Below are 72,089 nucleotides of genomic sequence, written 5' to 3'. Positions count from 1 at the left end.
CCTCAAAAATATACTAGATTACGAGGATTTGCTGCATGGACTGAGGTGTGGTCCTGTTAAGATGTTTAAGATGATGAAAGGATTCGATAGTCTAGAGAGCAAAAATATTTATTTTACTTGGGGAGTCCAGAAAAAGGGAACATAATCATAAAACCAGCACAAAGCTTTTCACAGTGATACCAGGAGTCATTTTTTTTACAGTAGCGACAGTAAAATCTTGAAACTCTCTTCCACCATCGGCGACCAATTGAAAATTTCAAGGGTGAAACTGGTACATTTTTGTTTGGCATGGGTATTACAGGTTTTATAGACCAAAAGCTGCTCAGTCTAGTTCAGGTTTGGATCAGCTGTGACCTAATCGAACAATGGAAGAAGATATCGTGGTTGGACAGTTAATTCCTGTCCTTACATTCCTATGCTACCTCTTCTGCATCACAATCTTTATCTGGAGGTAAACCAAATTTATCTCCTGTTACTGTGGAGGAAAATATATTCTGAGATGCAATTTTGATAGTGCGCCACAATTAGCAAAAGGAACCAATGTATTAAGGACAGTAGCTGGACTGTCAAGACAGAAGATCCTTTCCAGAGCTGACTGAAATGATTTATGTGTAACCTTTAACTGCTGATTGACTCACTAGAATCTGCTTTATTCAGTGTTCTTCAGAACTGTGATTAAGTACCTGCTCTTGGTAATGCTGATGGACCCATCTCTGCCCTCCAGTGTTTGATGCCACATTGCAGGCTTCAATACTATCAGATGAATACTAATTTGCCTTAATCGACAACACAATGGAGTTGATTCCTAATGAAATATTAATCTGTTAGCAATAAGGTATTTACTGCATTCGTATTAATTCAGATTTATCAGGCAATGAAGGAACATGTGTTAACAAAAATTCAGTGACTACCTCACTGTATTGGAAACATCTTATTTCTAAACATGAATTATGGCTCAGTGACAACTATAAACAATTGTTAGAATGCACTTTCTGCTGATATTCCCAACTATGTTATGAATGTCTACTGACATGATTGCGGTGCCGGAATTGGAAAGGTTTATTATCACCAACAGAAACTGGTACAGCAATACACACATTACAATTACAACCAAAAATTCAATACAATCATTGTCAGGTAGGTTTCTGAGTTCAGAAAGTGGCCAAGATTAACGCTTCGCAAATCAGGCAATGGATAGCACTAACACTCCAAAGTTCAAATACTTCTAGAATGTTGACGGTGGTGAATTTAATGATGGAAATGCCGTTGAGTGTCAAGGGTAGATAGTGCCTTGCTGAAGATGGTCAGTGCCTGATACATGTAAGCCTTACTACCTTACTAGCCTTACCTGCGGTGGTTTAGTGATTAGCACTGCTACCTCATAGTGCCAGGGACACGGGTTGAATTCCACTCTCGGGCGACTGTCTGTGTGGAGCTTGCACATATCCCCATGCCTGCGTGGGTTTCTTCCGGGTGCTCCAGCTTCCTCCCACAGTCCAAAGATGTGCAAGCTTGGTGGATTGGCCATGATAAATTGCCCGTATTGCTCAGAGATGTGTAAATTGGTGTGTTACAGGGAAATGGGTCTGGGTGGGATGGTCTGACAGCCCATGTGGACTTGTTGAGCCAAAGGTCCTGTTTCCACGCTATAGGGATTCTATGACTCATTCATACCTATCGGTACAAGTCTGATATTGTATCAGAGATAAGGGGAACTGCAGATGCTGGAGAATCCGAGATAACAAAGTGTAGCGCTGGAAGAACACAGCAGGCCAAGCAGCATCTTAGGAGCACAAAAGCTGACATTTCGCGCCTAGACCTTTCATCAGAAAAGTGGGAGGGGGAGAAGGTTCTGAAATAAATAGGGAGAGGGGGAAGGTGGATCGAAGATGGATAGAGGAGAACACCCCAAGGCATCTTCCTCCCCTCCCTCGACCTCTTCATCTCCAACTGTCATCGAGACATCAATCGCCTCAACCACTCCACCCCTCTCACCCACTCCAACTTCTCCCCCGCAGAGCGTGCAGTCCTCCACTCCCTCCGCTCCAATCCCAACCTCACCATCGTCCCTGCCTCCCTAACTTGTTCTTCCTCTAACCTATCCCGTCCTCCCACCTCAAGCCGCACCCCCATTTCCTTCCTACTAACCTCATCCAGCCCCCTTGACCTGTCCGTCCTCCCTGGACTGATCTATCCCCTCCCTACCTCCCTACCTACGCTCACCTCTACTGGCTCCACCCCCGCCTCTTTAACTTGTCTGTCTCCTCTTCACCTATTTCTCCTCTATCCATCTTCGGTCCGCCTCCCCCCCTCCCTATTTATTTCAGAACCCTCTCCCCCTCCCCCATTTCTGATGAAGGGTCTAGGCCCGACACGTCAACTTTTGTGCTCCTAAGATGCTGCTTGGCCTGCTGTGTTCATCCAGCTCTACACTTTGTTATCATCAGTCTGATATTGTGCAGGTCTTGTTGAATTTGAAGACAGACTTATTCGTTTTCCGAGGAGCTGCAAATGGATCAAAGCATTGTGTATTCATCAGTTAGCCACTCCATTTGACCCGTCCTCTAAACCCCCAACTTGTCCAGAGAAGGCAGCTGCGTCGAGGGCTCTTGAACCCAAGTCTCGTCCACTTTGTCCAATTTTTTTTCTTCTTTTCTCGTTTTTGTCTTTATTTTCTTTTCTTCATTTTTTACTAGTTTATTTTAGTTCTTTTCTGCCTACCTTGTGGAAAGAGCTCAGTCATGGAGGCAGTAGTGGCAACAAAGTGTTGTAGCAGCTGGGGCCCAGTGTGAGCCAAGTTGGCGGTGGTCAGCAATGTGAACGGTGAGCCTGAATAGGACTTTGGCTTGCAGGGCGTAGGGACATCAAGCATTCATGGGGAAAGGCCAATGTGGAGCGACTGCAGGTCAATGGCTTAAGAAAGGGCAGTAATGTTTAATTTTCACTGTTATTTCTTATTTTTTCTACTTTTATACTAAAAAGAACTGTATAATGAACTTTTTAACTTATTTCATAATTTTTCTATTTTAACACCAAGATTTTGTACCTAGGTACCTCTGTATCAAAGCTGATGTTGGAAATGGCAACACTATACACTTTTCACTATACTCCTGTACTTGAGTAGATGTGACAAAAAAAGCTTTAATCTAAATCTTGCTTTAAGCAGAAATTGAAATCAGTACAGAAAGCTGCAATTTAGCTAGTCTTTAATTATTGTTTATGAATGTATTTACCTTAATATTGCTTTTAAAAGCATTGGTTTTTGGAAACCCAACAGAAAAGCAAGAATCGAAATTTGAAATTTTGAAGCTAGAGTGCGGGTTGGTCAGCATACTGAGAGAGGAATGATTGGCTGTAATGTGTTGCAGGGTTACAGAAGATGAAAGAAATAGAGCTTGAATAAACACGAGAATCATGTTTTAAATTTTATTCTCATAACATGGGCAACACTAACAAAAATGAAAAGCTCGCCAGTAAAATTGCAAAACCATGTAGTTTTGAGGCATTGGCTTTTGAAATTATAATGGTGGCTCAGTAGTTAGTACTGCTACCTGACAGTGCTAGGGTCCTCGGGCAACCATCCTGGTGGAGCTTGCATCTGCTCCTGCAGGCTAAGTGAGTTAGTCAGCCCATAGTAAAGGGCTCACCTTCATTCCCCTCTGCCCGCACATCAATGAATACCGTTCACGTCTGGACGCTGAATAGTTTATCCGCTGCCTCCACTTCCACTCCAATTTCTTTCACTGCGAGTTTAATCCATCCTCTACTGATCCCTTCTCCTAACTCTAACACACCTTCCAGGACACCACCCCAAGGCCTCCTACCCTCCCTTGACTTCTTCATGCCATTGCGACATCGATTGCCTCCACCCTTCTCATCCACACCAACCTCTCCAGCATGGAATGTGCAGCCCTCCGTTCCCTCCACTCCAACTCTAACCTCACCATCAAACCTGTGGACAAGGGATGTGCAATTGTAGTATGGCGCACTGACGTTTACATCGCTGAGTCTAGGCGCCAACTCTCTGGCACCTTCTGCTACCGCCCCCTTGATCATGACCCCACCCCGCTCACCAAAACCTAATTTCCCAGACAATCCACAACCTTATCACCACAGGTGACTTCCCGCCCACAGCCTCCAACCTCATCGTTCCCCAATCCTGCACCACCCGTTTCTATCTCCTTTCCAAAATCCACAAACCCGCCTGTCTCGGCCCAACACATTGTCTCTGCCTGCTCCTACCCCACTGAACATATCTCTCCTTACCTTGACTCTCTTTTCTTCGCCCACCCCCAACCCCGGTTCAGGAACTCTCCACCTACGTCCGGGACACCACCCACGCCCTCCACCTCCTCCAAACTTCCAAATCCCTGGTCCCCAACACCTCATCTTCACTTTGGACATCCAATCCCTATATACTTGCATTCCCCATGCAGATGTCCTAAAAGCCCTCTGCTTCTTCCTCTCGCACAGGCCCATCCAGCGCCCCCTCCACCAGGGCCCTTATCTGCCTAACCAAACTCGTCCTTCCCCTTAACAGCTTCTCCTTCAACTCCTCCCACTTCCTACAGACTAAGGGGGTGGACATGGGAACTCACATGGGCCCAAGCTATGCCTGCCTCTTTGTAAGATGGAACATGGAACAGTCCCTCTTCCGCAGCTACATTGGCACTATCCCCCACCTCTTCCTCCACTACATCGATGATTGTTTCGGATGCTGCCTCACGCTCCCATGAGGAGCTTGTATAGTTCATCAACTTCACTAACAACTTTACCCCAACCTCAAGTTTCCACCTGGACCGTCTCAGACACCTCTCTCTCCTTCCTGGACCTCTCTGTCTCCATCTCTGGTGACCACCTCGAAAGTGATATTTATTTGAGGTCCACAAACTCCCACAGCTACCTGGACTATATCTCCTCTCACCCATCTTCCTGCAAGAATGCAATCTGCTACTCCCAATTCCTCTGCCTCTGTTGTGTCGGCTGCCAAGGTGGGGCATTCCACTCCCTAACATCCCAGATGTCCTCTTATTTCAAGGACCATAACTTCCCCCCTTCAGTGGTCGAAAATGCTCTTGACCGCACCTCTTGCATATCACTCTCCGCCACTTCCATTACCTGAAATCTGACCACACAACCAAGGATGTATTTCCCTCCCCACCCCTATCTGCCTTCCATAGGGACCGATCTCTTCACAACTCCCTTGCCCACTCTACATGACCCACTAGCTCCACCACCCCTCACACCTTTCCCCTCAACCGCAGGAAGTGCTACACCTGCCCCTACACCTCCCCCCTCACCCCCATACAAAAACCATCCACATCAGACAGAGGTTCACCTGTACATCTGTCAATGTGGTTTACTGCATTCATTACTCCTGATGTGGCCCCCTCTACATTGGTGAGACCAAACGGAGGCTCGGAGAGGATTTGTAGAGCATCTGTGCTCTGCTCGTGACAAACGACAACACCTTCCAGTTGAGAACCACTTCACCTCCCCCTCCCACTCCCTGGACAACATGACCGTCCTGGGCCGCCTCCAGTGTCACAATGACGCCAACCAGAAACTGGAAGAGCAGCACCTCATATTCCTCCTTGGGAGTCTAAATCCCAATCCTCTCAATGTGGACTTTACTAGTTTCAAAATCTCCCCAAACCCAGCCTCATCCCATGACCAATCCTTCCTCTCATCCCCGCCTCTTTGACCTGACTCAACCTGCCCATCTTCTCTCCCACCTACCCGCTCCTCTCACCTCACTGACCAATCCCCACCGCTGCTGAGCTGCACTCACCTATCTCCATCCCACCTACTTCCCCAGCCCCACCCTCCCCCTCCTCTATTTCTGAAGAAGGGTCCTGACCCAAAACATCAGCTTTCCTGCTCCTCCGATGCTGCCTGTTTTCCACCAGCTCCACACTGTGTTATCTCTGTCTCAAGCAGTTCTGACGATCTCTAGCCTTGCAGAATGCCGGGTTATATGGATAGGGTGGGGGTGGGTTTAGAAAGGATAATCCTTGTAGGGTCAGAGTGGACTCGATGGACTGAATGGCCTGTTTCCAGACTCTCAGATTCACAACATCTTGAACTGAGCAAACCAACCAGGAAAATAATAACAAAGTGTGGATCTGGATGAACACAGCTGGCCAAGCAGCATGTTAGGAGCACAAAAGCTGATGTTTTGGGCCTAGACCCTTCATCAGAAAAGGGGAATGGGGAGAGGATTCTGAAATAAATAGGGAGAGACCTCCAGATACAAAGCATCATCCTCTGACAATTCTGCCACCTACAATCCAACCCCACCACCCAAGACATTTTACCATCCCCACCTTTGTCTGCCTTCCAGAGAGACCACTCTCTCCGTGACTCCCTTGTCCACTCCACACTCCTCTCCAACCCCACCACACCTGGCACCTTCCCCTGCAACCGCAGCAAGTGCTACACCTGCCCCCACACCTCCTCCCTCACCCCTATCCCAGGCCCCAAGATGACTTTCCACATCAAGCTGATGTTCACCTGCACATCCGCCAATGTGGTATGCTGCATCTGCTGTACCCGGTGTGGCTTCCTCTACATTGGGGAAACCAAGCGGAGGCTTGGGGACTACTTTGCAGAACACCTCCGCTCAGCTTGCAATAAACAACTGCACCTCCCAGTCGCGAACCATTTTAACTCACATAATAATGCCATCCGAAGGTTGCAGGAACAGAAACTCATATCCCGCTTGGGAACCCTGTAGCCCAATGGTATCCATGAGTATTTCACCAGCTTCAAAATCTCCCCTCCCCCCACTGCATCCCAAAACCAGCTCAGCTCGTCCCCGCCTCCCTAACCTGTTCTTCCTCTCACCTATCCCCTCCTCCCACCTCAAGCCGCTCCTTCATTTCCTAACTACTAACCTCATCCAGCCCCCTTGACCTGTCCATCCTCCCCGGACCGATCTATCCCCTCCCTACCTCCCCACCCATACTCTCCTCTCCACCTATCTTCTCCTCTATCTATCTTTGGTCCACCTACCCCCGTTTCTGATGAAGGGCCTAAGCCCGAAATGTCAGCTTTCGTGCTCCTAAGATGCTGCTTGGCCTGCTGTGTTCATTCAGCTCCACACTTTGTTATCTCAGATTGTCCAGCATCTGTAGTTCCCATTATCTCTCTCTCTCAGGAAAGTAATGATTTTTTAAAAAAATACAATGAGTTGCTATGGTCTGGAGTGCAAAGTCTGAAAAGAAGTGGAAAATGTTGAAATAATAACCTTTGAAAACATTGAATGGGTAGCAGAAATATCAAGGAGCTGAATGACCTACTCCTGCTCCTAGGTTCAAAGGGGAGACAGTGATTTTGTGATCATGTCAGTGGACTAGCAATTCAGAACCACAGGCCAAAGCTCGAGAGATATGAAAAATCCCATTAGGGAGGAATTTGAATTCAACAAAAATGGTGGCCTGATGCTGACCATGTACATTACCATGTAACTACTGCTAATTGTTGTCAAAGCGCATCTGATTCACTCACACCTTTTAGAGGAGGAGATCTGTCACTCACACTTGACTTAGTCTCCATGAGACTCCAAACCCCCAGCATGTGATTTATTCTCGACTGTCCTCTGGCCAACGAACACCGGCCTAATCAGAGATACCCACATCCTGCAAATGTTATTTCGTTTAAAAAATAGATAAATTCTTGAATTGGATAACTTTACAAAGCCATAGCAAAAAATCATGAATGTGGGACTAGTCGGCTCAGACCAAATGGCTAAATGGCTCCTCCAGTTCCATATGAATCTCTGATTCTTTGAAAATCAGGAGTCAAAATTGCAACAAAAAATAAGCAAGCTTTTAATTCAGGTTAAAACATGGAAGCTCATTCCCCAACATGTATCCACCCAAAGGAAGTGAGGGAAGAGCTGGACTGGCAATTTGGCATAGTCTCAGACACATTGTCAAGCATGAGGAAGCATCACAGAGGAATGTTTGTATCAAAACAAGAGGTTGAAAGACTGCAATAATGTTTCTTTAATGTTGTAAAACATCACTCTGGTATGCAATTGTGTAAAGCACCTAAATTAATCACATACTGGTACCTTCAAACCTTTAATCAAAGTGCGTGCTACAAAAAGCAGCACTGGTTGCTGATATTGCTGGACTGTTAAACTTCCTATATTTTCAGAAGCTCAGATTGAATAGCAGTTGAATCCATTTGCAGGAGATGCCTGCAGGCTTTTTTCATCCCACACCTCACACTCTCCCACAACAAAAATCAAAAGCATTATCATTTCCTAAAGAGTCTCCTTTACATGTTACTGAGCAACCAGTGTCAAGGAAACAGGTCTCAGCTAGATCCCATGGCACTACTTCAAAGCCAAGCAGGGACATTCTCCACAGTTTCTGAGCTATCATTTTGCCGCTAGACCAGGATTATCTGATCACCACCTTCTTGATGTCTGAGCAAGCTTGTGAGCATTGTCATTGGTATTCTGCACATATATGGCTTGGTGGTCAAATTTTGTTTTAATGTTCCTGTGATGCTCCCTGGGACTATTTATTACATTACAGACACCAGATAAATACAGCTTGTTGTTGATTGTAACAGTAACTCCACTTCAAAGCCATTTCAGAGGCTGGAAGACCCTTTGGGACATCCTGGTTGTAACAGCTGCTTTGGAATATGAGTTTTGTTTAGCAATACTGACCAAATTTACTGATTGGTTGTCTCATTTGAATGATTCACAAATGTGTGTTGTTTAAAATGGAGAAGACCCCATTGTAGTGCAAGACAATGAACTCCCAGAAATTGTGCTGAAAGATATCCTGTTTGCTCAGTAGAAAAAGGATCTTGACCTCACTGCACAGGAGGAAGCCATTCTGCTGTTTGGTCTCTTTCATAGTTTTTGCCACTCCACTGCCCTTTCTCCACGTCTTCACCACATGTTCACACTAATCTATTTTACAACTTTTTAAAAGTGTTTATTCAATCTTAGCCCAGCACACTCTCAGGTGGTGTGTTTCAATTCCGAACCAAGCATTACACGACTTTTCTCATGTTTCCACCAGTTGGCTGTGGCTCAGTTGGTAACACTCTTGTCTCAGAATTCCAAGTCTCAGTCCATGTCTGGAGTTTGAGCACAAACATCTACGAGGGATTCCAGCACACTAATCTCGATTTCACATTAAATGGAGGCTCGATCTGCCTGCTCAGAATCCACGGTGAACATCCATGGCACTATGTTATAAATGAGCAAAAGAGTTTATTTATTCCTCAATTCAAACAAGATCAAATTATTTGATCATGATCACTTTGCTGCATTTCAAAGTTTACTGTGCACTAATTACCTAGGATGTTTCTGCTATCACAGCAGCGACTCCACGCAGGAAGTACTTAATTGCTGAGTATATTCCTCCCACAAGGTATACCCATGAACTGTTAATTGTTCTTTTGCTTTCACCTTTGAAGCAGCACCACATCTTTTCGAACGGTATCTTGCTTGAGTGTTTGATTAATGTAACATTTTGATTTTTTGACTGAGTGCATAATTTTTAAAAAAGTCTTCTTTATTTAAATCCAAAACGTCTCCTGCTGTAATTTAAACTGTCAAAACATTCAAGGGACTAGGAAACATATAACTCAACCTGTTCAAAAATAAATACACTCTTGGTGGACAGAAGGAGAATGGGATTTGTGTGTTTCCATATTTCTCTGTCTTTGTCTGCAACACCTTTTGTTGGTCCGATTATAATAATGCTTTGTGTCAAAACATTTTTCTAACCTCTCTAACTTTCTGATGACAATCCAGTATCTTTGTCACCATGATCAACTTGCTTGCAGCACAGCAGCTCTTACAATTTACAATGTCAAAATATTTTATGGTACTCGAACCCTTTGTTGCATCCTCCTAATCATTCTATTAGAGCAAAAATGGTCCAATATTTCTTGCTCTCATTCTATTGACTTACAGTGTCGCAGCAGTGACTCAATGACATATCTTTGACCACAAATTGAGCTCATATTAACCTCCTGGTTTGAAAAATTCCCCCCCCCCAAACAAGTTTCACAGTCTTTTGCATATCACGAAACACAAATCTATTATGAACCAATGTAGCAGAAGAATTGGTCCATAATTTCAGTTTCTTTTTGTGATTTTATTTTTAAGTTGCTCATGGATATTTGTGAAAATTTATGATTTGTTTGTGAAATTGTCACCGTCGGTGCTTCATCCAATATTACTCCAATGAAGACGGAAAAGTACTGTGGATTCTGTAAATCGGGAACAAAAGCAGATGTTGCTGGAAAAACTCATCAGGTGTGAGGGTTGCAATGACACATAATTTACTCTAGTGGAGCACTTCCATGTCAATCATAAAGAGTGGTTCAGAAGCACCGCCACTGACTGAGCAGTTTGAGACCTGCAGGACGTAACTGCCAGATTGGGTCTGCAGCAGCTAAGGGTGGAAAAACAAGAGAGAGAAATATCTTTCACCTAGTCCTCTTCAATCTACCTGCCGCAAATGCATTGACCCCTGACAGGAGCCATAGGACTGACCACCGCATAGTAGTTGTGAAGATGAAGTCCCACCTTCGCTTTAAGGGTATCTGCCAACTTGCTGTGTGGCATTATTGGCATGCGAAATGGACAGACTTCAAACAGATTGAGTAACTCATATCTGCGTATCCATGTTATACTGTGGCTTCCAGCAGCAGCAGAAATCATAATCAGTTACCACATGATCTGACAAAAACCCTGCTCTCCTATTAGTATAAAGTTAGGGGATCAATCCCAAGCCAATGAAAAGCTCAAGGGGGCATACCAGAAGTAGCACCAGGCATACCCAAAAATGAGATGCCAGCCTGGTGAAGCTACAACGCTGGACTATTTGCATAACAAACAGCATGGAATAGACATGGAACAGAAGAGATTCCACAAACAATCAACCAGATCGAAGTTCTGCAGTCCTTCCATATCCAGTCATAAATGGTGCTGGACAATTAAATGACTAACAAGAGATGGATGTTCCACAAATATCACCCTCCCAACAACAGGGAACCCAGCAGATCAGTGCAAAATCAAGGCTGAAGTATTTGCACATTTCTTTAGCTGGAGGTACCAAGTGGATGATCCATCACCAAATCCCCTATTATCAACACCCTGGAGGTTACTATTGACTAGAAATTGAACAGAACTATCCATACAAGTACAGTGGCTGCGAGAACAGCCTAGGAATCCTGTGCCAAGTATCTCAATTTCTGTCTCCCAAAAATCTGACCCCATCTACAGAGTGCATGTCCACTAAATGATGGAGCACTCCCCACCTGTCTGGATGGGTGTAGCTCCAGTAAAATTCAAAGCCTCATTAACATCCAGAATAAACTAGCCTGTTTGGCTAGCAGCAAATCAGTCTTCAACATTAACTCTCTTCGCCACAGATGCACAGTAGTAGCAGGGTGTCTCACCTACATGATGAAATGTAATAACCCATTACTGCTGTTTCATCAGCAGCATACAAATGTACCTAGAACAATAAGGCCATTAGGTGCACGGGAGGACTATGAATTGCAAGCTCCCTACAAGCCACACTACATTCTGACTTGGAACTATATTGTTATTTCTTTACAACATTGTGAATGTGCCCATACCCCACAGACTGCAAAGTTTCTAGAGGACAGTACACCACCATCTTCTCGAGGGCAATTAGGGATGGGTGATAAATGTTCACCCAGCCACTAAACCCCACATCCCGTGCACAAATAACAATGAAAAGTTCAGTTGTAAGCACTTCACTGCACAACGGGAATCGTATTAGAAGAAATGAATGAATTCTTTTCAGAGGTTACTGGCAGTATGGATGAAGGTAGTGCAATAGGTGCTGAATATGTGAACAGTCAAAGAGCACTAGATAACGTCTCACATGACAATTATCGTTGGGAAACTGAAGCACATGATATTAAAGATCATGATTATAAGTTGGTGTGAAATTGGCTCAAGGGTAAGGCAGGGCACAGCTCTGAATGGATGTTTGAATAACTGGAGAGAAGAATGCAGTGAAGTGCCCAGGTCCTGCTAGAATCTGAAAAAGTGCTTCTCTAGTCATAGATGACTGACCAGATCTTGGATCTCAGGTGCACATTTATAGATATTACTAAACTCAGCAATGAGTAAATGCTGAACATGATATCTGCGCAATCAGAAGGCCACACAGAGAGGTTGGTGAAACAGGCAGGCACTTTTGGCATCTGCAATTGAATATGCTGAAGGAAATAAGCAGATACCAACATGTTGTATGAAACATGGAGGACAACCTCCCAACCAAGCAGATTTGTAGCTTATCACCCCAGAAAAAGACTAGCATATTACCAAAATTCATCTAAAAATTAGCAATGAAATCTAGTTTCTTACAGCAGAAATGAGTGTCTCAACACTCCATCCAGCACTGGTTAAGTGCTATAAACCTGAGAAGGAATCTTATTATGGCAAGGTGTCGAGCTGGATGAACACAGCAGGCCAAGCAGCAGCAGAGGAGCAAGAAAGCTGACATTTAGGGCTGAGACCCTTCTTCAGAATAAATTTTTTCTGAAGAAGGGTCCAGGCCTGAAATGTCAGCTTTCCTACTCCTCTGATGCTGCTTGGCCTGCTGTGTTCATCCAGCTCTACACCTTGTTATCTCAGATTCTCCAGCATCTGCAGTTCCTACTATCAAGGAATCTTGTCACACCAGTTTCTTCCGTGATATGTTGTATGGTTGCAGCTTTCTCCCACAGGTCACGTTAAGCAAATTTTCCACAGTACACCCCTCACAATCTGTGGCCGATTCTTTATTTCCAGTTCTTCTAAAAACTCCTGGCCTCGGATTTCCTCTAGGTGTGCAATTTAGAAGCCAGATCTGAAAGTCACCCCATCCTGATGCTGCTAAATTACATGTAAATATCTTGTGAATCTCAGCAGAATGTTGCTGAAATTGGAATGGGATGAAAATGAGATTAAATAATCTACAACCAAGGCAAGAACTGAATTAAAATTCCATTTCTTTAATCATCACTCATAAACCTCAGGCACAGCTTCATTCAAATTTTGTAATGGAGGAAACTTTTAAATTTTTAATGTGATTTATATGCACATCAAAAAAAAAGTACTGAAAGAAATAGAAAGCACAGTGCAGGTCTCAGTGCAATTAAATTTTTAAAGTAAACTGTCATGTATTTCAACATAATACCAGCAAAATGGTTGTGTTCACAGAATCACAAGGCAGAATTTTATATTTTCAGTTCACTAGCTTTGTGAATTGAGATGCATGGTTTCCAATTCATTGTGACTCACAGCAAATTTTCTAACGCAATCTTCCACTTGTCATCTCATGAGTTATGCAACTAGGAATCAGGGTACCATTCTCACTGAATCACAAGGACACTACCACTATGCCACAGCAGTCTGTAATACCCAGAAATATTCGCTTTCCAGTAGATGCTGATGGTCAACAGGAGCAGCCAACCTTCACTGACTTGTCATCTTTCTCACATAGGCAAACTGCATCAGCCTCATGTCAAAAAACCTTTGATCAACTAACTCTTTACATGTGGAAACAGACAGACTCAGACACTCAGTGCCCAGTGTGGCAGAGCATTTTTTAGGAGTTTTGGAGTCTTCACCTCATTAATTGTATCAAAACCTGGTTCATACAAGGCCAATTCTTAATTTTGTCCCACATGAACAGATGTTTTTTGAAGGACCTTATTACTTGCTTCAGGGTGAAGACCTTACAGGCAAAGACTAATTAAAAATCTCTTGACAGAAGAGATTTCAAGGCTGCTGTCTTGAATAAAATTATCTGAGTGCTTTTTCTACTGTACAATAGACAGATGTTTAGAGCTAGGCAGTTTATAAAACACTCACCACATCAACCTTGAGCACCTTCTTGTGTTCTGTATTCCTTCAGGAACTTACAAGAATTCTATTATTTCTTAAATTGAAAACTGGCTACCAATTCATCACCTACCTAGCAATCCACCTACACAAGCCAAACGAGAAGTTTGTTTTTTGGATGACAGTACCCTCCCCCTTTTCCATTACCCCTATTTGGAGAGAGAGGAACAAATAAATTTCTCACAATCCAAACTATTTCAGCTTGTGTCTTTGAAAAAAAAACAATTTTAAGCTACAAAAGAAGCATATTTATCCATTCATAACTGCTTACATTCTATCAATGAACATCAAACCTTGGGGGAAATGTGTTTCACTGCTGTTTCATCCTGAGTCAGTTTTTCAAGAGCCTACACTGTTACATCATTACCAGACTTAACATGTATTGCAGGATGAGGTGATTTTTATTTTGATTTTCACTTGTAACACCAGAAAATGCCACTAAGAAAAGAAAGCATTTTAATGTGTCAGTGAATGCTCACAAACAGTCAGTGTTTAGATGGAGTAAGTGTGTGCATGAGATTCTCAGGTTCAAAGTGACTCAGTTTTGTCCTGAATAAAAGCTCTTCAAATGTTATCCCACACCCAAATATATTATCTTGCCATTACAGTATGCCACTGGTTCTAGAGGTATATTCATCTCTTTGCGTTTTGTGTGAAACTGAAGGTGAGCAGCTTTAAACAGGTGGTAAATTTGATGCCTGAATCAGCATCATATTCTGCACTCATTGAAAAAGGAGTCACATGCAGGCAATTTTGTCACGTGATTATGTTGTGTTTCTAAGCACAGAAATGCCACTCTCTTGCTGGACCACTAAGTGGCACAGGTTCATGACAAAGTGATAATTTGCAGCTACCTAGTAATTTATGTGCAATTGTTTATCGAGCGTGTTGCTATTTGGAATTATTATTGCTGCTGGTCATGTGGTATCATCCTGGTCCTTGATTTAGTAGTGTACACAGCTCTTAAAGCAATAACACTACAAATTTCATTTTGGCTTAGTTTTCAACTGAACCTGTTTCTTTAGACTTGTTCAGGGCATGCCAGGAAGCCTTTGAATTTATGACACTGACAACAGATGCATGTATTACATCCTAACCTGCTGTAGAGCTTACTTTCAGAAAATTTGCAGTGATTACAAGGGCCACCTAAAAACTGCAACAGATTCAATTTACTGGCATGGTTCATGTTCTGATGAATGTAAACAGAAACGGCATTGATACAGAAACTGCAAAGAACCAGATTGTACATGTTTTATATTCTCAACATGAGCAATGATATATCTTCAACAAGAAATTATGATGCTTTTGTTAAATCAACTACAATATAGATCAAGACAGTGCTGAAGATGGTCTCCTGGGATACAAAATGTCTCCAATGCAACACTGGACTCAAGATTAACCAAACGTAATGTTAGTGGTGTTGGCAATGTTTGTCCCTGCAAATATCTGGTGTTTGGAAATGAAGCATCTGACATTTATAAAAAAATTATTAGCAAAATAAGCTTTGATGTTGATTATTAAGAATGATTTTCTCTGACAAATGACTTCTGTTTTGGTACAAACATTCCTATGCGTGGTGTCATTAAATCAACACTTCTCCAATCTGCCAAACTGGTTCTGCTTCCATTATGACTTCATTCCACTCACTCTGCCAATGCTGTATCTGACAGCTGTGCTGGTTAATAGACCCCTGGAGTACTGAAGGTGACTTGCATTAAATCTTAATTTCCTTAATCAAATAAATAAGCTGTGTTGTTATCTTGAGGATACAACTCGTCATCCTCCATAGCTAACAGCCTGTATTTATCTGATTTCCTTTCAGTGCCCAAAAGCACAAATTGAGAAATTTTTAAAAACAATTAAAGCACATCTCCAAGGGAAATGTGGAGTCATAACTGCAAGCACAGATTGCAACAGTATTGATGACAGTATCCTGCATACACTAACAACATTTGTTTAACAGAAGCTTGGATGGTGACAGAGGGTGCCAAGTTTCATCTCAGAGTGAAAGCTCAAGCACCATAACACGCTTCCATTGCAGTCAATGTAATTAAATGATCAGATCCTGGGTGTAATGGGCAGCTGATCTGAATCTGCATGCATTACACAGCAGCTTGAGATGATTTCGGTGGAAAGTTTTCAGTCCAGAATACTGATGCATCATACCTTCCAGTAAAATGGTCCTGCAGAGACTACTAAATCTCATTCACCAGAAATATGCAATGAAATAAGCACTCCCTGATATGGATGTGAGTTTGCTCGCTGAGCTGGAAGGTTAGTTTTCAGACGTTTCGTCACCGTTCTAGGTAACATCATCAGTGAGTCTCCGATGAAGCGCTGGTGTTATGTCCCGCTTTCTATATATCTGTTTAGGTTTCCTTGGGTTGGTGACGAAAATGGTGAAGGTTGACGCAGGAAATGACATCACCAACCCAAGGAAACCTAAACAGATAAATAGAAAGCGGGACATAATACCAGCGCTTCGTCGGAGGCTCACTGATGATGTTACCTAGAACGGTGACGAAACGTCTGAAAACTAACCTTCCAGCTCAGCGAGCAAACTCACATCCAGAACCTCAACCTGAGCTACAAATCTTCTCAAAACTTGCTACTACCTGATACGTTGCCAATTAGATATTTAATTGTTAAACAGTAAATAATTGAAAACATACAAATAGGCAAACAGCAGAAATATAGTCAATCAAATATGTCAATTTTTGTTCATGTATTTTCCCTTGTAATTCTCTTTATTCAAGTCAATGCTAGCAGTAATTATTGTAAAAGGAGGGTCTTTTGTTTACATAGCATCTTTCATGACCTCAAAACATTCCAAAGCACTTTAGAGCCAATTAACTACTTCTGAGCTGTAGACTTGAGTTTCTTTTTAACTATTCATTTTGTGGGATGTGCCGCTGGCTGGCCAGCATTTCTTGTCCATCCGTAGTTGTCCTTGAGAAGGAGGTGATGAGCTGCCTTCTTGAACTGCTACAGTCCCCAACGCTCTAGGTTGACCAACAATGCCATTAGAGAGGGAATTCTATTATTTTGACCCAGCAACAGTGAAGGAAAGGCAATATATTTCCAAGTCAGGATGGCTAGTGACTTGCTGGTGAAATTGAAGGTGGTGGTGTTCCCATATATCTATTGTCCTTGTCCTTCTAGATGGAAGTGGTTGTGGTTTTGAAAGGTGCTGGGTGAGGAACTTTCGTGAATAACGTGGAAACACTGCAACCAATTTTCTTTAGCATGATTTCACAGGCAGCAACAAAACAAAACAGCTTTAGGGAGATGAGTTGAGGTCACCTGTGAGGGGAGCTGTTCTCCATTGAGCCATGGTTTAAAATATCACTGAAAAGTCAACACCTCCTCAGGAAACAGACATATGTGCCTAAATTATTGCTCAAATTGCTACAGTGGGATTTGAACCCACACCTTCTTTGTGTCCCACAATATCCTGCAAAAGAGAAAGAGGATGTTATTGATTATGTAGCCAATGTTTGGGGATACTTCTACCATTGCTGAATAGCTGGAGGTACATAGAGGCAATGAGAGCAGGTTGTGATGTTGGCACCATTGGAATATATCTGAGGGTGAGCCAAAGAGAGGGAGTTCACAGATGTGATTCAAACCAGAAAAATGCCTGAGATCAGGATGGTAAGTTCAGGGATAATGGGAACTGCAGATGCTGGAGAATCCAAGATAACAAAGTGTGAAGCTGGATGAACGCAGCAGGCCAAGCAGCACCTCAGGAGCACAAAAGCTGACCTTTCAGGGGCTCCTGTAAATATGGGAATGTCCCTGATACTGGGGCTGGGACTGGAACTAAGCATGACCATACTATGGTAAATATCAGATATCCAGCCAACACTCAAAAATGCTGAAATAAACCAGAATTTCCCCAGACTGATCGGCTCAGATCCAACGTAAGCACTAAAATTAAATGGACAAATGCAGGGTAAGAAAAGCACCATGATTGGTAAATTAATTAGATCTTCTTTTGCAACTTTTCAATTTTTAAAGTGAGTAATGTCTCAATGCCTGTTAATAAAATAAACTCTGAAGGAAATTAATTATTGATGCAGTAAAAGGCTTGTGCCTGTTTTAATTTGACGAAGTCGAAATGGATCATCCTGCAGGGAGATGACAGTGCCTAAGTGCCCTGTTTAATGGGAATCCCTCAGCAAAAAAAAAGACATCTGGACATTTTCTTTTGCCGTGTGCGAGTTGCCTGCTACCTCCCTACATTACAAATAAATCGACCTGGGAAGTCCAGAGATCAGGACTGCTGTTGTATAGATCCGGTTGCCAGCTCTCTGCGGATATACACGAAGTATATCATCATATGACTTCGCTCCCCTGATGACCCTGCTCCAAACAGCCTATTCCTTCCGATATTCTCAAGATTAATAAATGAAGGTGTTCAAAGAAGATGGAAAAAAGACATATTTTTGAATGTCTTGTGATGTTTTCCCATGTTTCTTAACTAGAATCAAAGCCATTTATCTTCAATTTAATCCTGTAGGTTGTGACCCTAAAGTAAATACAAGGCCACATCTAAACCGCGAGTCGATAGAACACTGTTTGTTCTATTGCAGCAACAGTGTGTAACATCGTTGTCAATTCTGCTGCATTTATTCCTTACATCTCCGATCACAGGACTGAAAAGGAAAACGCTTTTGGGGCGTAGGGAAGGGAATGGACAAATCAGTCACACACCGATAATTCGGGAAACTTCAAGCCGTTTTTCTTTCACGATCCCCCCACTGTTTATCTTTCGTTTGTTATATTTCCCTGACTTTGTCCTTCCGCCACCCGCCTGGCAGTTCCCTGAGCCTGGATTAACGGCGAATTGATTTCTTGAAGGAATTAACAGGCAGAGGCGACCTCACGCCAGACATATTCTTTGATGTCAGACTCAAGCAGGTTCATTGCATTAGGCCAGAAAGAGAAAAACAATGTTCTCGGTGGCGTGGTGCTCGCTGCACAATTTTGGATTGATGATAATCAAGGAATGAGCAGAAATTAAACGCATCGTGAAATAAGGCAGATGAAATAAAGTTTGCGGGGTTGGGGAGGCTGGGAGTTGTGAAAATGCGTGGGAAAGCAATAATGCAAAAGCGAAATAAAGAAAACAGATAAACAGGGAAATGGCGGGGGGGGGGGGGGGCGGGAGAGCGAAGGGGCTAAATCAAGACAAAACTAACCGCATGTACCTGTCAAATAATAAACTTGAACAATGAACCCGTCACCTTGTTTATTCAAAGTGGAATCAGGTATGATTTTGACAGACAAGGATGGCGAAATTGAAGGGGTTGGGTGGGGGTACATGGGGGGTACAGCTAAGGCTATTTTGATTTTATCAATTGGTAGAGTACGCTCGAAGGGCCAAATGGCCTAGTCTTGTTCCTAAAGGCCAAGTGCCAATGATTTCCATCTACATAGCACACTTAATGCAATAAAAGCTACCAAATTGTTTCAAAGATATCTTGTCAAACAAATTTGAACACAAAGTCACAGAAAGAGAGAATAGGATGAAAGACCAAAGCTTTCGACCAAACCGTAGGTTTAAAGGAGCCTCTTAAAGCAGGAGGCAGTAATTTGCAAATAAAGATAGACTTTTCAACTGTTGGCCAGTGCCACAGGGATGATGGGTGAATTGGAAGTTAGGATACGAACAAGGTCGATGGAGAGAGAAGTAAGACAAAGAAACGGATTCAGGTCCCAGGTGTATTGAAGTAGGAACTGGGCTATAGATACAGAGCTGGAATTTGGCAGAACACAGCAGGCCAAGCAGCATCTTAGGAGCACAAAAGCTGAGGTTTCAGGCCTAGACACTTCATCAAAGTGTCTAGGCCCGAAACGTCAGCTTTTGTGCTCCTAAGATGCTGCTTGGCCTGCTGTGTTCATCCAGCTACACACTTTATTATCTTGGATTCTCCAGCATCTGCAGTTCCCAGTATCTCTGGGATTTGGCAGCCTTGGTAATCGAGTTAATTGATGTTTGGTAGCTTATCCCAGGACCAAAGGTTGCAAACAGTTTAGTTCAGCCTCACATTGTACACGAGGAAAGTGATGGAGTCAATGGTGAGAGAGCAGAGTTTGCAACAGGCACTGGAGAAAATGTTGGGTGTCAGGTAAGCTTGTGGCAAAGCAGAGTCTGAGGAAGATTGCAGGTCCAATCAACAAACATACATATTGACCATGGTATTGTGTGTTTGGATCTGGGTCCCATGGTATAGCAGAGAGCAAACCATTGTCATTGTCATAGACTATACAGCATAGAAACAGACTCTTTGTTCCAACATGTCCACACCAATCCGACGCCCCAATCTGACCTAGTCCCATTTGCCAACATTTGGCCCACATCTCAGTAAACCCTTCCTATTCATATACCAATCCAGATGCCCTCTAAATGTTATAATTGTACCAGCCTCCATCACTTCCTCTGTCAATTCATTCCATATATGGACCACCTTTAGGTCCCATTTAAATCTTTTCCATCTGGCCTTAAACCTGCCCTCTAGTTCTGAACTCCCCACCTGAGGAAAAAGACCTTGGCTATTCAACCTATTCATGTCCTCTATATGGTGATCCCTTAAGCCCCAACACTGTAGGGAAAAAAAAAGTCCCAGTCTATTCAGCATCTCCCTATAATTCAAACCGTCCAGCCTCGGCAACCTCCTTAGAAATCTTTTATGTACCATCTCAAGTTTAATATTATACACAGTATTCTAAAAGTGGTCTCACGAATGTCCTCTACAGCCACACCATGATTTTCCAGCTCCTATACTCAATGCACTTACCATTAAAAGCAAATGTGCCAAATACCTTTTTCATTACCCTTTCTACATGTGAGTCCACTTTCAAGGAACTATGCACCTGCACCCCACATCTATTTTTTCAGCAACATTCCCCAGGAGCCTACCATTAACTGTATATGTTCTGCCCTGGTTTGCCGTATCAAAATACAACACTTCACATTTATCTAAAATGAACTCTATCTGCCACTCCTCGGTCCATTGGCCCATCTGATCAAAGTCCTGTTGTCCTCTGAAATGGCCTTCATCACTGTCCAATACACCACCAATTTTGATTTCATCTGCAAACTCACTAACCATACCTCCTATAATTTCATCCAAATCATTTATATTAATGACAAAAAACAATGGAGCCAGTATTGATCCTTGCAGCACATTGCCGGTCACAGTCTTCTCACGATAACTATAAATTACTTTTGGTAAGGAAAAAAGTCAAATAGCACAGGCCAAAATCACAATAATGTGTTTTTGTTTAAATAGTTCATGCTAATTCAAATTTAGACTAATTAAAGTGAAAATCCTTTAAATTATAAGCTTTTACTCAAAGACACAGCCATGTCTCAAATGGGTTTGTTTCATAACTTAAAATATATGACAAGCCTTATATATATATGATTTTTTTAAAGGTTGTTTTGAGCTTTAATTTGTTTAAGGTATCAACAGTTGTTATGGAGTTACACATGGTTCTCTGAATTAAAGGTATTGTTGGGCGTTGAAATTTTGGAGACTACTTAGACAGAACTCATGTGCGACATTTGGGACATTATTTAATTACTTAGGGATGAAGCTAGGTACATCTAAGTGGGCACATAAATGACTACATTTTACATCAGTAAGATGTAAAAGATTGATGCAGACAAGCATGCTGCAAAAAAAATGAAATAGGAGGTGGTAGGAAGTCAGAATGACTAACACTTCTATAAGAAATCAATCAGAAATTTGGCATACATTACTGAACCATCTGAAACACATGTACAGATCGTGGCAAGCAAATTAGAGTTCAGAATGTCTCTCATCATACACATGGGTTGTGGCTAGCGAGGATTAGTCAGTAGTGCTAATTTGGTTCACAAGGAGAACTTCAATTAACAGAAGACAACAAGAGACATGTGTCCAGTCAAACAGTGTCGCCAGCTGGGGTTCTGAAAAAGATGACTGAAAAACCACAAATTTTATGAGACACAATTTCTTTTGGACTTTCAATCCTGAAATTAACAAAATATGTGAAATTTCTGAAAACTTTGGAGTCAGTGGTACTGCCTTTGGCATCAGACCATATCTATTCTTGAGTGTGAACACAAAAGATTCCTTGATGCTATTTCAAGGAAGTGGAAGGGTGTTCATCCCCATATTTATTCCTCAATTTTCACCTAATAACAGATTACATTGTCATTATCACATTGCTGAATGTGGGAGCATGCCAAGCAAAAAATGGCTGCCAGGTTTCCTACACTATAACATCAATGACACTTCAATAAATATAGTTAGTTGGCTACATGGTGGGTTGTAACATCCTGAGGTCATGTAAGGGTCTAACAACCTAGAGGTTCTTTTTAAACTGATTGACAATTTGACAATTACCAAGAAACATGGCCAGTGTATATTTGTAGCATACCTGGGGATGACCCAAATGATGGATGAGTAATTGGTTGTTCATCTTGCCTGGATAGCCAGTCATCACAAGAAGGTTTATTTTCATTGGGTTTTGACCATTGGAATCATCGCACTCCATTCAAGTGTGATGGCCTCTTCTCTTCAGGGTAACTCAGAACCACAATATTGTTGGGGTTGGCTGAGTTCAGGTTCTGATCAATGGAGGGAAGTTTGGAGGAAATTTATATGGTACATAAACATGTCTTAAAGCCATTGTGATTTTGGTCTAAACTTGACAATAAGAACTGAACTACAAAGGTGAGGTGAGAGTTAATGTCCTTGACATCAGGCTGCATTTGACCAAGCATGGCATCAAGGAGCCTGAGCAAAATTGAAGCCAATAGGGGAGTCCACTCTGTGGTTTGGAGTCATGCATTATGCAATGGGTGATGAGTGCGGCTGTTGCACATCAGTCTTCCCGGCTCAGGGATGCCTCTACTGGTGTCCTTCAGGGTAATAACCTCGGCCCAAGCATCTTTGGTTGCTTCATCAATGACTTCCTCTCCTTCATACAGTCAGAAGTGGGGATGTCCGCTCATGATTGCACAATGCTCAGCACCATTTGTAACTCCTCAGATACTGAAGCAGCTATATGTAGCAAGACCTAGACTGATAAGTGACAAATAATATTGCATAAGTCAAGTGCCAGATAATGTCAATCTCCAACAAAAGAGAATATAACCAATGCCCCTTGCTGTTCAATGGCATTACCTTTACTAAATCCCCACTATCAACATTCTGGTGTTACCATTGGCTAGTAACTGAATTTGACAAGAAGTATATCTATTGTAGCTACAATGTGCAGTTCAGACGTTAGGAATCCTGCAATGAATAATTCAGCTCCTGTCTCCTTAATACCCACTTCCATCATTTATCAAACACAAATAAGAAGTGTGTGGAAACACTCTCCACTTGGCTAGATGGGTGCAACTCCAACAACACTCAAGATGCTTGAATTCATCCAGGATAAAGCAGCCCTCTTGATCAGGACTCAACCTGTCACGTTCAACATTCATTTCCTCCACCACTGATGTTCAGTACAGCAATGTAAACCATCTTTAATATAGACTACTGTGCACCAAGGATTCTCCAACAGCACCTTCCAAACTCATAACCTTAACCACTGAGAAGGACAAAGTGCAGCAGAAATGTGGGAATACCATCACATGCAACATCCCTTCCAAGCCACTCACCATTCTCACTTGGAAATATATTGGCATTCTTTTAGTGTTGCTGGATCAAAGTCCTAGAATTGCCTCCCTCAGAGCCCTGTAGATCTACCTACAGTGCATTGCCTGCTTTGGTTCATGTAGGCACCACCACGTTCTCCAGGGCAATCAGGGACGGGCAGTAGGTGCTGACCTAGTTAACAATTCCACATTCCTATGAGTGAAAAGTTCTGAAAATTGGATCATAATAATTGAACAATGAGCACAGGGCATGATTTTAGATCTTTACCCAAAGAACCAAAGAAAACGATTAGAAGAGTTGGAAGGAGATGAATCAGATTACAGGCTATCTTTTCACCGAGTGAAGGGTAGACATTTTTTTGCCAGCTTATTGTGGGGACACTGGAATGGGCTAGGATAGGAGGAGGGGACCAGATTCTTCAGAACGCTCAGAGCGGCTGATTAGTTTTCGACACAATGTTTAATATTGCCAATTATTGGGCGGAATTTAGTTGTGAAATAATTCCATTCTTTACACTGGATGTGTTCATCCTTCGCTTTGAGAGCTAAATAAATGAATACAGACTTGTCTGTTCAACAATTCACCATCTAAACGACTCATTCTCTGTCCGTCTCTCAATCCCTCGTGCACACGTTTCGACTCCCAGAGCCATTTGCTGCTCTTTTGGTTAATTGCAGGAATGCGCCTCCAGGCAGAATTCTTTCGGATTCTTTAGAGCCCAATGCGGAGAGGAGGACATGAACGGATTGAATGCTAAAGCTGTGTCCCTGAGAGGCAATTGAAAGCTGCAATATGAACACTTGACGGTGAGAACTGAAACAAAGCAACCAGGAGCTGGCCGAGAAAGCTGGGCAGCTGCTGAGTGCTGAACGCATTTTAACTGGACACTCTTGGGAATGAGATTAATAAATCATTCAGATCGAAGGTGGCGATACAGCTACAATGAGCATGCAAATCTGTCACTTGTTGTTTAATCATAGACTATACATCAAAAGGACAAAACATTTCGCTGAATGGCATTTTAAGGCAATCACCAAAAAGGTTCCTCTCTTGCCTCCCTTTCTGAAGAATTTCGGGTTAGGAAGCCATTTGTGGGGCAGATGCAAGCCGGCAAGGGATGAAGGGTGGTCTTCCTCTCGTTCCTGCCCTCCCAGAGGTACTGACGTCTCCTGTGCAAATGTGTTTTAAAGAGACCAGCCTCTGTTATTTCCCGGTGTTTGTCTGTCAGGCTGCCAGAGTCAACACGTGTGTGCTGGAGCCCTAGGCATAACGCCCTCTCTCTCTCTCTCTCTCACGCACATACACTGACAATCAGCAGAGTTGCGACTCAGGGAAAAGAATGACTCTGCAGAGTTTCACTCAGTGACCTCAGCGGCAAGCTGACGACTAAAAGCGGCCAGGAAACGTGGGGGAAGAGATGGGCCACATTGTGTCTGCCTGTCTGAGCGTCTCTCTGTGACATGCAGCGAGCTTCTGGAGTGAGCAAGATCTGACGGAAGAAACGGTGACTTGCAGTGCTCTCTCACCATGGAGCTGACCGCGTGGCAAGGCAATGACTCTGAGCCAGGGAACCAGACCGAGGAAATGGACACTAAATTCCTGCAGCCCGAGTGGCAGATTGCCCTGTGGGCGCTCGCCTACTCCATTATTGTGGCGGTGGGAGTGTGCGGGAACCTGGTGGTCATGTGGATTATTCTGGCCCACAAGAGGATGCGGACAGTAACCAACTATTTCTTGGTCAACCTGGCTTTCACCGAGTGCTCCGTGGCTGCTTTCAATGCGGTCATCAACTTTGTCTACGGCATCCACAACGAGTGGTACTTCGGCCTCGGCTACTGTCGTTTCCACAACTTTTTCCCCATTACTGCCATGTTCGCCAGCATCTACTCAATGACTGCTATCGCCCTGGACAGGTGAGCTTTTCACCGCCTTAACCCAAGGCTCACTTTGGAATAGTGCCATCATGTTCTCAGGAGAGGCTGGGACTTTTCTCACTGGAGCGTAGGAGGTTGAGGGGTGACCTTACAGAGGTTTATGAAACCTTGAGCGGTATAGATAGGTGAATGGAGATCGCAAGAATCGCAGATATCGGAGTCAGAGCCGATACGATGTGGAGCTGGAGGAATACAACAGTAATGCAGCATCAGAGGAGCAGGAAAGTCGATGTTCGTCATATACCCTTCATCAGCACTAGGAACAGTACTTGCCCAGTCCTGATGAAGCGTGTAAACCCGAAACATCGACTTTCGACTTTCCTGCTCATCTGATGCTGCCTGACCTATTGTGTTTCTCTAGCTCCACTCAGTATTGGCTACAGAGGTGAATAGTAGGTGTTTTTTTTTCCTGCGGTGAGGATTTCAAGACTAGGGGCATATTTTTAAGGTGAGAGGAGAAAGATTGAAAAAAGACATGGGGGGGGCGGGGGGTTGCATGGGGATAAGTACATGAGTAGGAAATGTTTGGAGGGATCGCGGTCAAGCGCAGGCAGGTGCGACCAGTTCAGCTTAAGCTCATGATCGTCGTGGACTGGTTGGACCGAAGGGTCTGTTTCCGTGCTGTATGACTCTGAAACATTTCTACGCCTCTCCCGCCCTCTGGCATCGCTGTCTTCCTCTCTTGAAACCTTTTAACGCTGTCTCTGCCTCTCTGTACCCCTGTGGCTCGCCATCCAGCTCTCTCTCTCTACATACTCGGTCCCGGCTGCAGAGAGGTTAATCTCAATTGAGGCTCGTATCGATTTAGATCTTGATGGTGCAGGCTTGATGGGCCAAACGGCCTGTTCGGTACGGTGTGATTATCTGCTGAAGTGTCCGGACCAAGCCTCCTATCTCAGAAAGGCGCAAGTTCCTCGCCTGGAGCTGCAGTCTCGCTATTGAATCTCATCGGTTGGAGGCGAATTAGCAATTTCGGCGTCTCCTCTTCAACCATTGCCGCACGGAGCCCGTGAACTGAAGCACCCGGTGGCCGAGATGCAATTTCATCCCGCTTCTAATCCGCTGTCTCCCATAAAGTGCTGAGCCTAACTGTGCCTCAGAGCTCTCAGGCGCCACCGCTGTCCGTTTTCCTCTCTCCGTGACTCCGGTACGATTAGCACTAACCCAGAGCTGGGCAGCAGTGCGCCGAGCTCGTGATAAGACAAGACACAGCTCCTGACTCAATCCTTTGTTTCAACCTGCCGTCTCCCACGAACAGCCTTCCATTTCTCCCCGCTCACAGGCAAACAGGGCTCTTTCTCTCTCTTGCACACACGAATTTGCACACAGGCTCGCCAGCAAGTTTGTCTCCAATTCTAAACACTGAACACGTAAGAACAAGGAAAGCCGAAGCACAGTGTCCAGCGGACAGAGATTGGGGTTCAACTCTTGGGACAGGTCAGAGCTGAGAATGCTATCAGCCATTTTCACAAGAAGGGTGCCAGTGCTGAGTGAGAATTTGTGAAATATGCCTTTAATTTTAAGAAAATAAATGCTCGGTTGTTGGAATCAATCATCTTAAAACGAGGGACGGTGCAATTTCGCTCGAAAACGTTCACACACTTGTTACTGGTTTGGCCCCTGCGCTGTTTGCCAGCGCCATCCTTGAGGTAGAGGCACCAGGCGAGATGTTTTATGATTTGGTTTATGTTTGGCTTATGATCTATAGAAATTTGTCATGTTGCGATGACAATTCTGCCAGACTGACTCAGTATGGCTTGTTCGTTTATTTTCATCCTCTTTGAAGTTTGAACGGAAAGGCCTGGACAGACGCGACGGTTTGTTAGGCCTTTTCGAGTTCTGTCGTTAGACACATATTTAACACATAGGGCAAGACTTTTTCACGCTGTTCTTTATAGACGAAGCATTTAACTCCAAGATGGGGCAGTGTGACATGTCCTTGCTTTTCAGAAAGATTGTAGGAGTGCCAGCAAACAATTATGAGAGATGACAACTGGACAACATCTTTCAGCTGAGGACCAATGTCACACAAGCATTGCGGTTTGGCGCTTCTCTCGCCTCTTAACACTCCTAAATCTCCATTGGTGGAGCTTTTAAGCTTTCAAAGATATAAACTAGTTTTAAAGTGGCATTGTAGGCATGGAACTTGTGACGTATGTCAAGTTGCCAAGAGAGGCAACTCTTGAGATAGTGTGAGAGATAGTAGGAACTGCTGAAATAAACTTCTGATGAAGGGCCCAGACCCAAAACGTCAGCCTTCCTACTCCTCTAGTGCTGCTTGGCCTGCTGTGTTCATTCCAGCTCTACACCTTGTTATTCCAGATATCGTGTACTTGAAGCGCATTCTGGCCAGAGGGTTGGTAAGAGAGCATGATCCCTTCACAAAGATCCTCAAACAATCGGTTCGAGCAGCTTAGTGAAATATTGGGAAGCATGCTGATTTTTTTTCTGCGCAAATGATTATACGTTGGCCCTCTGATATTTTTTGAATCACGAATTAGTTTATCAGATACATTAAAAAAGTACAAAACCTGTGTTGTTTGCACCAAAGCTATAGTGACGCTTTCTGCCGAATGTTCCAAACAGAAACCAGTTTACCTTGAGGTTTACTGGTTTTATCGTTGTGAAGCAGTTCCCCTCCAACGTCTGGAGGAGCTGCCTCGGTGGAGTCAGTGAGCTTGGTACTGCTTGAGAGCTGAATTCGATCAGTGAATTGCGATGATGAAGCGGGCGGACTTCAGGGACCTACTCATTACTGCTCTACAACATGTCTTCAGCTCCCACTCACTGTCATACTCAATAGGACTGCTCAGATCCTTCCCCACCTCGTCTCACTAGATAACAATTAACTTTCAAATCAAATATGCTTCTATAATTTAGCAGAGCAAAAAAAAATCATTTCCACGCAGACAGGAAAAGTGATACTTGGCCTATTGAAGTCAGTCAGAAGGATGCAAATGTAAATTAGTCGAAAGCAGATTTAAAATTGATAGAAGGAAAAGCATGCTTAGTCATTTTTCTTTCAAACACAGCCGTTCAGGCTTCGGGCAGACTGGTTCATGAGCTGAAATGAGCTGAAATATCACACGGGCTGTCCATTCGTTGTTAACATTTATCCTAGAAAGAGAAAAAAAATGCTTGAAATAGCATCCAAGGCCGATTATTTGCAAAGCGCGGATGCTTTAACGTGCAAAATGGTGATGGATGAGCTAATTCCAGTTGATTTAATTGATAAAAGCTAAACTGAATTGAAGAGTGATTATTAAATATTGAGAAACTTCCGGTGACGAGGCGTAGGATTCATTCGACCAATAGCCCTTTTCTGCTGTCCTCCTGTAAAATGTAAAAGCAAGCCCTCAATAACAACAATTGGAATCAATATCGCGCCTTGAGCAAGTAAAACGTGGCGATATGATTCACAATGGCGTAGGCAGACAGAAAAACTCCAAGTCAAAATGGCAATTTAGTGTCTGGAGACTACAAATCCACAAAAAGGATCAGTGTGTGCAGGATCTCAGTGTTTTGGGGAAGAATTCCACAGCTCAGGACTTCAAAGCATAATTTCTAATGGTTGTCTGAAAGAGAGTGGATGGTCAAGAGGATAGAACGAAGGAATGAAAAGCTCTGGGGGGAATTGTAAAGCTAGAGGCGGTAACAGAGAGTGAGACAAGCGAATTGAGTGGAAAGGTGTGACCTTTCAAGATTGAAGTGCTGGTAGACTGGGATTCAGCGAGGGGCCGACTCACGGATGATGGATTCGTTTAAGAAATGGATGGCGGAGTTTTCGAAGAATTGAAGCAGAAGGAGGGCTGAAGGTGGGCTAGGGATGTAAACAATGTAGTTCTTGTTGAAGTGGCCTGAACTGTGCGAGGAGAAACGCACCAGCGAGTGAGTCCCCCAAGCCACCACCAGACAAAATCCATGTGCTGTAGGATACAATTGTTTTCAAATCTCCATCTCGTTCACAAGGTAGTTCAGATTTACAGCAACAATGTTTGCCAGAATGGTAGTCAATCGGCTTCTGTTCTAAATATAGTTTTCCTGATCTTCAAAAATTGAATGTATTCATTAAAAAGTCAAGTATAAGTGCATACAATTGTTCTAGATCAGTTCTGTACAGTCTTTGCAAAAACAAAAAAAGGAATTTTGACATTTCACAGATTTTCTCCAGTTGCAAAAGCATTTTCTAATCTGTACTTGAGCAGCAACAATATGTTGCATTTATAAAGCAATTGTGTATTGGCATGAAATGTTCCAAAGCTTCTACAAATGCCAACATCAAACATTGCTTGAAATGGGCATTGTAAGGTAACTTTAGAAGAGACGGTCATGGGCAGTAGTTTCAAAAGAACATTATGAAGGAGATCAAAGCAGACAAAAGCAAAAGTTTAGTGACAATGTTCCAGAGCTTCAGAGCCAAGGCAGCGAAAGTAATACCTCCATGGAGTAGTCATTCAAAGTGAGGTTGCATAACGCCAGGGCAATGCAGTTCATCTCGGTGAACTTCCAGGGATAGTCACTGTATGAATAAACCCTGATGCAAAATCCATTTGCCACGGATGTTTGTTCCTTGTCTATCGTCAGATGTAGCACGGATGGCCATTCATTCATTCCTAGCACTGCTTTAGACATGGTGTTGAAAACCTGCTTCATCCAGTTCATATGGGTAACATCCTCAGTGGGGAAGAAGTCCGACTGAGACCCATAGCTTGTGGAAACTCACGAAGGGCTTTCCACATCCACCAGCCATCAGAATTCTGTCAGCGTCAGGAACTATACTACGCCAATAACTGGGCTGTTCGCTGATACAGTGTGGTTGATGACCTGGTGATAGTTACTGTGAATACTATTGAACTCGATATTTGGCTAGAAAACGACCAACATTCTTTGAATTACTCGATTTATTTTGTATGTTCATTTATTCAGAGGGGTTTTTGACTGAGCCAGCATTTATTGTCTGTTCCCATTTACCCTTGAGAGTGGTAAGCTGCCTTCTTGAACCACAGCAGTCCATGCGCTGTAGACCCCCAACAACACTGAAGGAATAGCGATATATTACCAAGTCAGATTCGTGAGTGCAGGGGTAAGCAGGGGTGAGTTACACATTGCGGTATTCAAATTAAAATGCTGCCCATGTCCTTCTAGCTGGTAGTAATCGCGTTTAGAATGTACTATGGAAGGAGGTTTGCTGGATTTCTTTAGTGCATCTTGTAGATAGGAAACACTGCTCTGCTGAGCATCGGCGGTGGAGGGAGTGCACATTTATGAGTGCAGTGCAAATCAAGCGGGCTGCTTTGTCCGGAATGGTATCGAGCTTCTCGAGTGTCGTTGGAGCTGCTCCCAACCAGGCAATTGGAGAGTATTCCATCAAACTCCTGGCTTGTGCCTTGATGATGACGGACATGCTTTAGAGAGGCAGGGGGCGAGTTTCTGAATGGAACATTCTTTGCCTCCGACCTGCTCTGATAACCACTGTACTTATATACCCTGAGATAACGGGAACTGCAGATGCTGGAGAATTCCAAGATAATAAAATGTGAGGCTGGATGAACACAGCAGGCCAAGCAGCATCTCAGGAGCACAAAAGCTGACGTTTCGGACCTAGCCCCTTCATCAGGGAGGGGGATGGGGAGAGGGAACTGGAATAAATAGGGAGAGAGGGGGAGGCGGACCGAAGATGGAGAGAAAAGAAGATAGGTGGAGAGGAGAGTATAGGTGGGGAGGTAGGGAGGGGATAGGTCAGTCCAGGGAAGACGGACAGGTCAAGGAGGTGGGATGAGGTTAGTAGGTAGATGGGGGTGCGGCTTGGGGTGGGAGGAAGGGATGGGTGAGAGGAAGAACCGGTTAGGGAGGCAGAGACAGGTTGGACTGGTTTTGGGATGAAGTGGGTGGGGGGGAAGAGCTGGGCTGGTTGTGTGGTGCAGTGGGGGGAGGGGACGAACTGGGCTGGTTTAGGGATGCAGTTGGGGAAGGGAAGATTTTGAAACTGGTGAAGTCCACATTGATACCATATGGCTGCAGGGTTCCCAGGCGGAATATGAGTTGCTGTTCCTGCAACCTTCGGGTGGCATCATTGTGGCAGTGCAGGAGGCCCATGATGGACATGTCATCTAAAGAATGGGAGGGGGAGTGGAAATGGTTTGCGACTGGGAGGTGCAGTTGTTTGTTGCGAACTGAGCGGAGGTGTTCTGCAAAGCGGCCTCCAAGCCTCCGCTCAGTTCGCAATAAACAACTGCACCTCCCAGTCGCAAACCATTTCCACTCCCCCTCCCATTCTTTAGATGACATGTCCATCATGGGCCTCCTGCACTGCCACAATGATGCCACCCGAAGGTTGCAGGAACAGCAACTCATATTCCGCCTGGGAACCCTGCAGCCATATGGTATCAATGTGGACTTCACCAGTTTCAAAATCTCCCCTTCCCCCACTGCATCCGTAAACCAGCCCAGTTCGTCCCCTCCCCCCACTGCACCACACAACCAGCCCAGTTGTTCCCCCCCACCCACTTCATCCCAAAACCAGTCCAACCTGTCTCTGCCTCCCTAACCGGTTCTTCCTCTCACCCATCCCTCCTCCCACCCCAAGCTGCACCCCCATCTACCTACTAACCTCATCCCACCTCCTTGACCTGTCCGTCTTCCCTGGACTGACCTATCCCCTCCCTACCTCCCCACCTATACTCTCTCCACCTATCTTCTTTACTCTCCATCTTCGGTCCGCCTCCCCCTCTCTCCCTATTTATTCCAGTTCCCTCTCCCCATCCCCCTCTCTGATGAAGGGTCTAGGCCCGAAAAGTCAGCTTTTGTGCTCCTGAGATGCTGCTTGGCCTGCTGTGTTCATCCAGCCTCACATTTTATTATCTTACTTATATACCCTGATTCATTTCAGTTTCTCGTCAAAGGGAGACTTGCACTGACTTTCATATTACTAAACTGTGAAACATTGGATGCTAATGGTAGTACAAGTCAATTGTCTCTCAAAGCTCCAATTCCCACTATCGCTTCACTGTTCAATAAGTTCGGTTTTATTCAGCATTGCGTCTTTCCTTCTCAGCCGACAATTCTGCCGTAAAGGGAACGGGAAATCAGGCAGGAGATGGAGCCTAGTGAATTCTTTTCCAGTTACTCCTTCTCTCGAGCATGTTCCGTGTTATTTGAAACTATTACTTTGCTTGGTCTAGTTAATGTTTCAACGTGTAGGCTATACTCAATTCGTCTATGTGTATAATTTGCCGCAACTCTGACATCTTCTCCCGAGCAAATGACATTCACTTCGCTTTTTACAAATGCCTTTTACACATTGGCATCGTTCGCAACGCGGGCTTAAATGCATCGACTCGATTTCCTTGTTTAAAAGGATGTAACTCACCCTAGCCTCACTTTGACCATCATCCAAGTCTCAAACCTGGGCCGAATTGCGTCCAAAAATTCCAATATTTCTGTCATGCATTCGTGAAATGTCTTGTTGGGTTTTCACTGGATAATAGAAACTAGTCCTTTCTCACGATCTCAGGGACAGTCAGCAACTCAAAGGCCATGCACTTTGTGCGGGTGCAACAAGGCTAACGTGCTCTGGACCAGAGAAGATTTGTGCTGCAAAGCATGTTTGCTACAAAACTGTCGTTGTCCCATCACTGTGGCCCACAGATGGGAACAGGATAAGGACCGCTTTCTTCTGACTTAGTGGAAATGGTAATTTCTGTCATCACATCCAGAAAGAAATAGCCAGACTCCGAAATCAGGAGGCAGATCTAGTGAGTCGCGATTAGACCCGACCATGGCAGGGCTCGGCGCACTTACATTTTGGTGGTCTTAAAGGGTTTGAGGAAACCTTGTGTAAGAAATGCAACTGAATAAAGGCCTTGGTGAAATGAGCTCAAAATCGCGTCTTAATTTTATTGAAATATTTGTGGCGCACAAATAGCAATTAAAGGAAACATTCAACGTGAAAAATGCGTACACAGAAACGATTTGATTTGTCAAGTACACACATTTTGAAATCTATTTGACAATGGTTTACACCTGATATGTCAGAGATTTAAACTGGGACTGTAATTTCTATCAATTTTCGGAACTCTATTTAATTAGACACAGTCTCAGCGCCTCCAATTCAGATAAACAGAAAGAAGGAATGATTAACATTTCTATGGTGTCCTTATCCACCTGTAATACTTCAAAACCCTCATAGATAACGAAATACTTTCAAGATCCATACTCACCATTGTCATATAGAAACTGCGGTAGCCAATTTGCACAAAGCAAGATTCTACAATATCATGTGATTATCAGCAATTACCTGTTCTTAGATATTAGATGAGTGATAAAGGTTGGCGAGGACACAGGGGCAATACACCTGTTACTCATTGACTAATGTCATTTGATAGTCTACATCCAGCAGGGAGGGCAAAAAGGGAGTCAGTGTGATGCTACAAACAAAGACAAGTCTGACACTGCAGTGTTCCATCAGTCCTGCAATTGCACCTCAGCCAGATTGCAGCTTCAAGTCTCCGGAGAACTACTTGAATGTACAATTCTCTAACTCAGGAGTAAAGTTCCATCTGCAAAACATGGTCCACAAACCAATGGTCATAGCATATTGACAACATGTGAGAAGTGATTTTTATGCACCTCTCATTCACCACCTTACAAGTCATGATGAATCCTGGAATATACACTGTTTGTACATAAGATGTAGCTTTTTGACTTTGGATAAAGTTTTTAAATAACCATTAATCTTTGCCTGGATTGTGTATGACCATAACTCTGAGTGGATTAGCAACTGTGTTACTTTTCTTTCAAATTAAGTGGAAGATGATTAAGAAACCTAAGATGAGTTGAGAAATAGAAAAAGCTATTTGTCTGAATTCAAACATATCTTATCAATTCTCCCAGCTTATCTTCTGTGTACAGTTTGACCAATTCAATTTCTTCTGCCCCTTTGATAGTCCCCAAAGCTTAATTTAACACGATTTATCACAGTCTGAAAAAAGATCCTGATTTGACCTTTGAGTACCTTGATGATACTATAGCGATAAGAGGTATATTTGTTTTTATTATGAAGAAAGGTTGAGATCAGAAATGCTGATCAGTCTGCTTCAAAGCCCATATAGCAAACAGCTTGTGACACCTTGCATTTTTTTTTGAAGACTGGAAAAATGGAAGCAACTTTAATCGGTGGGGTCAATGGGGTCACAGAACCAGGATTTTTTGTTTTACCTTTTCAGTAGCACTTGTTACTGGGGCCTTGCAGTCAGGTTTGGAAGCTGCAGTACATCTCTTCCTGCTTCTGTCTCTCTCTCAGAGTTTTGTCTCGATGATTTTCCTCCTGGACTGCATAATTGCCTGTGACACAATCTATTTTACTGAATTTGCCTTTTCTAAGGGTGTGTTTATGGGATGTTACTATATTGGAATGGTGATTGTCAAGTATTTAAATATTCTATTATTCTTTTATGTTTTCCCATTGAATTAAGTTATTCAAATTTCTTCTTTCTTTTGTTGTACCCTAACTCTAGCGCATGACTAAAGTGTGTCTTACTTCCAGTCTGGTAGTTTGACCAAGCAAAATGTACTGGGAATGCAATGACTGGTACTTGCCTTCAAAATAAGAAAAGTTAGGGTCAAGTCTATCTTCTTAATATATTTTGAGACAGCTTGGCCCAGTCCAATATAGTTCCATCACAACATATGATCAAGCTTCCAACATGCTCCATCAATCAAATCAATATGGCTGATCAAACCTAAGCTCCTTTGACCTATTTTACTGGTCCAGCTCTTAAATTAAGACTATGCCCTCTCATTCTGAATTTTCCTTTAGATCCTCTGGATTTGACCTCACTGAGTGTTTTCATATTCAAGCCATTCCTCAATTTCATTTCTGGTTTATATATGAGGTGAATCTCATTGAAGGTCAATATACCCATCCTGAGATATGCTGTCCAGAACTGAACATAAAGCATGAGATGAGGTCTGATCAATACCTTTGCATTGTAAAGTCTCATGGCTGGATGAGACAAGCATATATTTATTAAATTATTGATCAAATATCCAACTGACTTCATGGGTAGAAAATAAGGGGGAGAAAATCAATCAAAACAGTCTGCAACTCTTTCAATGTTGTCATTCATTATCCAACAAACATTAGCATTTCATTGTCTTCTTGATGTTGAGAAGGTGATGGTGAGCTGCCTTCTTGAACCGTTAGAGTCCATGTGCTCTAAGTAGATCCACAAGGCTTCTTAGAAGGGAATTCTGGGGCTTTGATTTCATAACACTGAAGGGGCAGTGATATATTTCTAAGTCAGGATGGTAAGTGGCTTGGTGGGGAACCTGCAGGCATTGTTGTTCATGTTATCTACTGTCCTTATCCTTCTAGGTAGTGGTGATCTTGGTTTGGAAGTTGCTGTCTCAGGATCTTTCGTGAATGTGTTGACATACAGATTATTAAAAGTGACAAAATGAATCAAAAAAACCACAAGAAGTAGGCTGAATCTTCGGAGAGAAATGACGTGGTTGTTTCAGAAAAATGTTCTGTGAGATAGATTTTCATCCTTCCCACCTGGGTTTAAATGTCACACAGTCTGAACATGTAAAAGTTTCTGAGGGTAATCACTTGGTAATGTGAATAGGAGGTTCATTTCCTGGCTGACCTGAAGTTATTTAGTAGATATTGGGACCTGCAGACGCTGGAGAATCCAAGATAAGAAAGTATGGAGCTGGATGAACACAGCAGGCCAAGCAGCATCTTAGGAGCACAAAAGCTGACGTTTCAGGCCTAGACCCTTCATCAGAAAAGTTGAAGGGTCTAGGCCCGAAACGTCAGCTTTTGTGCTCCTGAGATGCTGCTTGGCCTGCTGTGTTCATCCAGCTCCACACTTTGTTATCTCTGAAGTTATTCAGTAGCCTGTTTTTGTGTTGTAACTTTTGCAACAGACAGTGTCAAGCTGAGCTTCAAACAGTACCTGAAGACTCCAAGTTAAACGTGTGAATTGTATCACTTTGAAGTGATTGCTGGTCTCCCTGGCAGCATTCACAGCCTTGAGATAGACAACTGTGAGTGGATGCTCCAATTCCGGACTTGGCTACTTAAAAATAATCTTTTCCTTATTCTGCATCTGGGCCTGTAGATTTACTTGGGCAGAGCAGATATGCACAATTCGCTGGTCAATAGCACACATGTGCATGGTGGGACCAGAGATGTCCTCTGAACTGTAGGTAGTTTATTTAAATCTGCCACGTTGGCCACAATTAATGTGAAGTCATGAAGATCGAAGGTGCTTTGACATGGGTGAGCTTGCTGTCACTCTACTAGCTGCAAGTACTTTATTACAAAACCCTTTTGCACTCTGTCTAATGGCACAACATTGCAATAGACAAAGCCAGCTATGATATTCCTAATCTGTAACAAAGGTGTTTTCACCTCCTTTTAGAATTCTATCCCTCTGGTAAACATAGCAATAAAGCAGAAATTCTTAGTTTTATAAGAAATTAATCGAGGAAATCTCTGATGGCAGGTGAATAAGCTCCTACTGAAGCTTACCCAATCCAAGGAGCCCAACCCTATGGAATGATGGGATATGGTCTTCAATAAGTTCCCTTTCTCAACCATGTCGCAGTGTGATGCTGCAGAGTGGAGCCCAAATCATCTCTGTAGCAAGACAAGGACAGAAACCATTAAAGCATCTTGCCCAGCAGCTTTATGGATGAAGATGTTTTCATTTTAGAACTGGATCATATGCAACAATCTCCTAATCTCCAGCCTATAAGGTCTTTCCTGCATCTTAGTTATGGCAACAATTTTGAAGCTGCAACTGATTCAGGAAATTGCATCTAGGAAAGGATCCATGTAAGGACACAGTCTGATGAGTGTGATGTCTACCCATGCATGGCTACTTGCATCATACCATCAAGGTTTACACTTCAGAATGCGAAAACAAGAAAATTACTTTATTTTTAAAATTCAATTATGCATGTAAAATAAACAAAACTTGTTTCAGTCTTGCTTTGAGTGCTAATCAAATAGAATCTGATTACTGAGAGCAGATTGCCATTATTCACAAATTGTATTCTGCATGTGTCCACAAGCTGTCTGAAATACTGAGGTCTGGGCTGTGGAGAGGTTCAGCTTTGCTCGTTAAAAAGCATCACTTGATAATCACATAACACTCGTTGCAAGCCAATTTTATACCAGTGTTGATTTGCATGCAAATATATCCACAAGTGTTGGTTTGAGGAAGATGATCAAGCCTCATTAATAAATGTCAGCCGAATAAAGTTACTTCGTGAATAGTTAATTCAATCTTTGCTCGTCAAGAAAACCATAGGGTTTAATCAGAGAATTTTATCGATTGCAAGGCATGGGGTGCAACCTTTACCTTAAGGAAGTTCTGCGGGGCCAGTATTCCATGTAGCAACTGCTTTGCGTGCATAAGAGTACTGGAGGATTTTTTTTGAGCTGTTCCTTTTTTTGAGCCACTTCCTCCCTCTGCAAAACATCAAGTAAATGAAAGGATCAGCAAATTGGTGAATGGAGCCCTTTGATGAGCCCACACCTTGTTGATCTTCGAGTACAGTGTTGTCCATGATGGTGGGTAGACTTGCACATACCAAGTTCCAGAGCTACATTCTGAGGGCTGCACTAAAGAAGTTTCTAAATTCCAATGGGAAAGGGGCACCATCTAGGATTCAGCTGCTATTTTATATGGATCTGCTGTAAATCATGTAAAAGCCTTCAACCAGTCTGTTTGCCATAGAATATACACTACAAATATTGGATGAAGTTGCAAATATATTGAGGTAACGCACAGTGTCACATTTTGTATGGAAAGATTTTGAACCATATTGCTAATGTCCAATTTGAACTGTTACGGAGTCACAAATAAAGGGTACTTTAAAAAAAATCTCCCTCTTGATAAGGAATGCTTAAATATTTTTCAACCACTTTTTTTCCTGCTGGCATGACAGGAATTGGAATCTTAGAAACTGTAAATAGAAAAGTCTGTTTGACATGATCTTTAAAGCTCTCAGCTACAAGGTGTTGTAAATGCAAGCCATGCATTTTCAGAGAGGAATTAAAGTTACCTGTTGAAGCTTGCTATGTGACAAAATAAAGGGCAGCAGTACATTAGTGTTAGTGTTGTGACTGGCACCTCAGTCTTCTGCAACACTCAATCAGGCATTGTCTGAAGCATGTAAATGTATTGCACACCAGTTCTCCTGGGGGATTCTTAAGTTGAAGTAGCCTTCTGGTTTAGAATCTGTGTCTTTTACAATTGCGTATTTTGAAAGTGAGGTGCAAGTACAGTGGTAATGTCACAAGGCTAGTGATTCAGAATGCCAGGCTAACATCCTGGGAACATGGGTTCATATCCTATCATGGCAATGCATGAAATTTCTATTCAACAAAGAAAAGGAACATAAAGCCAGCCTGATGGAAATCATGAAATCACTGTCTACTGATGTAAGAACCCATTTGCTTGACTAATGACCCATAGGATAGGGAGTCTGCTTTCCTTACTCTGTATGACCTGGTGACTCTCAAACCACAAAAAAGAGGCTGACTCTTTACTGCCCTCTGGGAACATAGGGATAAGCAATAAATACTGACTTAGCCATTGGCACTCACATCCCATGCAAGAGTAAAAGAAAACAATGGAATTTATTGACATAATACGGAATGATACCTAGTTATTGAACATGGGCAAGACAAGAACAGAGCTTCTGCAAGCCCCACAAATCATCTTGTTAGCTTACTGAAAACAAAAATGCTGGAGATCACAGCGGGTCAGGCAGCATCCATGGAGAGAAAGCAAGCTCACGTTTAGAATCTAGATGACTACTTTCCTACACTGGAGCCCATGGCATGTAACATGTCTTAACCAATGCACAATTCCTCCACTGTCTCTACTCTGTGTATAGGATCAGGAAGAGAAATGTCTGCCAGGATACTGTACATGAACTCACAAGGTGGGAACTGCAGCCAGGACGGCTGTATTGGGTTTGAATGAAGGGCAGTGCAGATTCACCACAATGCTACCTGGGTTAATTTACATGACACAATCAAGTTGCATGTCTATACTTGAAGCTTTTCTTTTCGAGGATTGAGGGATAATCTGATCAAGGCCTTAAAATTATTCAAAGAATTGGGTAGGTTAGATGTAGGGATATTAATGATGGGACACATTTTAACAGCACAAACAAATGATTGCAGTCTGGGAGTGACATCAACATCATAAAATTGACAAAGACAGCCTTTCTTCAAGCTACATAAAGAGATATGTGGGTGGATAAAGGGTCATAGAGTCATAGATGATTAAAAACTTAGATGAGCAAAGAGACATATTTTAAGGAAACCTTGAAGAAAATTCTAAGGAAAAAGAGAGGTAAATTATAGGAAATATTTTGGGAGGAAATGCCACAGGCCTATACCTTGGCAGATGAAGGCATAGTCGCAATAGAGGAGCACTTAAAACAGGGGAAGTCGTGGATACAGAATTGGAGGAACACAGATATATTAAAGATTGTGTTTCTGCAGGAGATGACAGAGGAAATGAGGGATAAGATCACAGAGGGTGGTGAAAAACAAAAATGATAATTTTAAAATTAATGCTTTGTTGCACCGGAGAACAGTGCATTTAGTGAATGCAGTGTGATGAATGAATGCGGGTTGCCTTGAGGTGGAATGGGATCAGCAGAGTTTTGGATGGTCTCAAATTTATGGAGAGTGCCTAGGAGATGCCAACCAGGAATAGCTGTAATAGTCAAGGCAAAGGGCACTGGAGTCAATTGGAGCCTTCAGGACTAAGATCACTAAACATTATATAAGGTAAAGATATTGGTGACTGTGGAGCAAACATTCATAAGTAAGTACAGGTCAGATATGATCTTACTGAGAGCTGACAGCATTCAATCCAGCCTCCTAGAAAAGCACAAGCTCCTGGCATCACCTGAGCTTGAAGTAAGCTGCATCTGAACACATTTTTCCTTTTTATTTCAAGGGTCATTACTTGAAGGAGATGTTTGATTGACTTCCTCTTTACACTATTTCTACAAGATGTGGGAACTTCAATGTGTAACAACGACAGCACTGAGTCTGGTGGTAAAGAGAAATAGCTCATCAATAAGCAGTGTGTGGTCTCACATAGGAGGTAATAAAGGGTTGTTAGGCAAACAATAGGCATGAGAGAAGTGTCCAGATTTGACAGATGGTCTGGGAATATTGAGAATCATTTAGTTTATCTGGTGTTCAGTATGCACCTCATCAAGTTGCTTCACACGAGCTAGCTGGATGATTTTGAGAATGAATCCATCAGCAATCCAAAAGCACATTCAAACTACAGAAAGACAAATAGCATGGGAAGGTAACTGTGAGTCTCCTCTGAGTATAAGTTCAGACCTTGGCATTGACTAGTTGTCAGCTCGTTTTCACCCTTCTTACCTTATCAGGTATCAGCCGGATGGTGCTCAGCAGAGAGTGTCAGTGACAGCTTTATGTGTTGCAATGTAATTTCACTTGGCACTGACTGCTCCAACACTTGACCAGCTTCAACGCTTATTTGATGACATTTCACAGTCCTTCTGGACACATTCATCAATTCTCAACATTCTGCTGAGCTGATTAAATTCACTCAACAGGGCAGCAATTCCAACCAGTGCTGGAGAATGAGTAAGACATCGACATCACCTTTCATCTGACACTGACAGCAGTTTCTACCCCACCAATACTGACACCCTTTACTGTCCCTAACAGTAATTGTCCCCAAAACTGACAGCACCCTTCAAAGACAATTTACCCCCTTTCCTGCGTTACTTCAATTGCTGACTTTTACTGAAGCATGAATCCATTGAGATTGGTAGCCACCAAGATTTCACACTTTTTAAATACAAAAATATACTTCATTCATAAAAAAATGTGTACAAAGGTCCTAAAACAATTCTGTAACATCATTGCAGAGAAAGAAAACAAATGATATATTGGATTTGAACTACCTCAGAGCTTCGCTACAGTTGGAAAGCAAAGGAATTTTCTATTCCCGCGGGAAACTATTCATGTTAAATTTGAGGCAACAAGAGGGTCTGACACCTGACCAGACCTTCGAAATACTTTGGCAGAAAGACCAAAGATGGTGGCCTTTCCCCAATGTGCCTGGGCAGTAGCAGTCCTTTGCTTAGTGCATCCCTCAGCACGTAATCCTGAACCTTGTAATGTGCCAATTTGCAACGTTCAATCAAGGCCAAATCTTTACACTGGAAGAGCAACACGTTTTGGGCAGACCAAAGCGTGTCTTTCACTGAGTTGATGGTCCGCCAGTTTCAGTCACATCTGAGCTTAGGCAAATTATGTCACAGTACACAACTGAGCTTGGTCTCGCTCAAATCTATTGTTCACAAATTATGTAGACACATGCATATCAACAACGCATGTGCAAAAATGCACATATACACAGAAACAAACCTTTCATCCTTACAAAGTTTCACTAAAATTGTAACATGTCACATCTTTTCTCAACACTGCCAGAATTAGTATGGACTTCCATTTAATATGAGCTACGCAACAACAAAGGCATCATCTCATCTCAAACAACAGTTCCAAGCTCAATTAAGTAATTCTGGAACCATTTGCAAAATTGGATGCACTTTGAATTGTCTGAAATTTGTTTTAGACAGTGCAAAAGAGCTTTCAAAATTAATGCCAAAACATTTCCATTCATTACTTAACTTGCAAATAGAGATTTCACCAGTGTAGTATCTGTAGGATGAAGTTTTCTTCAGTCGGAGGAGATCAAAATATCTGTCCTCATACAGTCTCAAGCCAGTGTAATACTGAGCTGCATCAGCAGTCACTGCTCTTGCAGGAAGTTCATTGCAGGATCACTGTACTACACTACCTGTACCTGTCTAGTCTCTAAATGCTGACATTCTCTACTTAAATCTCTCCAGCTGTCAATGTCTGGCTTCTCCTTTAGCTGTTCCTCGAAAATGACTTATTTCAGTGATCTTTTGCTCTCTTGTCATTGTATCTCCTCACATGCCTTGATGACAAATGTTGTTCAATGATAACTGTGAAATTCTTTACAAGGTTTGTTGTATTAAAACTCTTCCAGGGATGCAATTTCTTGTTATTGTGAGCACTCACATGCAGGATTATACCACTAACACTGAAATTCCATCCATCAATGTGGCAGGAACAATTGGGCTGAGCGAATTCACTCCAATCTCCTAGGTCTTGAAATGTTCTGACCACTTTTGTCATCTGCATCTCTTTGTGTGATATGACTTTCTAGAGCACATGTTGGAATTCCATCTATCACTTATACAGTGTTAAATCACACACACAAGTTCTTTCCATTCTTCAAACTTGCTCAAACTGCTCCACTCATCTTTATATGGCTATCATTTTAACCGTCCTCAAAGTCCTACTGGGACAAAAAAGGAAATATTTGCCTGTGTGTGCTCTTGCTTTGAGATGAATGCCCCGAGTTATGTTGGGTTCTCTCCTGTGCTACAGTGGCCAGAAGATAGCTATCATTGCAGCTTCAAGTGGATCGATTGATATTATCATGCACCACCGAGGGAACCTCAAGTTACTGCTTTGACTCTGTGTATGAGCTTTCTCTTCAGCTAATAAATGAAGGTTTCACAGTATTTGGGCTGCGAAGTCATAAGTTTGGAATATTAGAAAATTCTGAGACTGCTGTCTTGTCACAATTGCAGTTTTGGGTAGATTTCTGATACATTTTGTGGTTTTTTTGACAAACTTACCAGCACGCAAGAGAACTGGTGTGGCATGGTAATAGGTGAAACTTAACAACTGGTGACACACAGAAACAGGTATGGGCACAGAAACAAATGAGATGCAAAAACCTTTGTGGTACAGTCATAGGATTGACATAGAAATGGGTGAGACACAGCAGCCAGTATGGCACAGTACTAAATGAGACACAGCATTAGATAAAATACCACAACAGGTGATATACTCCAATGGAGGATTCACAGGAATAGATGAGATATGGCACTAAGCCAGACACAACAATAGGTCAGATACAACATCTGGTATGCCACAGGAATAAGTGAGAGACAGCAATTGGGGAAACACAAGAATAAGTGAGTCACAACAGTAAGTGAATTACAGTGACAGGAGAGTAACAGCAGTAAGAAAAAGGCTTCAAAACACAGAAGGGTCATGTTTGAGCTTGAAGTCAAGCAAATATTAATCCCAAAAGGCCATGTCATTCAGGAAAAACAGAAGCACCAAAAGAATATTACTATTACTATCAGAAAATGTGGACTATTACATGTAATCCGAGGAAATCTATGTCTTTTTCATTTTGCACCCTGATGGACAGGTCCATTAAGTTTAAAGGATCTATGTGGTTATCTTTCTACCATCTTCATAGATGGAATAGTCATTGCCACTTATACTATTTGTCCTTAGTGCCCAGTTTGAGAATTCACTCGAAGAATGAACCACCACATGCTGCCAATTTCAAACCAGGAAGTGACAATCTAAGTTGAAACAACTTAAATTCATTTCACGAGCAATATCACAGCTGACAGGCTGTAGGATAGTTTCAAACCCAGCTAAAGGATAAGTAGCCAACTGTTCCATCAAATCTCTGCATTTATGCTAACTTTGTCACTTGATAGCAATACAATTGGTATCATTTTTGGATAAGGCAACAAGGGCAAACATTAGTAAAGGCTATAGAAGTGCTGATTAGCTACTATTTAATTGAATTTGAAGCAGGTTCACGAGTGAAACCCTTCTTGAAAATTCCATTGCCTGCTATATCTCTGTAATATCTGTCCCTTATATTCCAAGTTTTACTATATTACTGTCAGTGCCCCATGCCAAGACCGGGATAGGAAATCAAAAAGCTGAGGGTCCCACTTTGATTAAAATTGTGTGAGAACATATGTTAATTTGGATACTGAGTGAGCATAGGGCAGAAATTGAAATTTATGCGTCACTGCCGAATACCCATCAATGGCTCACAAGAAAGAATAAGGACATGAAGTAGTTGATACCAACTGGCACCTGACATGTTGCTTTCAGTTTCACTCATGAACCTTGCAGTGAGGAGCAGGAAAGGTAGAGATTTTCTCCTTAAATCACCTTCTGCTTTAACAATCTGCTTCTTCTCCATGATTCAGGTACATGGCGATCATTCATCCTCTGAAACCAAGACTGTCAGCAACAGCCACAAAGGTTGTGATTGGAGTTATTTGGGTGGTGGCATTGTCACTGGCCTTTCCACAGTGCTATTACTCCACAACAGAACAGTTTCCAGGCAGAGTGGTATGTTACGTGGAGTGGCCTGAGAATGCAGAGGACAGCACGAGCCATGAAACTATGTAAGTTCTTTTTTCATAATGTGTGATTCAGGCCTTATAAGTTATAGCATCTGTCATACCCTGGCCCAAGAAAAGAGCATTGCCACATGAGTTATTAGAGGTGTGAGTGACCCTCCGCTGTGATCTACTCTATGTTTTCAAGCTACCTCACCATTAAGTGCTCTTTTTAGGAACAAATGCAGAGTGATTAAAGTAAAGAATGGGTTCAAATAAATGACCATATACAGATTGCAATTAAGGCAGATACTCATTAACAATTGATCTATTCTTTGTAGCATTGGCCTGGATGCAAACAGGCTTCCCTGCACATCTTCAAAAATTACTTTGAGATAGTTGTACTTAAATGAGTTGCACTAAGTTTCATTTAAAAGAGAGCACATCCAATGCAGCAGCAGTCCTTCAGCACTGCACCAGAGTCTCAGTCAAGTTTATGAGTTCAAATTCCTGAAATGAGAGTTGAACACATGCCTTCTGAATCAATGAAGAGATGTTGAACCAAACCATTACTTGGGCCTTTGCAAAACTGTTCTCAAGTTTGCAAAGGAGCATTTTTTCCTGTCTTGTTTTTGCATCTGTACATTACTTGTAATAATGAGGTGAAGGATAACAGACAATGACATGGCTTGACTCGGTTATTTGACACTTGGTTCTAGTTGGCGAGGTGACAGACATTTGTAAGGTTATATTCTGTAAATAAATATAGTACTGAGTGTAATATTGGCATCTAGTGTCCTATGTAATTATCTGGTTGTCAAAAATGTAATATTTTGTTCACATTCCACATTCAGAAGTAAGCTGATGGTGAATATTTGTGTTTGTCTCTGCAGTAATAATTCAATGAATGGGATATGCCACTTAGTCTGCATCCCGACATGGCCTCACAACCTTTGGGATTTACTGTGTTGTGGTTGCGTTATTTACAATTGGCTATCCAAATAATTAAGTGGTGAAAAAAAGACATCTTAAAATGTCTATAAGGGATATGTCACACATACACATATGACTCTTATCTTTAACCTCAGTAGGTTAATCATTTCATAATCAACAGAGTACTTCATGAAGAGTAGAAACTATAATAATACATGAAATGTAGTCGTCAACTGCTGCCAACAAGTTCCTACAAACAGCAAGGAGATATGTTTTCCCCATCCTAATTAAGGAATAAATATTTGCTAGGACACTAACAGATATTTTTCCTGTTCTGCTTTGAAACAATGCTGTGGGATTTTTATGTCAATCCTAATATAGCTGCAATAGCTTCAATTTAACCTGTTATTCAATATCAGCACCTCTGCCAGTTCAGCATTCCTTCTGTCATGCATTGGATTTTCAGCTGAGATTTTGTTTTCATGTCTGAACCGAGACTTGAGCCCATAACATTCTGAGACAGCACTGAGCCTGAGATTGCACATGTGACACAGACACCACAGTTTAGCTGGAGCTGATACCCAAATGAGATCAAAGCAACAACTGGACTTTCGCCCAGATGCCTCAGCCTGTTCTGAAGCATGAACTTACTCAGTTCATTCACTTACAATAGCTGACTGACAAGTAACATTTCTTTTTGAGGATAAGGTGTTCTGACAGTCAGAGTTTAATTATGTGTGATTGGATCACGGGTGTATGCTCATCTCCAGTGCTTGATAGCTACGGTGGAAGAGTATTAGGGAATGCAGATTGGAACTTCTGTACGTGAACTCGGCTCAATCATTGATGTTCAACCAAACCCAAAAGGTTCCACCTGGCACTCAGCTGATTCAGAGTGAGGTTGCAGGCATCCCTAACTCAATTCCTCATTAGTCTTTCCTTAGCTCTGCTGAGCTGTGTTCTACCTTTCACATGCAGAGAGTCCTGCTTTACATCAGCCTGGCTACATTCTTTTCATTCTGCTTGTGTAATCAGTACCAGAAAGTCCCAAATCTACTGAAATAAATAAACCATAAAGTGTAGTTCACCAATCTTAGAGTTCAAGGGGCAAGAGGAATTAGATAAATCAAAACAGATGGAAAGTAAAGTAATTGCAAAAATGGAAAGTGTAGGGACCAGAGAAAAAGCTGATAATCTCTCCTCTTAATTAGCTTGAGGCTTTGTTTTGCTGATCATGCTATCTGTTTCTGTGTAATGGAATTAAACATGTTTGGAGGCGGTTTGTTCAGAATTACCTTGACAGTATTTTTCAATTTAGTAAAGACAGCCTGCAGCCAGTCTGTGCTGGCACTTGTCCCACTATGAAATCGCAGGGATCTGAATTTTAGCTGCCCTAACAGTTGAAATTAGAGAACCTAGCATCTGTTGAAAGGCTCTTAACTGACATTGGTCAACAGTGAGCAGATATCAGGATCTGGCCAAGTTTCAGTTTGTTCATGCAGTTTGATCTCACAGTAGACTTGGTGCTCACATTACTGAACTCACATAGAAGTATGAGGAAGAACACTGGCACTGTTCCCAGGCCTAACTACTTCAGGGAAGTGTATAAGTCAGGCAGAACTGACCTACCCTACCCTCCTGCATTAGATAGATTTCAGATGCTCACTTCCTGCCTCACAGTTGAACAGTGTCCCCGGGCCATAAAAGCTGAGTTTGGCTCAAGCTTGTTTCATTCATAGCTGAAGGTTTTAGATTACAATTTGAAATATACCAAGAAAAAGGTAGTGAAGATGAAATAGAATCGTGGAGTCATAGAGTTGTACAGCAATGGAAACAGACCTTCTGGTCCAATTCATTTAACAGATACATTAAACTGATCTAGTCCTATTTGCCAACATTTGGCCCATATCATTCTATACCCTTCCTATTCATGTAAACATCCAGATGCCTTTTAAATGTTGTTATTGTACCAGCCTCCACCACCACATTTGGCAGCTCATTCCGTACATGCACCATGCTCAGTACGAAAAAAATGCCCCTCAGGTCCCTTTTAACTCTGTCCCCTCTCTCCTTAAACCTATGGCCTCTATTTTTGGAGTCCCCTCCCCTGGAATAAGGACCCTGGCCATTCATCCTATTCATGCCCCACATGATTTTATAAACCTTGATAAGGTCCCCCCTCAGCTTCCAATACCCTGTCATTTATTGCAATCCAAATATTGAAATCCGCAATAAAAAGGCTACTCAGAGTGGGACTGTGGGCAGAATTGTACGTCTCTCAGAGGATGAGTATGTTTTCTTCATAGCTAGTATAGTATAAAGAAAAGAGGAGAAAGCAGAATTGGAATTAAATGGGAAATGTTTAGGTATCCCACAACTTCAGGCTTCCAAAAAGGCTTGACGCCTCTCAGAAAGTGAAAAATGCTGTTGGAAATGCATTCTGGTTGTAGGAAAGAGAAAATGTTGGTTCACCACTCCTCACGACCTCAGCTGTGATGAAGGGTCCATGCTCGAAACGTGGATACTCTCAGTCATGCTGTGTGTTTCCAGAAACTTCTTGTTTGAGGAGAAGCAAGCCTACCTCAGAACAAAAAGCAGAATATGCTGACTAAGGTCCCATTGTCCCTGCTCTCTGTCTGTTACAATAGCCAGTACAGTATCAATTCGGCAACAATCTTGTGCTTGACATCATTTGCTTCAGTCCATCAAAATCCTATGGCAAGCTGCTGACTTCTGTCAATCGCTGTCACCTCAGTCCGAAGACATCAGTTTCTGGCTCTTTCAGCAGACCCTAGAGACTCTCAGCTGAACTGTCAATCTATGTTCATTCCCTGGCACTTTTTTAAAAATTTGCTGGTTGTCCCTCTGCTCAGTGTAAAGCCTGTGAGAATCTATGTTCAGTTCTCAAAGTTTAATTACTGCCATGTGCTTCCTGTCAATCAGGCACACACAATTTCTGTTCTATTTATAAATGCTGCAGTGAATTCTTTATGTTCTGTCCATCTGCTCAACAGTTATGGTGTATCGTCACTGCAACAAGTTTGAGGCTCAAATGTTTCTTTAACTTGAGTGTCTCCTGAAGAATCTTAAGAAGGCACTGCCTTTGAGGATTTCAAATTTCAAATTTCAAATGACAGGCAAGTTGGACTTTAGAAGCTTTTAACTGCAGCAAATTTAGCAGAGACTAGTGAGATTTGAGTGGAATATGCTAGGGCATTTTGAGATCAAGAAAGCAGTAGGGTTGGGTCTTCTGAAGAGCATTAAGATAGATAAATCGCCAGGCCCCAATGGTATCTACACCAGGTTTTGAGATAGAAGCAAGACAGGAGATTTCTGGAGCCTTGCCTAAGGTATTTGTGTCCTCGCTAGCCCTGGGAGAAGTCCCAGAGGACTGGCAAGTAGTTAATGTTGTTCCTCTGTTTAAGGAGGGAAATAGGGATCATCCGGGAAAGTCTCAACTGGTGAGTCTCACATTGGTGGTTGCGAAGCTATTGGTTACAATTTTTAGGGATAGGATTTACATGCATTTGGAAAAGCACAGCTTAATTAGGGACAGTCAGCATGGCTTGTGCTGGGCACATCACGCCTTACTGACTTGACAGAATTTTTTGAGGAGGTGACAAAGGTGATCGATGAGGGTAGAGCAGTGCATGTTGTCCACATGAATTTTAGGATGGCTTTCGAAAGTATGCCTCATGGGAGGCTCACCCAGAAAATTAAGATGCATGAAATCCATGGTGTCATGGCCATGTGGATTCAAAATTGGCTTGCGAATAGAAGGCAGAGCACAGTGGTAGAAATGTGTTTTTCAGACTGGAGTCCGGTGACTAGTGGTGTTCTGCAGGGATCCATACTGGGATCTTTGCCATTTGCGACACATGTAAATGACTTGGATGAAGATGTGGCTGGGCGGTTTAATAAGTTGCAGATGATACCAAGAACAGTGTAATTGTGGATAGTGTAGAAGGTGGTCATAGGATACAGCAGGATATAGGTACGTTTCAAATGGCTGATAGAGTTTAATCTGGGTAAGTGTGAGCTGTTGCACTTTGGGAAATCAAATGCTTAGGGAAAGTATACAGTTAATGGCAAGACACTGAACAGCATTGATGTTCAGAAGACTTAATATTGTCAGGTTGGCAACATTTTGTCAGAATTGGTAGAATTTTAAATTGTAAGGAGTTTCAAGCAAGGATAATTATCATTCAGTTTAATCAGAATATTGTCAGAGATAAAAATGAAAACTTTAAAGTGGCAGCGGAATGGAAAATGACTGAACTCTCAGAGTCATTTTTGAAGATTGAGCAAACTTGTTCTGCAAACAGTCACCTAATCTATATCTCCCCAGTCTAGAGGAGATCACATTGTGTTCAATGACTTGAATAAATGGAACTAACAAAGTACAATTAATTCACTGCTCCACTTGGACAGAATCTTGTGGGCTTTGCAAAGATGTTCGGGGAGAATGTATAAGATTTGTCTTCTCCTGCACATACACAGAAGGTACCATGAGTTAGGGAAGGGAGGATGATGACAACTGAAGAGTGGATTAGAGTGTTGCAAAGGGAATGATCAAATTCAGCGTTGAAAAGGGAAGGGAACATGTGTTTGATGGGGGGGGGGGCATCTAGCAGTGTGGGTGGCTACAATTGTGAAAGGTAATCTATTATATATGGAGACTGATGGCATCATCTTGTGAAGTTGAGGAGTTGAAACAAATGTTCTAGTTTATAAATAGTAGGACCAAATACCTGACCTTACACACAATACCCTGGAAACATTTACCAGACAGTTTCAGGCCTGCATCACAGTGTCAATCGATACCTGTTTCACAACAAGAAAAGCAGAAGGGTAAACTTCACATATAACAATTCTCATTTAAAAGCTGGAATGATAGCCAATTCCAAAGTGGCAAACTTGCCTGGTAACATTTAACTGACAAGGTTGGAAACAGTGCAAAAGTCAGAAATCCATTCTAAAGAGCTGTCACTCTCTGAATCCAACAATTGAAAATAAAATTAGTAAAACCTGCAAGTGAGTATTGTAATGTGAAGAAACAACACTGTGAACTGCCCAGCATTGCTCATTACAAAGTGGCGGACTACAGCAAATAGGTTATAGAACAAAAGGGGCATACAAACTTGGAGCAAGATTAGGCCACTCAGCCCCTCGATCCTGCTCCACTATTCAATAATATCATGAGTGATTTGCTTATTCCATAGTCCCAACTAACTATGATAACATTTTATCCAGTTGCTTTTCAAGAACTGACATACCTCCGCCTTAAAAATTCACAAATGGATACAAAACTGGACGTGAAGCAGGAGGTAGCAGTGGTTATCTTTTTTTTCCACATTGGAGGAAAGCTTATAGTGGAGTTCTCCACAGGGCAGAGTAAGAAACATTGTAATTATCTTCACCTTGGCATACTTAAAAACTTGTCAGACAATTATCGATACTTTGGCAATTTAATAATTTGTGGACGATTTAAAACATGAAAGTATTATGAGTGGTGCAAAGGATAATGTGGAGCTTCAGAAATGTAGATAGGTTAGTGAAAATGGATGGAGAAGTGCTAATGCTCCTCCAAAACACCAAGAAAGAGGTTTGGTCTTTTGTTTTACCAAGAATTCAGCTCCTTTCATCATTCTCCATTTCTCTTTTGCTCTCTGTTTTGTTCTCTATTTCTGCTTCCTTTCACCTTTCTTTCTTCCCTCTAGTTTTCTGTTTTCAAATGGATCTTTCTGCCTCTGTGGATTTATGCTAACTTTGAATGAATGTAACGTGTCCTCATTATGAAGTGAATGGAAGGAAATATTGGGTCAGCAGTAATGTGTCGATATTTCAATAGTCACCACTTTATACCATGGCCTAATGTAAAATTTATCCTCCATGTTTTCTCTCTCTGTCTGTTTCTTTGTGTACCTCCAACTTTTTTCTGTGTTTCCTGTTTCCACTACCAATGACACACAGTCAGTGGGGTTCAATTACATGCTGACAGCCAAGAGCTAAAAGGTGGAGAGAATGTGCTGAATTCTGACATTTGCCATGATCCTTTGTAAATCCTGAATTTACATGATGTTTCTGTCGATTGCATTCTAAAATAATGAGCTTCATTGCTGGCAAGAGATCACTGAGGATGGAAATCGAGCAGGTGCGAGTCTATCTCCATTTGTATGCTTTGATCTCAAGTAACCAATAATCAGATGGAAGCTCAAATTCACAGTACTTACGGCAAAGACTTAACAGAAGTGTTTGAAATCACTACTGTGGGATCTGAATATCTCAGCATTTTCTTGCTGTCTTTCCTTTTCCTTGCACTGTTTTCCTCTCCAATGCTATAACTTATGGGTATCAGCGCAATCTATATCTCTATTACCTAAGTTGCAAAATGACATCGCCCTTCTGTGCTCTATAGCATCTGTGTGAGGGTGAGGTACATTCCAAATGAAGGAATATCCTTCCTGTTGCTTTCAAGACATGGTCCTTTATCAGAAACTCAGAATGAAACAGTGTGCAAGCTACAGAGCTTTATCTTCTGTAAAAATCTCCAGAAACAATTTGCAGTGAAAATGATAATGTAGTCATTTCTCAACTTTATCAACCATGTCACTGCACCTTTAATGTCTCTTGATTGACTTGTTACCATAGTCACGTTGTCCTAGTATATGGCAATTAAACACAGCTTTTCCAACATGTAAGCATTCCAATCAGAGGCATGTCTGCAGTCGAATTGAGACCAGACTGAGTCTGTACGTCAAATTCTGTTCAGGTTTTCACAACAATCTCTTGGTCTCAAGTTCAGTGCTTCTCATTGGATTTTAACTCCAGATCTGTTCAATTAACTGAACTTAAATTCTCCAATTACAATGCTTGGAATTGAATTCACATCTCTGATCTTAAATCCAGGCCACAGTATTGCCAGTTGAGTAATATAAGCTCTCTGGAACTGGACCCTGTCATAACATAGGAGAAGATTCAGAGGGTGGTATTTAAAGGGGTGATGATCATGCGCAAGCATATACACACCCAAACAAAAAGACAAGTGGACACATGCCCACAAACACAGGCTATTTTCCTCCTTGAGCCTTTTCTGCCATTTGGGGTGGCACGGTGGGTCAGTGGTTAGCACTGCAGCCTCACAGCGCTAGGGACCCGGGTTCGATTCCCGCCTCGGTCTGTGTGGAGTTTGCACGTTCTCCTCGTGTCTGCGTGGGTTTCCTCCCACAGTCCAAAGACGTGCAGGCTAGGTGGATTGGCCATGTTAAATTGCCCGTAGTGTTCAGGGGTGTGTGGGTTATGGGGGGGATGGGTCTGGGTGGGATGCTTCAAGGGGCGGTGTGGGCTTGTTGGGCCGAACGTCCTATTTCCACACTGTAGGGAATCTAACCTAATCTCTCCAGAACGTAAAAGGCTCGAGATACTCAGCAAGTCCAACAGCTTCCTGGAGAAAGAGACAAAGTTAAGTCCAATAGTATTTCATCACAACCGGAAAGATTAGAGAAAAAGAAGACTTTAAGGATGTACAAACGCAAATGATTTTGGATTGGCCCTGGTGGTGGTGACTTTTTTTGGGGGGTGCGTTTGAGTAAGGATTGAGGGAAGAGGACAAAATGAAAGATTTACCATAAGATTGAATGCAGGTGAGAACAAATGACAAAAAAAACCACTCAGAATCAGGTCTTACTCTTTTTAAAACAAATGTATGCTTTTCACTTAGGACACTAAATGCCATTAGTATACTGCGCTCAGTGTTTATGGTTTTGTGAATTCTGCCTGCACTGATCCCATGAACAAAGTTGGTGAACAGCATGACAGAGAGACAGAAAGGTCGAGAAAAAAAGAGAAAAACAAGAGAAAAAGCGATAGATGGGTTGTTTCTAAAAATAAACTGAACTCATGGGTTTTGCATAAGCTGTATTTAATTGCCATATACTAGGACAACGTGACTATGGTAACAAGTCAATCAAGAGACATTAAAGGTGCAGTGACATGGTTGATAAAGTTGAGAAATGACTACATTATCATTTTCACTGCAAATTGTTTCTGGAGATTTTTACAGAAGATAAAGCTCTGTAGCTTGCACACTGTTTCATTCTGAGTTTCTGATAAAGGACCATGTCTTGAAAGCAACAGGAAGGATATTCCTTCATTTGGAATGTACCTCACCCTCACACAGATGCTATAGAGCACAGAAGGGCGATGTCATTCTGCAACTTAGGTAATCACCTTCAGGCTAAGTGACTAAGTACAGTTAATTTTAAATTCAAACTACCACTTTGAATACAATAAAACTAGATTGTTTTTGCAACTGCACTTCAAAGCTATGACTAAAATTCATCTGAGAAACATTGTCACAGAGTCATAGTCATACAGCATGTTCTTCTGAGTGGCTTCCAACAGCCAAAGATGGAGAACACCTCCAAGTGAATATGGCAGTTGTAGGTGTGCCTTATTTGTAATTATCAGTGCTGCATAATTTGGAGCAGGCTCATTTTGAGCCAGAAGATTATGGATTTGAGTCGCACATTGGGACTTAATGCAAACTGAGGCAACACCCAAGTGCAGTACTAAAGGAGTACTAAAGAAGTTAGATGTGCCACCTTATTGTGAAGTATTGAAGACCGGTACCATCTGCTGCCCCAGTAAGACGAAAAATTATCCCATGCCTGCTATTGTCAGAGCAATAAGTCAGTTCTCCACAATGGCCTGACAATTTGCAATCCCTCAACAAAAAGATCATGACAAGGAAGGTTATCTGATCAAAATGCAATGAATGGTGGAACTCTGAAATCAACGCAGAAAATGCTTGAAGTGCTCGGGATGAATTTGGTTGCATCAATGATCAGATTATCGAGCTATTATTGTATTATTTTTTGCAGGACATCACAGTGTAAACCTCGGCTGTCACCTTAACATGCATAGATTAAATAAGAGAGGTAAACATAAACATTCAAAATTGGAAAAATTCTGAGAACTGACAATTCAACACAAAAAGGCCAGATTTCTTGCTCTTCAATCTGTTTTTGAGTCATGTTGTGATGGTTTATGTATTTTCGGTTATAAGAACTATATTAGTAAACTAAATTGTTTGTGAGGAATTAAAGCAAAGCTGCTGGAAAAGCTCAGGAGGTCTGGCAGCATCGTTTCAGGTCCGAGGAAGGGTCACCAGACCCAAAATGTTAACTGTGTTTTTCTCCTTCACAGATGCTGCCAGACCTGCTAAGTTTTTCCAGCAGCATTGTTTTTGTTCCTGATTTACAGCATCCACGGTTCTTTCAGTTTTTAATTTGTTTGTGACCTGTTTTACGCCTTTCAAGCCAACAAGCAGCTTTTTCTTTATTTTTTACTTTAACTTAGTTACCTACTGTTCCTATCAGTCTGTAATACAACTGAAATATTGGACATTTGTCTTCACTAACTTCTGTGAATATCTCTGACAGATATCATGTCTGCGTAACAGTCTTTGTCTACTTCCTGCCTCTGATGGTGATGGGCTATGCTTATACCATCGTGGGGAGAACACTGTGGGCAAGTGAAATTCCAGGAGATTCCTCAGACCGATACAGGGAGCAGATGAATGCCAAGAGAAAGGTAAGTAAGTACCAAGGCTTTTAAAAATGACACGATGCTTTACCACTATCGGATTTCTACCATATTGGAAATTATGCTGGCGGTGGTGCTCATTGTGTGCAAGGTCGAAGTGAAAGTAAGACCAAGGTAACTCGCAACTTTTTTTTGCTGTAAGCCATGCTGCAATTTCCTGCTTAAATTTATTCCTATTAAAAACATTCGTACCACACATAGTCCCTGGTCTTTGAATACACCACAGAACTCCTTTGTAGAATCTTAAAGGTCTTTGGAAGGGGCCCTTGCTCAATCAGTGACTTAACAAATTCTGAGGCACTCCTGCTTTGTTGTTTCAGTGTATCATGTAGTGCAGAAATGATCATCAGCCCTTTACACATCAGTAAACTGTTTGAACAAAATGTTCAATTTGTTTCATTCACCTTGTTGTCTCCTTTTGGCCTGGAATGTTTACTCCAGAAGTATTTATCCAGTTCTGTCCTGACTATTGTCATTGAGTCTGTTTTCTATCTCTTATTTCTTTCATCTCATTCCCAAAGAAACTATGTAGTTTGCAGCTGGCCTTTGAATTAATGCCCCATTCTTGGGTCAACCCTGATGTTATCATCTCCAGGCACACAAATAGGGCTCCTCCATTTCTTCAGAGAATCAGACCTTTGGGAGCTAGCAAGTCCAGCAAATCAAATACCCTTGAGAGCTCGACAATCAATCAATGCTTGTCTCTTTAAAAGTTGGAGATCTTACTATCAGAAGCGTGGAACACTTGAAAGCAATCAAGTATAGAATACGACAAGAGAAAATATGGGGCCTTGTGGTGCAGTGGTTATGTGCCTAACTGTGGACCAGGAGGTTTGGCTAGAAGTTACATTGAATCCAGAAGTGTTTAATGTTTAATTTATTCACTCTTGGGACGTGGACATCACAGGCTGGCCAGTATTTATTACCTATCCCAGGTTGTCCGTGAGAAGGTGGCAGTGAGCTGCCGTCTTGAACATGTTCTGAACATCTCTGAACAGGTTGACTGGAAAATGAGAAGAAATACAACAAGAGAAATCACTACAGGTGAAACAGGAACAAAAACAGAAATTGCTGGAAAAGTCCAGAAGGTGTGGCTGCATCTGTAGAAAGAATTCAGAGTTTTGAGTCCATTGACCCTTCCTCAGAACTGACGTGAGCTAGGAAAGAGTTGGTGTATGATGTAGAAAATAGGATGAGAAGTCAGGGTAAGGAGTCAGTGATTAGTGGGGATAGAGCACAGTTAGACAAAAGAATACCCGGACTGACAAAGGAGTAGATAATGACCAGCATACGAGAATGAATAGCTGTTAATGGTGACTATTAGTGACGAACAATGGGTTGTGTGTATTAACAGACCATGTGATAACAAAGCTTGGCATGTTAGGGTGGGAATAAGGCCATGGGGGGAGGTACCTGGAGCCCTGTAGAACTCAATATTGAGCCCAGAAGGCCGTACACTTCCCAAACAGAAAATGGATGCTGCTTTTCCACCTTGTGTTCAGTTTATCTGGACCACGCAGCAAGCTGAGACAGAGATGTTGGCCAGGGAACATGGGTAGTGTATTGAAGTGGCAGGCAACTGAAAACTCAGTATTTTGATTTGTGGATAGAACGTAGATATTCAGCAAAGTGGTCACCCAGTCTACACTTTGTTTCCCCATGTAGAATAGGCCACATTGTGAGAAGCAAATGCAGTAAACTAGGTTAAGTGAAGTTCAGGAAAAGTATGCTTCACCTGAAAAGGGCCCTTGGATACTAAGGATAGACAAAGTAAACAGTCAGGTTTTACACCTTATGCAGTTGCAGGGAAAGGTGCTATAGGGCTGTGGGGGGTGATGGGAGTGAAGGATGATTGGAACGCTGTGTCCTGAAGGGAATGGTCCTTGCAGAAGGCTGACAAGGGAGGGGAGGGGATCAAGTCGCTGGCAGTGACATAGAACATAGAAAAGTACAGCACAGTACAGGCCCCCTCGTTCTCACACACCACCCTACCAACCTCCGGATACAACGCATCATGCTCCGACACTTCCGCCATTTACAATCTGACCCCACCACCCAAGACATTTTTCCATCCCCTCCCCTGTCTGCTTTCCGGAGAGACCACTCTCTCCGTGACTCCCTTGTTCGCTCCGCATTGCCCTCCAACGCCACCACACCCGGCACCTTCCCCTGCAACCGCAGGAAATGCTACAATTGTCCCCACACCTCCTCCCTCACCCCTATCCCAGGCCCCAAGATGACATTCCACATTAAGCAGAGGTTCACCTGCACATCTGCCAATGTGGTATACTGCATCCACTGTACCCGGTGCGGCTTCCTCTACATTGGTGAAACCAAGCGGAGGCTTGATGACCGCTTTGCAGAACACCTCCGCTCAGTTCGCAACAAACAACTGCACCTCCCAGTCGCAAACCATTTCCACTCCCCCTCCCATTCTCTAGATGACATGTCCATCATGGGCCTCCTGCACTGCCACAATGATGCCACCCGAAGGTTGCAGGAACAGCAACTCATATTCCGCCTGGGAACCCTGCAGCCATATGGTATCAATGTGGACTTCACCAGTTTCAAAATCTCCCCTTCCCCTACTGCATCCCTAAACCAGTCCAGTTCGTCCCCTCCCCCCACTGCACCACACAACCAGCCCAGCTCTTCCCCCCGCACCCACTGCATCCCAAAACCAGTCCAACCTGTCTCTGCCTCCCTAACCGGTTCTTCCTCTCACCCATCCCTTCCTCCCACCCCAAGCCGCACCACCAGCTACCTACTAACCTCATCCCACCTCCTTGACCTGTCCGTCTTCCCTGGACTGACCTATCCCCTCCCTACCTCCCCACCTATACTCTCTCCACCTATCTTCTTTACTCTCCATCTTCGGTCCGCCTCCCCCTCTCTCCCTATTTATTCCAGTTCCCTCTCCCCATCCCCCTCTCTGATGAAGGGTCTAGGCCCGAAACGTCAGCTTTTGTGCTCCTGAGATGCTGCTTGGCCTGCTGTGTTCATCCAGCCTCACATTTTATTATCTTGGAATTCTCCAGCATCTGCAGTTCCCATTATCTCTGCATTCCCTCAATTCACTGCTGTCCATGTGCATGTCCAGCAGTCGCTTAAATGTCACTAATGACTCTGCTTCCACGACTACCACTGGCGAAGTATTCCATGCGCTCACAACTCTCTGGGTAAAGAAACTCCCTCTGATGTCTCCTCTATACCTTACTCCTAACACTTTAAAACTATGACCGCTCGTGGCAGTCAATCCTGCCCTGGGGAAAAGTCTCTGGCTATTGACTCTATCCATGCCTCTCATTGCCTTGTACACCTCGATCAGGTCACTTCTCTTCCTCCTTCTCTCCAGAGAAAAAAGTCCGAGCTCAGTCAACCTCTCCTCGTAAGACAAGCCTCCAGTCCAGGCAGCATCCTGGTAAACCTCCTTCTAAAGCCTCCACATCCTTTCTCTAATAGGACAACCAGAACTGGACACAATATTCCAAGTGTGGTCTCACCAGGGTTTTGTAGAGCTGCAGGATAACTTCATGGATCTTAAACTTGATCCCCCTGTCAATGAAAGCCAAAACACCATATGCTTTCTTAACAACCTTATCCACTTGGGTGGCAACTTTGAGAGAGCTGTGCACTTGAACAGCAAGATCCCGCCGTTCCTCCAGTTTGCTCAATTCTGGCATTCCGCTAGAAGTGTGAGAAATGTTGGTTAATATTCGTCTGGATATGGATGCTGATGGGATGATAAGTGAGAGCAGGGGCACCCTATTGCTGTTGTGGGAGGGTTGCATGAAGATGGCCAGGACCCAGCTGAGGGGCTCAGTCAAATACAGTGCTGGGGAATCCTTGGTTGAGAAAGAAGATGGATATTTTGGAGACTTCCTCGTCGAAGTTGGCACCATCAAAACAGATGTGACAGAGACAGAGCAACTGAGAGAATGGAACAAAGTTGTTACAGGAAGTAGGGGTATGAGGATGGATAATCAAGGTAACTATGAGAGTCAGAGATAACATGGTGTAGAACTGGATGAACACAGCAGGCCGAGAAGTATCAGAGGAGCAAGAAGGCTGACATTTCAGGCCTAGACCCTTCTTCAGCATCAGCAGTTCCTGCTATCTCTGAAACTATTGGAGTCAGTTGGTTTGTAATGGTTATTAGTGGCCAGCCTATCCCCAGAAATGGAAATAGGTGTCAAGGAAGGGAAGGGTAGAGTTAGAGATGGACTCGGTGAAGGTAAGAGTTGAGTGGAAATTCAAAGTGAAATTGAAAAACTTTTCTAGCTCCGGATAAAAGTGGGAAGCAGCATGTGTGATATTATTGATATACTAGAGAAAGAGTTGTGCGTAGGACTGGAATGGGACTGGAACAAGGAATGTTCTATGAACCCAACAATGGGACAGGCAGATCTGGGGCCCAAAGCAGGTACATATGGCTGCCCCTCTGAGGTGAATCAAGTGAGTGGCGCTAGAAGAGAAGTTGCTCAGGGTGCGGACGAACTTGTCCAGTTAGATGATGGTGGTCGATGTAGAGGATTCAGGCTGCTTTTTTTACAAAGAAGTAGAGAGCCCTGAGATCATCCTGATGGGGGGAGGGTGGACATGGAAAAGGGTTGCATATCCCTGGTAAAGAGAAAGTGGCTGGAGCCTGCAAACTGGAAATTCTGAAACTGAGATAAAACATCAGAGGAATCATGGATGTAAGTGGGCAGGGACTAGACAAGGGGAACAAAGGTGAGTTGTAGTTGAAAGAGATGAGTTCTGTGGAGCAGGAGCTGGCAGAAACAATGGGTCTGCCTGGGCAATCCCGTTTGTGGGTTTTGTGAAAGAGGGAATAACTCTCTCTCAATATTGGCAAAATTAAAGAACTGATAATTGGCTTCAGAGAGACAGGATGGGAACACACCCTCATGTACATCAATGGCGTGGAGATTAAGAAGGTTAAGACCATCAAGTTCCAAGGAGTAACAATAACTAGCAACCCTACATCAGACTTCCCTTGTAAATATGACTGCCAAGAAGACACAAGAACAGCTTTTCTTCCTCAGGCCGGTCAGGAAATTTGCCATGTCCATAAGGACCCTCACCAACTTTTACAGATGCACCATAGAAAGTATACTGTCCTGGTACATAACAACCAGTTACGGCAACTGCTCTGCCCAGGACCAAAAGAAACTAGAGAAAGCTGTGAGCACAACTCGGACCATCACAAAAGCCAGCCACCCATCCATGGACTCCACTTACACAGCTTGCTACTACAGAAAGGCTGCCAACATCATCAAAGATCTATTCCACCCCAGTAATGATCTCCTACAACTCTTCCGTCAGGCAGAAGACACAGAAGCTTGAACACACGCACCAACAGGTTCAAGAACAGCTTCTTCCTCGCAACTCTTAGACTGATGAATGCTGATTTTGTTAACCCTGATCTTGCCCCGTGTGCATCCTATGTGGTGTAACCTGTGTGTCCTACGCTGTCCAAGTATTTTTCACACGATCATCTGTATGTTGTTGATTACTATTATCTACTTGTAGTCTTCGCAAACAAGGCATTGCCTTTCGCCTAAGTGCCCATGACTATAAATCAATCAATCAAGCAGAAGCAAGCTATGCAGAGATAATGGGAACTGCAGATGCTGGAGAATCCAAGATCACAAAGTGTGGAGCTGGATGAACACAGCAGGCCAAGCAGCATCGCAGGAGCACAAAAGCTGATGTTTCAGGCCTAGACCCTTCATCAGAGAGGAGGATGGGGAGAGGGTTCTGAAATAAATAGGGAGAGAGGGGGAGGCGGTTGGGAGACTATGAGCCCGGAGACATTGGGGAGGAGGGGAGTCTGATCACTCAACCAAATATTACAAAGGCATAATATTCTGTCGTGCTGTCATGATCCAGTGGTAGATAGAAGGATGCATCTGAGGGCTGGTGCTCAGCCTCTGCAATGTAGAGGTCAGTCCACCAGACAACAACAACACCAGCCATGTCAGCAGGCTTAATAACAAAGCCATGGTTGGACCTGAGAGCTGTTGATCTCACCTACATTTTTATTTCCTTTCACCTGTGAAAATGTTTACCTCCACCATTCCTGTCTTGCAGAGGAAAACCCCAGAGACTGTCCGCATGCAATTGCTGAAGGAAGCAGCAAAGTTTGGCTACACTGTGGGATGGAAGTCTATTGTGGAGAATTGCATATTCTAAGGGCTACTTTTTATTGCTGGCTTACAGGTAGTGAAAATGATGATAGTCGTGGTGACCACGTTCGCTGTGTGCTGGCTTCCCTACCACATCTACTTCCTACTCTATCTCTTCCATCCAGAAATTTACCAGAAGAGGTACATCCAGCAAGTGTACCTGGCCATCATCTGGCTGGCGATGAGCTCTACAATGTATAACCCGATCATCTACTGCTGCCTCAATGAGCGGTAAGTGCTAACAGCAGATAGGAAATCCCTTCCCCATGCAAAACAATGTCATGATCAGCACATTTAAACATCTTCATGGTCTGTGACAGGTAAATTTGGTGATCAGCTGGTGAACATGAGTAATGTTTATTTCCACCACCTACTTCCAACTGTGCCTTGGCTCAGTTGCTGGTGTAAATATGATTTGTGTCTCTAGCTCCGCACATGACTATTTGAATGCACACCTTTCCAACATGCCCTTGGTCAACTTGTTGCTTGTAGAAATCTCTGCTGCCTGGTTCTAACCGTATCGGGTCCTGCTTAGTCCTTTCTTGCCTGCCCTACATTGGCTCCTGGTAAGTCAGGAAATTGATTTTAAAATTCTCATCCTTGCTTTCAAATCCTTCTATAACCTTAGCTTTCCCTGCCTTTGAAATCTCTTCAAGTCCTTGGAAATATTTGTGCTTCATAGATTAATAATTGCTCCAACCAGTAGCTACAACTTGCATATGCCTATTTTCCCTATTTAAATTTCTCCATGTCTCCTTCCTTCTTTGAGATGCTATTTTCAAACCTTTTGGCCAAATATAATACCTCCTGATGTGACTTATGACAATTTTGTTGGATAATACTGAGTGCCCTGGGTTATTTTTGCTATTCTAAAGCTGTCAGATGCATGCAAAACGTTGATTATGCACCACAGCATCTCACAAATTAACTTCAGTTGATTTGCACCCAATTACAAATTGATGGGCGTGCGAAGTTTCCCAGGAGCATGCCAAACTAACAGGGGGATCCATGACCACTCCCATTCTGCTTCTGAATTTCACAATTGCTGTCTGGGTGTTCCTCAGGCTTCTCCAACAGAGCACGATTATCCAGGGACAGAGATGCTTTCTCTGGATAACCGGCAAATTTCAGCTTGGGATCATTTCGTTTACCTTAGGTGGCAACACCATTACAGGCCCAATATCCCCACCTCAAAAAAAACCAAAAGAACTGCAGATGCTGTAAATCAGGAACGAAATCAAAGTTGCTGAAAAAGCTCAGCAGGTCTGGCAGCACCTGTGGAGGAGAAAACAAAGTTAACATTTCAGGTCCGGTGACCCTTCCTCAGAACTCCCACATTTTTTACCTCCACCTCAATGTCCAACCTCCTTTAGAACACTGCTTGTGATGGCGGGGATGCGTGGGAAAGCCTGATAGAATTGATTTTGTTTTTAAATGTCATCATGGTGCTTGCATTTGCATTCCCCTGGAGCTGCCACCTTCTCTCATAGTTGAATGACTTTCATTCATAACCTGATATCGTCTAATCCAGGGAAACAGTGTATGGAGATAATGGGAACTGCAGATGCTGGAGAATCCAAGATAACAAAGTGTGAAGCTGGATGAACACAACAGGCCAAGCAGCATATTAGGAGCACAAAAGCTGATGTTTCGGGCCTGAACGCTTCATCAGAGAGGGGGATGGGGAGAGGGTTCTGAAATAAATAGGGAGAGAGGGGGAGGCGGAACGAAGATTGAGAGAAAAGAAGATAGGTGGAGAGGAGGGTAGAGGTGGGGAGGTAGGGAGGGGATTGGTAGTCCAGGGAGGACGGACAGGTCAAGGAGGCGGGATGAGGTTAGTAGGAAGGAAATGGGGGTGCGGCTTGAGGTGGGAGGAGGGGATAGGTGAGAGGAAGAACAGGTTAGGGAGGCAGGGACAGGCTGGGCTGGTTTTGGGATGCAGTGGGGGGAGGGGACGAACTGGGCTGCTTTTGGGATGCAGTGGGGGAGGGGAGATTTTGAAGCTGGTGAAATCCACATTGATACCATTGGGCTGCAGGCTTCCCAAGCGGAATATGAGTTGCTGTTCCTGCAACCTTCGGGTGGCATCATTGTGGCACTGCAGGAGGCCCATGATGGGCATGCCATCTGAGGAATGGGAGGGGGAGTTAAAATGGCTCGCGACTAGGAGGTGCAGTTGTTTATTGCGAACCGAGTGGAAGTGTTCTGCAAAGCGGTCCCCAAGCTTCCACTTGGTTTCCCCAATGTAGAGAAAGCCACACCCGGGTACAATGGATACAGTATACCACATTGGCAGTGTGCAGGTGAACATCTGCTTAATATGGAAAGTCATCTTGGGGCCTGGGATGGGGGTGAGGGAGGAGGTGTGGGGGCAAGTGTAGCACTTCCTGCAGTTGCAGGGAAAAGTGCCAGGTGTGGTGGGGTTGGAGGGGAGTGTGGAGCGAACAAGGGAGTCACGGAGAGAGTGGTCTCTCCGGAAAGCAGACAAGGGTGGGGATGGAAAAATGTCTTGGGTGGTGGGGTTGGATTGTAGATGGCGGAAGTGTTGGAGGATGATGCGTTGTATCCGGAGGTTGTTGGGGTGGTGTGTGAGAACGAGGGGGATTCTCTTTGGGCGGTTGTGGCGGGGGCGGGGTGTGAGGGATGTGTTGTGGGAAATGCAGGAGATGCGGTCAAGGGCGTTCTTGGCAACTGCGGGGGGAAAGTTGCGGTCCTTGAAGAACTTGGACATCTGGGATGTGCGGGAGTGGAATGCCTCATCCTGGGAGCAGATATGGTGGAGGCGAAGTATTTGGGAATAGAGGATAGAGGTTTTGCAGGAGGGTGTGTGGGAGGAGGTGTATTCTAGGTAGCTGTGTGAGCCTCCGGATACAAAGCATCATCCTCTGACACTTCAGCCATCCACAATCCGACCCCACCACCCAAGACATTTTTTCCATCCCCACCCTTGTCTGCCTTCTGGAGAGGCCACTCTCTCCATGACTCCCTCGTCCGCTCCACACTCCCCTCCAACCCCACCACACCCGGCACCTTGCCCTGCAACCGCAGGAAATGCTACATTTGCCCCCACACCTCCTCCCTCATCCCCATCCCAGGCCCCAAGATGACTTTCCAAATTAAGCAGATGTTCACCTGAACACTGCCAATGTGGTATACTGTATCCACTGTACCCGGTGTGGCTTCCTCTACATTGGGGAAACCAAGTGGAGGCTTGGGGACCGCTTTGCAGAACACTTCCACTCGGTTCGCAATAAACAACTGCACCTCCTAGTCGCGAGCCATTTTAACTCCCCCTCCCATTCCTCAGATGGCATGCCCATCATGGGCCTCCTGCAGTGCCACAATGATGCCACCCGAAGGTTGCAGGAACAGCAACTCATATTCCGCTTGGGAAGCCTGCAGCCCAATGGTATCAATGTGGATTTCACCAGCTTCAAAATCTCCCCTCCCCCACTGCATCCCAAAAGCAGCCCAGTTCGTCCCCTCCCCCCACTGCATCGCGAAACCAGCCCAGCTTGTCCCTGCCTCCCTAACCTGTTCTTCCTCTCATCTATCCCTTCCTCCCACCTCAAGCCACACCTCCATTTCCTACCTACTAACCTCATCCCGCCTCCCTGGACTGACCTATCCCCTCCCTACCTCCCCACCTCTCCACCTGTCTTCTTTTCTCTCCATCTTTGGTCTGCCTCCTCCTCTCTCCCTTTTTATTTCAGAACCCTCTCCCCATCACCCTTTTCTGATGAAGGGTCTAGGCCCAAAACGTCAGCTTTTGTGCCCCTGAGATGCTGCTTGGCCTGCTGTGTTCATCCAGCTTCACACTTTGTTATCCTAAACAGCGTATGGAGTTCATTCTGGCTCTCTTCATCCTATTTGTTTTAAGATGAAGTTGACAGAGGTTTCGCTGCTGGACATTCCTTGAGGAAGGGTTGGTGGAACCTCTGGTGTGACCCCTCAGAGTTAACGAAATTCCAAGCCATTTTATTTATAGCGTTGCTACTGGTGAGATTCTGCTGCTGTTTTCCATTCCAGGTTCCGAGCTGGATTTCGTCGTGTTTTCCGTTGGTGTCCATTTGTGAAAAGCAAAGATTATGAGGGGCTGGAGATGAAATCAACCAAGTTTCTCCAAACCCAGGGCAGCACGTATAAGGTCAGCCGGATGGAGACCACCGTATCCACAGTCATCAACCAGAATGAGGATGATGTCGATGACAATGTCAAGGCAACAGAATTGTCGCTGGACTTGAACTCCAACGGCTCCTCACGTAGCATCTCAAAGGCTGGGTCTGAGTCCTCCACTCTCTCCTGCAAGCCAGATCCCTATTAAATGGTCAGTTAGATTCATGCAAACCTACAGCACCAAGTGAGCGTTTCGAAACAGATGACAATCAATGTTCAGATACTAGGTCGTCACCATCTCCTCGATGGATTACAAGATATCTCAGCCTGGTACTCCATCAAAGTTAGTAACTAGGGTCCCACATCAAACTGGAAGAAATAAATTGGGCTCCAGAGACTCATTGGGCTGAATGGCACACTTCTGTTCCCACGTCTTATAGTGATATCACTTCAATCCTACACCACACGTATTCTCTTCTCTACAAATCCATCATAAAAATAGTCATCCAATGCTGTTGAGAAGCTTGTTTACAAAGTGTTAGCTGTCCAGTTCCTAACACAGCCTGACTCATTCCAAAAGTGGTAAAATGGTAAAACTATCAATTGCCCATGACCACTCTCAAGCAATAGGCATGCGCCACTTCTCCCCGACCATCAAACTACAATATATCTGCTCCCTCAGCACCCATTACACAGCACAACACAAATCTGAGCTCTCTCCTTTCTAAACCGATCCTTTGACATTACAAAAACTGGTCCATTAGGTTGAGATTTACTGTAAGAAGACACAAAGAGCTTCTTCCAACAGCCATTTAAGTTAACTGCTGCAGGCAAATGGGACAACAAGATCAGAGAACGCCAGAATATGAAATTCTGGTACAAAGCAACCGTCAAATCTTTAGCTTTTTTGCTTTCCCTTGGTAACAAATGTTGAACTTCTGAAGATGATCCATCAGACAAATGCACCATCAGTTCAGTGGTCACATGGTACGTGGCTGAGGGGTCACTGGCAGAGGTACAGATGATGAGAGATATGAGGAATGTGAGACTCAGGGAAACTGAGACTCATGCATTGTGTAACATGGGATAATGTGGAGACCAGGGGAATATGAGACCCCAGGAAATGGGAATTAAATGGAATCTGAGATAAGGGGAATGTGAGATAAGTGGGATATATGTTAAGAGGGATGTGAGAAATGGGGGATTTTGAGCTTGGTAGGATGTGAAACATTTGAAACTATGTTGAATGTGACACAAGAAGACTGTAAAATATGGAGGATGAACACTTGATAAGTGAGATGAGAGACAAAGGGAAAATTAGGTAACAGGGATTGGAGTAAAGAGACGTGCACCATGGTAACATTCTTCCTGAGCTTTCTCAATGCTGTGAAGTGTCCAGATAATGGGGCACAAGCCCTTGTGTCAGTGTGGGCCTTTGCAATCTACACTACAGAGTAGCTCCATCATTTTTGTTTCCATTTCTTCACATTATGCCAGAATGGGTTATTCCTGAATCGATCGGATTGTGTTTGATCTATAGAGGAACAGGAACTCTGGAAGGATACGTTTGCCCATTGTGGAATGGTGCAGGATACTGTAGTAATGCCACGTTAATGCTCCTAAATCAGTTCACATGGTTGGAGTGCAGATCAGATTCCAATACAACATACCAAGGTTGATCCTGCTGCCCCTGACTGCGGATCTTGCAGATGTCCAAAAGTGGCCTAAAACAATGTCCCTACAGCCACAACATGACATCCCAACTCCTCCACTCAATACATTGCCCAGTAAAGACAATTATACCAAACACCTTCTTCACAATCCAATCTACTGGCGACTCAACTTTCAAGGAACGATGAACCTGCACTCCAGGGTTTCTTTGTTCAGCAACACTTCCCAGGGCCTTACCATTAAGTATTATAGGAGGGATGATGTGAAACGTGAAAGGGTTCCAAAAAGATTTACAAGGATGTTGCCAGGCTTGGAGGGTTCAAGCAAGAGTGAGAGGCTGGATACACTGGCTATTTTCCCTGCAGTGTCAGAGATTGAGGGGGGATATGATAGAGATTTATAAAATCTTGAGAAGCATGGATAGGGTAAATAGACAAAGTCCTTTCCCCAGTGCTTGGAGTCAAAAGCTAGAGGTCATTTGTTGAAAGCGAGAGTGGAAATAATTAGAAGGGATCTGAGAGGCAACGTTTTCATGGAGTGGAGCATGTATGGTATGAGCTGCCAGAGAAAATGGTGGAGGTTGATCTACTTGCAATATTCAAAAGGCTTCAGGTTGCTTATGTGAATAGGCAGTGTTCAGAGGTATGTGAACCAACTGATGACAAATGGATCTAGATTCATGTGGGATATCTGGTTGGCATGGACAAATTGGATTGTTTCTGTGTTGTATGTCTCTATGACTCTATGTCTTCCTCAGTTTCCTGTTGGTGTTCTGTTTGGGGTCTCTCCGGTGACACAGCTCACATCCTAAATCCTACTGTTCTCTCATAGTGACACCAGTGCTGAACAGACAAATGGACATATCTCAATAGCCTGATTCTCACAATCACTGTCACTCTCGAGACTCATACTACTATTTTTAATCATTCCCTAAGGGTACACCTCAAGAAGACAGTGATGAGTCTTTTTCTTGAACCAAATATAGAAGAGCTCTCATGGCTGTTTTAGGCATGGACATCCAAGTCTTTGACCCAGTGACAATGTGGGAAGTGATTCTCCCTTGTGGGCAAGATTATAGGGTGCAATAGCTGGTTCATGATAGTAAAGCGTGCTCACTTATCACTCTGTACAATGCTGTGGTCATGAAAATGTAGTAACTTGCAAATCAATGAAAACAATCAGAAATCTCTTGTGTCATGACAATTGAAGTTACAGAGCCATTGTTGAAGATAATGTCCTTCTGGATCCTCCTGATGGAATATAGGTGTTTCTCTGTCTCAAAAGAGTTTTCAACAAGATGTTTTCTGGAAAGTGTTTTCTAAACACTTTCATCTGTTCCTTGGATTTTGCAACTGGATATCTTTCAGTTTTTAATTTTACAATGTTTTGGGGAAAGAGGGCATGAGAGTCAGGCTTTGCAATTGCAAGGCCATTTTGATTAGTTGACAGATGGGCTGAATGGTCTCATTCCATCATTCTGAAGTCAGTAGGATTATTGGTTTAGATCTCCCACAGTTGGCAACTTAAAGCTCAAAGTGAAACTGGTAAGAAAACTAACTACACAAATTTGCTTCAGTTCAGTCAATTACAGAAGGTATTGAATGTTTTTCCCTTCACAGCTTCATAGTGGAGAAAATGACCATCTGAGATCAATGTTTGGCAGGCATGTCAATGCCACGAAAGTGTTGCTGTATTGCCCTCTTGTGGTGAAAAGCAAACCTGGCCCACTTGCACTTTCGCAATCTCATGCAGATTAACATTTTCTGGAAACGGGGCGTACTGTTGCTCCCCTGTGAATAGTTTACCCAAATTAATCAATTAAGAATCTATTATTTGGTGAGGGAAGGTCATCTACCTGGTTCCAAAGGCTTTTGAAATTTTAACATATTCAAACCATGTGATGGGAGGAACTTGATAGATGGAATAAAATTTGGAAAAATGTGTTATGTTTCAAGTTGAGAGGAAAACAAAAAAATCAAAAATATTTCATAATTAGTGAGAGTTTAGCATTTAAGTGACCTGAGTCTCCTTGTTCATGAGTCACTGAAAGCGATTTGCAATTGCAGAAAGCATTGGGGAAGGTGAATGGTATCTCCAAATGCATTGTCTGCTGATGGGAAACGGTTGAGGAGACTAAACATACATTCCATAGAGTTTGGTAAAATGAGAGGTAATCCCACTGAAATATTCTAAATGTTTGCAGGGATAGTAACAACCGCAGATGCTGGAGTCAGAGATAACATGGTGTGGAGCTGGAGGAACACGGCAGGCCAGGCAGCATCAGATGAGCAGGAAAGTTGACATTTGGGTCAGGAACCTTCTTCGTTTCTGAAGAAGGGTCCTGGCCTGAAATGTCAACTTTCCTGTGCCTCTGATACTGCCTGGCCTTCTGTGTTCTTTCTGCTCAACACTGTGTCATATCATGTTTTTCATGGACTGGTTTGGGGATTGTGTTGAGAGCCAGGGTCACCGTCTGAGAATATTTCAGGCTGAGATCAGGAGAAATTCCTACATTCAGAGTGTGCTGAACATTTAGACTTGTCTACCCAAGAGATCAATGTAGGCCTCAACATTGCCAGATCTAAAGGTATTAGAAGCATGAAAGGGTACAGGCATCATGTACAAAAATAACACTGATGCAGAAAATCAGCAAATGATGGAGTTGACTGATAGAGCAGGCTTGAGGGGCCGAATGGCCCCCTTTCTGCCTCCCTATTTCACATACTCTTATTTTCCTATTCATGTGCTCTCTGGGCTGTGATTGTTGTGTGCTCTGCATTCTGAGTAGGGGGATAGTGCTGTTTCTGACTTACGCTGCATGATCTTTCCAGTGGCGGGTTTCTTTTCTTGAAGGTGAATAGAAATTTGGTCACTTCCAACGTGATATTCAACAACTCCACTCCTTTACCAGCACTTACTTTTCCATTGAAATACTGCATCACTGTGCACTCAATATCAGAAATGAAGATTCATTGCCCATCTCAATGGGCAGTAAATACTGGCCTAGCCACATGCCTTGAATATTTTCCTTGAACCCAGGGATCAACATAAAGCAGCTGCTGTGGCCTACTTCATATACTTGATAAATTGGCGCAGCAAATTGAAGTGATTGGATGAGATTCAAACAGCATCCCTTTGTTTCAATCTAGGTTTGAGTCAGAGGGTCTGAATGTGGTATTGAAACCAAATCCTTCTTTTTGAACCATTTGTGCTGTGAATGTTCTGTCTCTTCAGCTCTGAGGTGGACCAAAATCACATTCCATAATCAACAAAGAAAGCAGCTGTTATATTTCCATAGGAATCATTGAAAACCGAAACAAAATAAAATGAAATATTCCTTAGGTGCCACTAAATATTTAACTGAGAGTCCAGGCACTTCGCTGTCTTTCCAAATTCAGGTCCTTGCTGAATGTACAAGCCTGTCCTGCAAAAATGGCACTGCAGTTCACTTTATCCATTTTGGGAAATTTATATTGCAGTCCATTTTAATACCAACCCATGCTGACCAGGAAGTGATTTAATCACAGGGAATCTCAATACTTCACTATAACTGAATAATGAATGTCTTGCTTCATGAGGAGACACAAACAAGAAATACAAATACACGGGGGCCTGACTATTTTAATGAATGTGAGATAGGGTTGAGTTACTCGACATTGCAAGTGTGAATTGAGTGCAATTCAATTATCGATAAGAATATATGTCTCCTTTCATAAATGTTGGTGTGAGGTTAACTTGAAGTTAGTTCTGATGAATGATTCATTGCTCTCCATTAAGGCAATAAAGCGACTAGCTGACCTTTGAAAGTAGTAGAAACACTTGAACTTAATTGACTAGAAGTTATGGTTGTGAATTATTGTCAATGACACAACAGGGGTAAAAAAATTCAAGAAAAAAGATTTACGGAAAACAATTGTGTATTCAACATGCCTCATTCATTCACTCTGATATGATTGGTTCAGAACAAAAAGGTCAAAGAACATACTTTACATTTGTAGACTTGTACTGATATTCTGAGATGACTGCCTCCAAATGCTGAATGCTGGGCTCCCAGGGTTGCTATGGAAATGAAATTCCAATCTACGTTCCAGCAACTGTCAGTCTTTTTGTTCTGTCACCTAGCAACAGCATAACCATTCATAAACAACAATCAGAAAGCCAAAGGAAGAAAATCAAGGAGAGTTTCTTAATGCTCAAGTGGAAAGGCTTTAATGTCTGAAATGTTAAATGGAATCTGCCATCTCCGAAACTCACTGTGGTGCAGATGGTATTTTTGCCATAAACAATCTATTGTGTGCTTTGTATATTTATGTCTGTGATAGAAGGCTGTTATCCTATTGTGATTAATCAATAACACAAGATTGAGATGAAATAAAACACAACATTCAATATGATCAAAAGTCCATTAATTTTTTTTGACAGACAATCGTCTGCCCGTCTGTTTATTGTCACGATGGGCTTTCAAGCCAAACCATTTTTAATACCTTTTGGATATTCTAGCAGATCTTTTTGCCAAAGTTATGAATCATATTAATTCACTCGCAGAATTATAACAATGTCTTTGACCATGAGATCACAAGAAATAGGAACAGGAGCAGGCTGTTTGGCCCCTCACACCTTCTCCTCCATTCAATAGTATCATGACTAATCTGACACTCCATCTCTTGCTCCATCATCCTTGAACTGCTGAATGATGAAGAGTCTCTCTGTCTCAAATATGTATAACAACTACACCACCCACCCTCCAGTTCCGCCGCCCAATAAATGTCTGAGACAAGGAGATCCA

General features: G+C 43.0%; 1 protein-coding gene across 1 annotated transcript; it reads left to right on the top strand.

The window, feature by feature from the left end:
* Positions 1 to 24,619: 24,619 nt before the first annotated feature.
* On the top strand, positions 24,620 to 71,675 carry LOC125448148 (substance-P receptor-like). The gene is made up of 5 exons (XM_048523215.2): positions 24,620 to 25,481; positions 44,655 to 44,855; positions 55,166 to 55,316; positions 61,551 to 61,747; positions 65,546 to 71,675. The coding sequence occupies exons 1-5, from the start codon at positions 25,096 to 25,098 to the stop codon at positions 65,838 to 65,840; spliced, it is 1,230 nt and encodes a 409-aa protein (XP_048379172.1). The 5' UTR covers positions 24,620 to 25,095; the 3' UTR covers positions 65,841 to 71,675.
* Positions 71,676 to 72,089: the final 414 nt, after the last annotated feature.

Source organism: Stegostoma tigrinum, chromosome 40, assembly GCF_030684315.1.
Source record: "Stegostoma tigrinum isolate sSteTig4 chromosome 40, sSteTig4.hap1, whole genome shotgun sequence".
NCBI lineage: Eukaryota > Metazoa > Chordata > Chondrichthyes > Orectolobiformes > Stegostomatidae > Stegostoma > Stegostoma tigrinum.
The sequence above is the reverse complement of the archived record's forward strand: the minus strand, read 5'-3'. Positions and strand labels throughout refer to the sequence as shown.

Bases quoted from the DNA above. Each gene is read 5' to 3' on its own strand.
- LOC125448148 (XM_048523215.2), top strand. From the start codon at position 25,096: ATGGAGCTGACCGCGTGGCAAGGCAATGACTCTGAGCCAGGGAACCAG. The intron at 25,482-44,654 runs GTGAGCTTTTCA...TCCATGATTCAG, and splicing joins ACTGCTATCGCCCTGGACAG to GTACATGGCGATCATTCATC. The intron at 55,317-61,550 runs GTAAGTAAGTAC...GCTGGCTTACAG, and splicing joins AGATGAATGCCAAGAGAAAG to GTAGTGAAAATGATGATAGT.